At 46.3% G+C, this 70599-nt stretch overlaps 1 long non-coding RNA gene across 2 annotated transcripts; it reads left to right on the forward strand.

The window, feature by feature from the left end:
- Positions 1-30705: 30705 nt before the first annotated feature.
- On the forward strand, positions 30706-59536 carry LOC137521078 (uncharacterized). 2 transcript variants are annotated; one of them, XR_011022014.1, is made up of 5 exons: positions 30706-30888; positions 33584-33727; positions 37296-37380; positions 46400-46511; positions 59431-59536. It is a non-coding gene; the product is annotated as an uncharacterized lncRNA (long non-coding RNA). The 2 variants fall into 2 exon arrangements; XR_011022013.1 differs by lacking the exon at positions 33584-33727.
- The last annotated feature ends 11063 nt before the right edge of the window (positions 59537-70599 follow it).

Below are 70599 nucleotides of genomic sequence, written 5' to 3' on the forward strand. Positions count from 1 at the left end.
AAGGTGAATAGAGATGGGCCGAACGGTTCCAGGCGAACTTTGGGGGTTCGCGTTCGCCTGCATCAGGCGAACTTTTGCGGAAGTTCGATTCGCCCCATAATGCTGTATTGAGCAAAATTTTTAGCCTCCATTTCACTGTCAGCAGACATGTTATTGTCAAACACACTGCTTTCAGTGCTAGAGAACCCGCCCACCCTCCCTTCAAGCTAGGTCCTTTATACCTTATACCATTTGACTCAGTTGTCTGGCTACACTAATTAGTTATGGGACAGCTGCTACACACTCTGCTAGGGAGATTTTAATTGGCCTCCCTCCTACCGGAGGGAGGAGGGTCTCTTCTGCCAGGGAATTATACTATTTTAAAAACCAGTGTACATCATACCATAGTTGGGAATACATACATGAGTATACATCATACCATAGCTGGGGATACATACATGAGTATACATCATACCATAGCTGGGAATCGAACCCAGATCTCACTGTGTGGTGGGCATGTCACCCTAAGCACTGTACCACTACAGAAGTAAGTGAAGCTAGCCTAAAATTTAACATTTATGCTCAATGCAATAGAACCATTAGGTTGCTTAAAGGAGAACTGTAGTGAGAGGTATATGGAGGCTGCCATATTGATTTCCTTTTAAGCTATACCAGTTGCCTGGCAGCCCTGCTGATCTATTTGGCTGCAGTAATAATAATAATCCAAACATTTGTATAGTGCTTTTCTCCTGTCGGACTCAAAGCGCTCAAGAGCTGCAAGCCACAGGGACGCGCTCAAGAGGCCACCCTGCAGTGTTAGGGAGTCTTGCCTTGAACTCCTTACTGAATAGGTACTTGACCTAGCCAGGATTCAAACCCTGGTCTCCCATGTCAAAGGCAGAGCCCTTAACCAGTACACTTTCCAGCCACTTTAGTGTGAATCACACCAGAAACAAGCATGCAGCTAATCTTGTCAGATCTTACAAAAATGTCAAACACCAGATCTGCATGCAGTAAGCTTCACTTACTTCTGTAGTGGTACAGTGCTTAGGCTAGCTTCACTTACTTCTGTAGTGGTACAGTGCTTAGGGTGATGTTTCCACCACACAGTGAGATCTGGGTTTGATTCCCAGCTATGGTATGATCTGGTGTTTGACATTTTTGTAAGATCTGACAAGATTAGCTGCATGCTTGTTTCTGGGTCTAGGGCTAAAAGTATTGGAGGCAGAGGATCTGCAGGATAGCCAGGTAACTGGTATTGCTTAAAAGGAAATCAATATGGTAGCCTCCATATACCTTTCACTACAGTTCTCCTTTAAGCAACCTAATGGTTCTATTGCATTGAGCATAAATGTTACATTTTAGGCTAGCTTCACTTACTTCTGTAGTGGTACAGTGCTTAGGGTGACGTGCCCACCCCACAGTGAGATCTGGGTTCGATTCCCAGCTATGGTATGATCTGGTGTTTGACATTTTTGTAAGATCTGACAAGATTAGCTGCATGCTTGTTTCTGGTGTGATTCACACTACTGCAGCCAAATAGATCAGCAGGGCTGCCAGGCAACTGGTATAGCTTAAAAGGAAATGAATATGGCAGCCTCCATATACCTCTCACTACAGTTCTCCTTTAAGCAACCTAATGGTTCTATTGCATTGAGCATAAATGTTAAATTTTAGGCTAGCTTCACTTACTTCTGTAGTGGTACAGTGCTTAGGGTGACATGCCCACAACACAGTGAGATCTGGGTTCGATTCCCAGCTATGGTATGATGTATACTCATGTATGTATCCCCAGCTATGGTATGATGTATACTCAGGCCCGGCCCTAGACCATTTGCCGCCTGAGGCAAACTTTAAAGAAATCGCCGCTGCGCCCCCCCCCCCCCCGTGGGTGTGGGGGGGCCGCCCGAGCTGGAGGGGATAGCGGGCAGGAAGGGGGTATTGGGCCTAGCGGCGGGGAAGGGGGTCGGACCCCGTCCTCCGCTCCCCTCCAGCTTGTTATGCGCGCTGGCTGGCTGGCTGCAGCTGTAAGAGGCAACGGGCGGGGATCACTCACCTCTTCCTCGTTCAGCCTGCGCTCCACTGACGTCACTTCCTGCTACGCCGCAGGAAGTGACGTCAGTGGAGCGCACGTTGGAACGAGGAAGAGGTGAGTGATCCCCGCCCGTTGCCTCTTATAGCTGCAGCCAGCCAGCCAGCGCGCATAACAAGCTGGAGGGGAGCGGAGGACGGGGGACCCAGGCGAGGGAGGGGGGGGGTCCGACCCCCCTCCCCGCCACTAGGCCCAATACCCCCTTCCTGCCCGCTATTCCCTCCAGCTCGGGCGGCACTCCACACCCACGGACGGGCGGGTGCCGCCCCCTCAGAAGCGCCGCCTGAGGCAAACGTTTCACCCCGCCTCATGGGCGGGCCGGCCCTGTGTATACTCATGTATGTATTCCCAGCTATGGTATGATGTATACTGGTTTTTAAAATAGTATAATTCCCTGGCAGAATAGGTAGAAAGGTTGCAGGAAGGAGGGAGGAGGGTGGAGGGTGGAGGGAGGCCAATTAAAATCTCCCTAGCAGAGTGTGTAGCAGCTGTCCCATAACTAATTAGTGTAGGCAGGCAAATGGTATAAAGGACCTTGCTTGGAAGAGGGTGGGTGGGTCCACCAGCAGTGATGTGTATTTCACTCAATTAGGTGTGGCTCCAGGTATTAGAGCTTTTGAAACATGTTTTCTATCATTTTTCCAGTTGATAGAATTTTTTTTAACTTTCAAAGTTCGCCTCCCCATTGAAGTCTATTGCGGTTCGCGAACTTTTTCGCGAACCGAACCTTTCGCGGAAGTTCGCGAACAGGGTTCGCGAACCTAAAATCGGAGGTTCGGTCCAACTCTAAAGGTGAATCAGAGGGAGCAAAAAGAATACAATGCCGGTATTGAATATAACAAAGCCAGCAGAAAAATATGATACAAATAAATAGACTCCCGCTCCTATATGCAGTAACTTCAACATCCATACCTCTATAGCCCCATAGTGTAATTATATATTTATTAGCCTTATTATAAATAATACAATTTCATGCATATACAATCAATAACAATACACATATATATATACACAACAATTACAACGGCAAACAAATTGCATTGCATAGAAATAGCAGGCAAACCAGAGTTCCAAAAGGTGTATAAACAACACCATAGACCATCCATATTTTGATATAAAGTTATTTGAAGCAGTAATTGAATATCCAATCAATCTTAGTGGTATAAAAACACCACGTATCATCAAAACGATGAAAACTCCAAAGAGCGACGCAAGAATGATGATGGTCCATAATAAGAAATTCCCAGAGTCCTTGTAAAACGTCAATGGCTGGATGATGTAATGGTTAAGGGCTCTGCCTCTGACACAGGCAGCCTAGGTTTGAATCTCGGCTCTGCCTGTTCAGTAAGCCTGCACCTATGCAGTAGGAGACCTTGGGCAAGTCTCCTTAACACTGCTACTGCCTATAGAGCGCGTCCTAGTGGCTGCAGCTCTGGCGCTTAAAGAGACTCTGAGCAGTACCTATGGGTATGCCTTTAAGCATACCCACAACGAATTAATTACATCCTCACACCTACCAGCATGATGTTTGCAATTATATCCCCCTGGGTTCCTTATATTTCATTGCATTGTGCTGAATCGGCTGCCGACTTTGGAGAAAAGTCGTCCTGTGTAATACAATGTAACTATGGAAAGATGCATATCATTTTGAAGCTCTCTTTCTCCTCTTTCCAATGATAAACTGCCACCCTACGCCTTTTAGTTTTCGCTATTTTCGCGATCAAAGTTGCCATGGCCGCGATCACGAAAATAGCGAAAACTAAAAGGCATAGGGTGGCAGTTTATATATCATTGGAAAGAGGAGAAAGAGAGCTTTAAAATGATATGCATCTTTCCATAGTTGCTGCACTGCTCAGAGTCCCTTCAACCATTATACCATCCAGCCACCGCTGACAGGATGGCGAGGGCTGGTTTATGTGCTGATGGGGCCCCTTTGACTCTGAATGGGGCCCCAAGCGACCCTACACTTAGCCGTAGACCCTGAACAAGCATGCAGTAGATCAGGTGTTTCTGCCATTATTGTCAGATCTGACAAGATTAGCTGCATGCTTGTTTCTGATGCAGATTCAGACACTACTGCAGCCATATAGTTTAGCAGGACCGGAGCAGTGCTCTTCAGCGCTGCTAGATTTGGGCGCAGCCGGTGCCTCCATAGACTACAATAGGAATCATTCCTATTGCAGTGCTCAGTGAGTAACGTCGGCTCCGTCAGAAGACGGAGCCGAGGTTGCTTAAAAAACACAATAATTCGGCCTCCAGCAATCGCTGGAAGCCGTCTTATTTCATTCCCCCACTATCCATGGCGGCCTGGAGGGGGAATAGTAATTAAAACGGCCCGGACTTGTGCAGAAGCAGGATCAGCCATGTACCGGCTGTATCCTGCACCCAAGTCTACCGGCGCCGATTTCAAATGTACTCTAGCAGGACTGCCATGCAATGTGTATTGTTTAAAACGAAATAAATATGGCAGCATCCACTTACTTCTCACTACAGGTGTTCTTTAAAGGGATACTGTAGGGGGGTCAGGGGGAAATGAGCTGAACTTACCCGGGGCTTCTAACGGTCCCCCGGAGACATCCTGTGCCCGCACAGCCACTCACCGATGCTCCGGCCCCGCCTACAGTTCACTTCTGGAATTTCTGACTTTAAAGTCTGAAAACCACTGCGCCTGCGTTGCCGTGTCCTCGCTTCCCCTGATGTCACCAGGAGCACACGGTGCAGGCACAGACCATACTGGGCCTGCGCAGTACACTCCTGGTGCCATCAGCGGGATCGAGGACACGGCAACGCAGGCGCAGTGGTTTTCTGACTTTAAAGTCTGAAATTCCAGAAGTGAACCGGAGGCGGGGCCGGAGCATCGGTGAGTGGCTGCGCCAACACAGGATGTCTGCGGGGGACCATTAGAAGCCCCGGGTAAGTTCAACTCATTTTCCCCTGACCCCCCTACAGTATCCCTTCAAGTTACCTGGGGCTTGTACCAGTTTCCTGCAGGGGACAGACCGATGCTCTGGTCCCCCGCAGCACCCTCCTTTCGTTCGAATGCACTGCCCTGGTCTGCAGGCCTCCTAATCGTGCTCCCATGGACGAGAGCGCTCTGCACATGTGAAATATGAAAAACGAAGTATTGCACATGCAGAATGCTGTTGCCAATGTTTTGCGATCTTGTGAGTGATTTAGATTTTAACTCTTAACTGCACGTTCCTTTTTTTTTTTTACAGTGCTTTTCTTAGCGCTTTTGCAGAGCGATTTGTATTTTCACTTTCTGACTCAAGTCAGGAAATGAACTCTTTGATCCGTAAAATAATAAATGTAATGGGCTCTATTCACAAAGAGCCAAATTTTCCGCAAAATTTTACCGCTATATTCCCACCAGCAGTAAACTCCACATTTTTTCCACATTCAGTAATATTTTCCGCATGTTTTCCGCATGCGGGAAAAAAGAGGCGGAAACAGCCATTATTCATGCGGGAATCATGCGGTAAAAAGGTCGCATGAAAAAGTGTTTAAAAAAAAAAAAATTAAAGTCCACCAAGCACAGCCCTTAGCCTCCACACCTCATTAAAGTCAATGGGATGCGGAATATATCACCTACTATTTGTAGGTGATAAAAAAAATCGGTAAATAACGATGAAATGATGCGCCTGAACATTTTTAAGAATTGATTTTTTATTGTGGAAAATACCGACTTTTGCGGAAATTTTTCCGCATGAATCCCGCACTTTTACCGCACTTTTTCTGCATGCGGAAAAACATGCGGAACAACATGCGGAACATTTTGAGAATGTCAACTTGACGGTGTTTTGGTCGCAAACTTCCCGCATGTACTTTACCGCATGCGGGAAGTCTTTGAGAATAGAGCCCAATGTATTTATTCTTAAAAGCGCTCGGGAAATCACTATACGAAGCGTATTTTCAAGCGCTTTGCAATTTCCCTATACCTTCAATTGAGGCAAATCGCCCTAAAAATGGTACAGGCATCGCTTTGGTGAGCGGATTGGAATCAAACCGCTCATATGTGAACACTCTCATAGGGAATAATTGCACAAAAGCTTTTAGGGCGATTTTGAAAATCGTTGGCGCTTAAAAAAATACCAAAAGCGCGCTTAAAACATCCCAAAAGCGCCCAAGCTTTTAAAGTGAAACTTTTTTTTTCAGCTTTCAGTTCCGCTTTGAAGGGAACCTTATCTCAAAATAGTTTTATTTACCTGGGGCTTTTACCAGCATCCCGCAGTGGCCGTGTGCCCTCCTCAACATGCTGGAGCAATGCTACAGTCCCCCGCAGCAGCTAAGTTTCGTTTTTCGGTGACTGGCCAGTCGCCAAGCTACTGCACCTGCGCGGCCCTGCCTGCTCATCTGCGCTCTCGCTCACATTGCTGTCCTGCGCATGCGCAATAAGGGAAATCGGGGTTGGTGACGTGAGCGAGAATGCGTGTCTAGGGCCATGCAGGCGCAGTGGCTCTGCAATGAAACTTAGCCGCTGGGGGTGACTGGAGCATCGTTTTAGGATGTCAAAGGCACAGGTGACTGCAGTGTGTTGGTAAAAGTGCCAGGTTACTGAAAAGCCTTCTTCTTTTTGTTTTTTTTTTCTCCTTCATTTGAGTTAAAGGGCAACTAAAGCAAGAGGTAAATGGAGGCTGCCATATTTATTTCCTTTTAAATCATACCAGTTGCTTGGCAGCCCTGCTGATGTATTAGGATGCTGTAGTGTCTAAATAGCACCAGAAACAAGCATGGAGCTAATCTGTCAGATGTGACAATAATGTCACAAACACCTGATCTGCGGCATGCTTGTACAGGGGCTACGGCTGAAAGTATTAGAGGCAGAGGATCATAAATATGGCAGCCTCCATATCTCTCTTGCTTCAGTTGCCCTTTAATTCGCCAGGTTCGCAGCCTACTGCACATATGCAAAAGGCTGTGAAGGCGGAGCTTAAAACGGACGGGGACGGGGCTTATCGCGACCAAATGGGGGGCGGGAATGCTCTTCGATTTGGAGGAGGGGCTTTGCAGCGGCAGCAGGGGAACATTTTGGCCAATGGCTGCTCAGGACAAAGTCTGGCCCTGGAAATGACTGATCATGTATTATTGCTACCACAAGGAATGTACATCCGTTTTTTTTAAGTAATATCAGCCCAGGATGAGCGTCAAAACGCCAGAAACTGATTTCTGCTCTCAGAAATCTAATTCTATGGCATCTATATTTTACCTTCACAGTGTCATTTCTACGAGCGGCCGCTAGGGGGAGCTCCGGGATGTAGCCGTCTCTACTATCAGGACAGCCGGTCTCTATGACTGCTTGTTCCTGGAGCCGGTGTATGTCGGGGCTGACTGAGAGCTCCTAGCTGTCGGGGATACGGAAACAGGGTCGCACGTCTGTCTCCGCCGTTGCTGCTGCTCTGTCTGCGAGGAGGTCGGTCGCGTGCCAGGATGACGTCATAGCTGCTACTGTGACGCAGGTGGGCCTCACGTGTACCGCTGAGGATGGCACCTGCAGTGACACGTGACCACTGCTCCATCTGCTATTGCTGTGCCATGCTAGTGGATGGAGGGGAGGCATTATGTGCAACAGGGAAAGATGAGGGAGTGCGCCGTGCTGTATATACTGCTGCACGTGCATCATGCAGTTATGCATTCAGGCGTGCACATGCCTACCCACACTCCAATTTTGATTGGCCAATTTTACCACTGCCATGTGGTATGTGATTCTGAGCTTACTTGCATAATCTGTGTTTAGCATTCAAAGTCTGTTGGCCCTCATGTTACATGGAGGCGGTAAAAGTGGCTTGTGATTGGCAAATCAATTTTGGATGTGTATGCACCCTAAGGTGGCCACTAACTGTCCAATTTGTAGTGGAAAAATTGTTTAAGCGCTCAGACATTCTGATCGGATTGGCTGTAAATAATCTGTTGATGGGCACATTCGATTAGAAACAATTATAAAAAAAAATAAAAAAAATTAGTTGTCCGATTGGATGTTTGTCAAATCAAAATTTGGCTTTTCTTGTTGGTTGCGATAGGAAGCAAAGATTGGTCTGTTGATGGTGTAGTGAACAATTTTTTTTCCAATTAGAATTTATTGATCGCTTGAACGATTTTTCACTAGAATTTAGATTGTTAGTGGCCACCTTTTAGTTACTTTGCCCCTCCCTCTACTTTAATGTGATGTACACAGGGCCCAACTGTTTAGAGTACTCTGGCCTCGGAGCAGTGCTTTTTAGCGCTGCTAGATTTGGACGCAGCCGGCGCCTCCATAGTCTACAATAGGAATCACTCCTATTGCAGCGCTCAGTGAGTAACGTCGGCTCCGTCAGAAGACGGAGCCGGGGTTGCTTAAAAAATACAATAATTCGTCCTCCAGCAATCGGTGGAAGCCGAATTATTTCATTCCCCCACTATCCATGGCGGCCTGGAGGGGTAATAGAAATTAAAAACTTGTGCAGAAGCAGGATCAGCCATATACCGCTGTATCCTGCGCCCAAGTATACCGGCGCCGATTTAAAATGGTCTCCTCTGGCCTGCCCCTTAGAATGTGGCTGCTTCTCCCCTCCCTATTGTTGCCTAGTAGGAGGCTCCATCCCCATCTCTAGGCATTACTGCCTTCTTTCTGGCAGCATGATTATAATTCGAGCAAAGCTGCTGCAGCCATCATCTTGTTACCTAAAGCTAGGCATTGTAACACTGGTCTGCCCCTCAGTATGTCACTGCTGCTGCCCTCTTCAATGCTACTGGTGCTGTATGTATGTCCCTGTGTCTGCACACTGGCCCCAATGTTCAAGCCCTTTGCCCTTCAGCTTACCTCCTTGGTATGTCCTAGAAGATTGTAAGTGTATTGCGTCATCACGCTAGCAACATGTTAGTCATGTGCAATAGAACTTGCAGTGTCTGAAACAGCTGATTATCAGCTGGTTTTGGAGACATGCGCATTTGCCCTGTAATTTTGCACTGCCAGCAAGCCACATTGGAAGCTGCATAAAGGACTGTACCATTCCTTGTTTGGAGTGCAGCATTCTCCATACATAGTGCTCTATTGCTTGCTGTGGCACTGAAGTAAAGGTGCAGTCCGTACAGAGAATGGGGCAGCGCGTACGCAGAAAGGAGCAGTCCGTCTGCAGAATTCTGCAATCCATACAGAGAATGGTGCAGACCTTTAGACAGCTTAAGGTGTGGTTTCCAGGCAGGGCAGCACAAAATGTAGGGCAAATGCTCATGTCCCTGAAATCAGCTGATAATCGGCTATTTCAGAGACTGAAAGTTCTTTTGCGAATGTGCAGGAGTAACATGGAGCAAGCGTGATGTCACAATATGTTATCAAAAGAACAGGGCGACAGTGCCGATCCTTTGCTTTTGATTCCATTGATGATCCTGGGAGCTGCTGGATCGATCGAGGCACATGGCAACTGTAAGGTGGTTGAGCGCACCAGTTGTTCTACTCACTGTGACACAATATGGTTATGTTATGACATTTAGGAGAAGCCAACTATCTAGGGCGTACCGACACACCAGCAGTCTGAGTCGGAACATAGCTTCTGCAGCCCCCACCTCATCCACTGCAACTTAAGGTGCATACACACATGCTATTTTGATTGGCAGATCACTGTCCAATTTTACTACCTGCATGTAGTAGGAAGGTCAACAGATTGTGGATTGTATGCAGTGTTCTCCCCAGAAATTCTTTTCAGCTGGGTGGCATGACAAAGTAGCCGGGTGGGGAAGTAAGGTCCCTTTTACACTAGGAAATGCAATCGCGAAACCTACAATTTCCACTACCCGCGATTGCAACATATAGCTGCCGGGAACAGAGCACGATCGCCCACCAATTGCGATTCAGAAAAAAAACGACGAATGCTAGTGGGAAAGGAGCACGGCGATTAACATGTTATCATGGTGCTCATTGTGATCTGCAAAACTGCTGCGATGCGCTTTCTGAAGCAGATCGCAGCTAGTGGAAAAGGGCCCTAAGGTCAATATAGTGCATTGTAATATACTGGGGCACATTACTGAGCACAGAGCAGTGTAGTATACTGGGGAACAGTACTGAGCACAGAGCAGTGTAGTATATTGGGGTACTTTTAGAGAAGAGAGGAAAGAGCAGAGCAAGAGTAGAGGAAAGGGAGAGCAAGAATAGAGAGAAGGTGAAAGACAGCAAAAGTGAGAGTTTGACCCCATGGGATTGTGGTTGTGGTCAGTTTGGCTGGCTTGCAGCTGTTCGACATCATAGTAAGTAGGACCAGGGCGCTAGCGTGAGATGCAGGTGGAGCAGGGCCCAGCAGCCGAGGGGCTGGAAGGGCCCCAGAAAATTCAACAGTGAAGGGTCTAGCTTCAGCCATGGCACCTGTGCAGAGCTCAGTGCCCAGCAATGGATAGGTGTGCCAGTACATTATATATTATACATTTATATATGGGATGTGGATGTATATACTGATATAAATATACACCTGATGACAGATATACGTCCTGCTACATATGGACAGATGTTAACCTAATGATGCAGCATGCTCTCATATATGCCCCATCCATCATGCACATGATTTGTCATGCATGATGACACAGGAGGGTCTGCACAGCGACAGCTGCATGATGACACATGGGGGCTGCATGGTGTGACATGGGGGTTGCACGATGACACATGGAGGCTGCATGATAAGGGGTTGCATGTTGAGTCGGTGACACATGGATGATGTTGACACTGGGGGGCTGTATGATGAGCGACTGCATGGTGACCGTGACACATGGGGGTTGCATGATGATACACGGGGGCTGCAAGATGAGAGGCTGCAGGTGTCCCCTCCCCCTTAGAATAAGATGATTAAACCTTTTGGATGGTTTGCTGGGTGACCTCTCCCTTCCCCCTGGGTCTGGCTGAAGCAAAGGCCACAGACATGCTCCCCCTGGGCCCCGGCGCGCCTCTGATCCCAGCTGTCAGCACAATCAATTATTCTAGATATTCCTAATAACTGCACCTTATTACTAGTCAGAGGATTCTTCTTCTACGCAGCAGACAGGGGGAGCCGGTGCTAATGGTACGGTCCGTTCCCACTTTCACACGCTGAATGGCGTCAGGTGGGGTCTTGCATACCTGGAAACAGTAGCAATGGATTTCCGATGCGGAGGGCCGGGCACGTGGGTGGCCAGAGTGAGGCAGTGAGGTTCCCGGGCCCGCGGTCGCAACCACGTGTGTGGCGGCCACTCAGCTGCTGAGGCTCAGTGTTGTTTCCCAAGCGAGCCTCCGACTTCCCCAGCTTGCGTCCTGGCAGCCAAGTGGTGCGACTGCATGGTTGCAATGAGCGGTCTTCTGGCGTCTCGTGCTTGAAGCTGGGAGCCCGGTGCAGCTGGTGGTCGACTTCCCTTGCTGTCCTTGATGCTGAGGTGCTGCCGGGGGCTGTCTTCTGGTCCCTCCATGTGCCAGTAGCCATCCCAGGGCTCAGCTGATCCGGTACTGCAGCCGACTTCAAGTCTATGTGGGTAGCCGTCCCGTAGCCGGCTCCTGCAGCACAGATACACAGTGCGCCCTGGATGTCCAGTAATCCCTCCCCCACGCCTCCATCCCATGAAAAGGAGATAGTGCTGTGGGAAGGAAGGGGGATAGAAGGGCCAGAGTGCCTGTGTGTCACGCAGCCCTCTTACGGCGCCGGCTTGTATTAAAAAAAAAAAGTCCTGCCTGACTTTTGGAAGCTGGGCCGGGATTTAAAACACCCGGGCGACCCGCCCACCTAATTAGGCCTGGGGAGAACACTGTGTATGAACAGATTGTGCAGGTAAGCTCTTATACCACATGGAAGTAGTAAAATTGTCCAATCAAAATTGCATGTGTGTGTACCAGGCTTTAGCATGGACATTAACTGCTTTCTGAACTCACCACCTCTAATTTGCCCAGGTCTGGATGAAGAAAGAAGAGCCTGTGGTGACCAGTCCCAGCGCAGTGGTGGCCTTCGACAGCTTGACCATGACACCTGGTGAGGGATCGCTTGGTAAGTATGGTGCACTGCTTTTTGCCCACTGCCACTTCTCATTGGATGGATTTTTATTTATTTATTTTTTTGTTCAGTCACTGTGGGCCTGATTTGCAAAACTTGGCGAGCATTGATAAAGGATACCACAACCGAAGGGTTGTGGTAAAAATGATTGCAGCACTGTGTAGGTAGTAATCGGCACATACCTGCTCATCCTCCTGCCCCCCTCCATCTGCCGCCGTTCTCACTCTATACATGCCGGTGTGCGGCGACTTTTCTGAACTTTGCCCCGGACATACTGCGCACTGTGTGCGCAGTATGTCCTTCCCCCTTCACTTCTGGCCGGCGCACAGTGCGAGACTCAGAAGCACGCTGACCCCTCTGTGCTGCGTGTGCGCTCCATTACACCGAGCGTCACATGCTAATCATGCTGCAATCATTTTTACCACAACCCTTCGGTTGTGGTATTCTTTAATGGGGGAACAAATCCTTTGTACTAACTTTTATTCATATTGTAGATATTGCTGCAAATGCTCGGGCCTCCATCTTTGCCGCATTGATGGGATTGTGACCTAAAGCACAGATACTTACCTATAAAGATGGAAGTCTATGGATCCTGCAGAGTTTTCCCATGTCCTCCTCCAGACCTTCCCTGTTGCCCAGTACTCTCTTGAAGTCCAGGTCTGCGCTCCCCTCTGAGCAGTAGCACCTTGTTTAACCTCCTTGGCGGGGTAAGCCGCGCAGGAGGTTTTCTCCGGCCCTGCTGGGCCGATTTGTTTAATTTTATTTTTTTTGCTGGACGCGTCAGCACACAGATCGCCGCCGCCCCGCGCTCGATCGCCGGTATCCGTCGTGCCGCGCCCCCCGACTCCGTGCGCTGCCTGGCCAATCAGTACCAGGTAGCGCTGAGGGGTGGTTCGGGACTCCCAATGACGTCCCGACGTCGGTGACGTCATCCCGCCCCGTCGCCATGGCGACGGGGGAAGCCCTCCAGGAAATCCTGTTCTTTGAATGGGATTTCCTGATCGGAGATCGCCGAAGGCGATCGAAGCGGGCGGGGGGATGCCGCTGAGCAGCGGCTATCATGTAGCGAGCCCTGGGCTCGCTACATGATATAAGAAAAAAAAACTGCTGCGCTCCCTCCTGGCGGAATTTTTTATACCGCCAGGGGGGTTAAAGGTAACCTTAAGTCAAAAATAAAAAATGAGTTTTACTCACCTGGGGCTTCCCTCAGCCCTCTGCAGCTGATCGGTACCCACGTAGAGTCGCTCTGATGCTCCTGGACCTACTTCCGGTTTCGCCGTCACCAGCTACAATAGCACCCCCTATACTGCTATTGCGGCAAGGAAGGGTGCTATTGTAGCTTGGAACGCAAAGAATCACTCGCGTTCCCGGCCCGGAAGTAACCTCCGGGCGGTCCAGGAGCATCAGAGCGACTCTACGTGGGTACCGATCAGCTGCAGGGGGCTAAGGGAAGCCACAGGTGAGTAAAACTCATTTTTTATTTTTGACTTAAGGTTACCTTTAATGTGAACCTAAAGTCAAGTAAAATAATGAGGTTAACTCACCTGGGGCTTCCCTCAGCCCCCTGCAGCCGATCGGTGCCCTCGCAGCCCCGCGCCGATGGTCCGCAATAGCAGCATAGGGGGCGATATACAGGCTGGGAACGCGAAGAATCACTCGCGTTCCCATGCCTGTCGGCCGGTGACGGCCACACCGGAAGTGTTCACCGGCAGGTCCTGGACCATCGGAGCGGGGCTGCGAGGGCACCGATTGGCTGCAAGGGGCTGAGGGAAGCCCCAGGTGAGTTAACCACTTGCCGACCGCCCACAGCCGATGGGCGGCGGCAAAGTGGATCCCTAAAGGACCGCAATACGCCCAAGGGCGTTGCGTCCTTTTCGTATGCCGGGGGAGCGATCGCGTCATTGATGACGCGCGCTTCCCCCGGCAACTGGCTCCGCCCACCCGCCGCAACATCCCGCCGGCCATACGGAAGCGCTGGCGGGATGTTAACCTCGCAATCGCCGCTACAAAGTGTATAATACACTTTGTAATGTATACAAAGTATATTATACAAGCTGCCTCCTGCCCTGGTGGTCCCAGTGTCCGAGAGACCACCAGGGCAGGTTGCAGCCACCCTAGTCTGCACCCAAACACACTGATTGCCCCCCCCCGCCCCCTGATCGCCCACAGCACCCCTCAGACCCCCCCCTGCCCAGCCCCCAGACCATTGTTTGCACCCAATCACCCCCCTAATAACCCATCAATCACTCCCTGTCACTATCTGTCAACGCTATTTTTTTTTTATCCACCCAACACTCAGCCCCTAACCTGCCCCTTGCGGGCAATCTGATCACCCACCCACACCAATAGATAACCCGCAGATCTGACATCAGATCACCTCCCAAATCCATTGTTTACATCTATTCTCTCCTCTAAACACCCACTAATTACCCATCAATCACCCATCAATTACCCCCTATCACCACCTGTCACTTTTACCTATCAGATCAGACCCTAATCTGCCCCTTGCGGGCACCCAATCACCCGCCCACACGCTCAGATTGCCCTCTGACCCCCCCTTATCAATTCACCAGTGCATTAATTACATCTGTTATTCCCTGTAATAACCCACTGATCACCTGTCAATCACCTGCCAATCACCTATCACCCATCAATCACCCTCTGTCACTGCCACCCATCAATCACCCCCTGTCACTGCCACCCATCAATCAGTTCCTAACCTGCCCCTTGCGGGCAATCTGATCACCCACCCACACCATTAGATCGCCCACAAACCCGCCGTCAGATTACCTCCCAAATGTATTGTTTACATATGTTATCTTCTCTAAACACCCACTAATTACCCATCAATCACCCCCTATCACCACCTGTCACTGTTACCTATCAGATCAGACCCTAATCTGCCCCTTGCGGGCACCCAATCACTCGCCCACACGCTCAGATTGCCCTCAGACCCCCCCCCCACCTTATCAATTTGCCAGTGCATTAATTACATCTGTTCTTCCCTGTAATAACCCACTGATCACCTGTCAATCACCTGCCAATCACCTATCACCCATCAATCAGCCCCTGTCACTGCCACCCATCAATCACCCCCTATCACTGCCACCCATCAATCAGTCCCTAACCTGCCCCTTGCGGGCAATCTGATCACCCACCCACACCATCCGATCGCCTGCAGACCCGCAGTCAGATCACCTCCCAAGTGCATTGCATCTGTTCTCTCCTCTAAGCACCCACTAATTACCCATCAATCACCCCCTGTCACTGCTACCCATCAGATTAGACCCCTATCTGCCCCTAGGGCACCCAATCACCCGCCCACACCCTCAGACCCCAGCCCTGATCACCTCGCCAGTGCATTACTTGCATCTATTCCCCCCCACTAATCACACCTTGAGACACCCATCAATCACCTCCTGTCACCACCTGTCACCCCCTAGCACACCTACCCATCAGATCAGGCCGTAATTTGCCCTGTGTAGGCTCCTGATCACTCGGCCAAACCCTCAGATCCCCCTCAGACCCCCTTCCGATCACCTCCCCAGTGCATTGAGTGCATCTATTTTCCCCTCTAATCACCCCCTGAGACACCCATAAATCACCTCCTGTCACCCCCCTAGCACTCCTATCCATCAGATCAGGCCCAATACAACCTGTCATCTAAAAGGCCACCTTGCTTATGACCGGTTCCACAAAATTCGGCCCCTCATAGACCACCTGTCTTCAAAATTTGCAGATGCTTATACCCCTGAACAGTCATTTTGAGACATTTGGTTTCCAGACTACTCACGGTTTTGGGCCCGTAAAATGCCAGGGCGGTATAGGAACCCCACAAGTGACCCCATTTTAGAAAAAAGACACCCCAAGGTATTCTTTTAGGTGTATGACGAGTTCATAGAAGATTTTATTTTTTGTCAAGTTAGCGGAAATTGATTTTTATTGTTTTTTTTTCACAAAGTGTCATTTTGCACTAACTTGTGACAAAGAATAAAATCTTCTATGAACTCGCCATACACCTAACGGAATACCTTGGGGTGTCTTCTTTCTAAAATGGGGTCACTTGTGGGGTTCCTATACTGCCCTGGCATTTTAGGGGCCCTAAACCGTGAGGAGTAGTCTAGAAAACAAATGCCTCAAAATGACCTGTGACTTTTTTTTTTGTCACAAAGTGTCATTTCTCCCATCGTCCTCCAGGATGGCTGCTGCTGAGATATTGCTTGTCCCTCCCCAAACGGAAACACCTGTAAGAGTAATCAATTTAAAAGAACCCGCCCTTATATAAGGACTCCTCCTCCCTCACCAACTCAGTTTTTGTTTGTTTCCCATCACCTGAGGATACACCTGTAGACCTTTCTTGTTTTAAGGCATAGGTTGGCCTGGGGCGCCTATGTTGTCAGGCAGGGGTTTTTCCTGGATGGCGGTGGAAACTGTGAGTAGGATGCCCCAGTTTTAACCTGTGTGCGGTGGGGGCGGAATGTTACCTGGCTGCAGGTTGTCCAAAAGGATCGCCGCCATTACCGCCCTTCTTGCTGCGTCCATGTGTTACAGAGCAGCTAGAGATGTCAGAAGTTATGACATAGGATCTCCTGGTCCCGCAGGTGTCACTTCTGCTAGCCGCTGTTTGGCCAATGAGGACAGGAAGTGGGGCGGTGTCTTCAGAAGCCTAGAGAAGCGCGAATTCCGCGCTCTCTACACGTGGGACGCCAGCGACGCTGCCATGGAGCAGAAGCAGTCCTCCGCAACAGCAGCCTCTGATGCCCGACCGAGACTATCTCTCTCGGAGGAATTGGCACAGGTACATATATGAGAAAACGATTGCTATCTATAAATACCTCTAGCAAAATGTTTTTCTGAGCAGTGACTCTTCTTTCACGGTTTTGCAAAACTTGCACAGCAACAGCCTGAGAGATAGAGATGCCAAAAGTGTAACATTAGATTACATGATAAGAAATGGAACTGCTCCTCACGTTCTCCACTATGCTGGAAAGATGGGATCACAGACAATAGGCATCCCAGCCTGTTCCAGCAGCAAAGGTGAGTGCACTAATGGTGCATTTTTTTGCAGGAATATACACTCCTATGGTTGAGATTGCAGTGTGATTTCCCCTGTGTTTTACCTTTTCCCTTTCCCTCTATAACCTAGCAAGCTAAAAGTGCATGCAAAGCAGAGGGGGTATCGGATAAGGTTGGAGAAGCTAATATCTTAGAAATGTTGCTACTGCAACATTGGGCTTCCCCAGCAATATAACAAAGAATTGTCAAGCCTGCACGAAATCTGTGGTAACTAGTGGTTGACAATTTACATAAACAGCTAATGGAAACTTTCAGGGTAATAAGGAATCCCTGAGCAGTTTCAGGGAGTGATTGGTTTCCCATTTTTGATTGTTAGGTTTGCAGTAAACCTATACGAGCTGTAGAGACTGAGGATTGTTTGCAGGAATATGCACTTACATGATTGATTGTTAGTGTTTTTCCCTTGTATGGTTTATACTTTCCCTTATCCTCTGTGTCCATGCAATGTAACAGTGGGTGCAAAGCATGAGTGAAGGGGAATTGTTGCCATTGCGGCAGTATGTTTCCCCAGGGTTATAATAAGATTGGTCAAGCCTGAACTGGAGCGATGGTGATTGACAATCTATGTAAATGAGAAATAGAACTTTTCAGGAAGTGAAACTCTGGGTAGTTTCAAGGAGTTCGTTTTTTTTTTTTTTTTTTTTTTTTTTTTTTTTTCAGATCTGTTTTGCATTTGCATTGGTTCTGATCTGTTTTGCATTTGCATTGGTTCAGATCTGTTTTGCATTGGCATTGGTGTCAGATCTGTTTTGCATTGGCATTGGTGTCAGATCTGTTTTGCTTTTGCATTTGTGTCAGATCTGTTTTGCTTTTGCATTTGTGTCAGATCTGTTTTGCATTGCATTGGTGTCAGATCTGTTTTGCATTGGCATTGGTTCAGATCTGTTTTGCATTGGTTCAGAACTGTTTTGCTTTTGCATTTGTGTCAGATCTGTTTTGCTTTTGCATTTGTGTCAGATCTGTTTGCATTTCCATTGGTTCAGATCTGTTTTGCATAGGTGTCAGATCTGTTTGGCTTTTGCATTGGTGTCAGATCTGTTTGGCTTTTGCATTGGTGTCAGATCTGTTTGGCTTTTGCATTGGTGTCAGATCTGTTTGGCTTTTGCATTGGTGTCAGATCTGTTTGGCTTTTGCATTGGTGTCAGATCTGTTTGGCTTTTGCATTGGTGTCAGATCTGTTTGGCTTTTGCATTGGTGTCAGATCTGTTTGGCTTTTGCATTGGTGTCAGATCTGTTTGGCTTTTGCATTGGTGTCAGATCTGTCTTGCATTTGCATTGGTGTCAGATCTGTTTTGCATTGCATTGGTGTCAGATCTGTTTTGCATAGCATTGGTGTCAGATCTGTTTTGCATAGCATTGGTATCAGATCTGTTTTGCATTGCATTGGTGTCAGATCTGGTTTGCATTTACATTGGTGTCAGATCTGTTTTGCATTTGCATTGGTTCAGATCTGTTTTGCATTTGCATTGGTTCAGATCTCTGTTTTGCATTTGCATTGGTTCAGATCTGTTTTGCATTTGCATTGGTTCAGAACTGTTTTGCATTGGCATTGGTGTCAGATCTGTTTTGCATTGGTGTCAGATCTGTTTTGCATAGCATTGGTGTCAGATCTGTTTTGCATTGCATTGGTGTCAGATCTGGTTTGCATTGCATTGGTGTCAGATCTGGTTTGCATTTACATTGGTGTCAGATCTGTTTTGCATTTGCATTGGTTCAGATCTGTTTTGCATTTGCATTGGTTCAGATCTGTTTTGCATTTGCATTGGTTCAGATCTGTGTTGCATTTCATTGGTTCAGATCTGTGTTGCATTTCATTGGTTCAGATCTGTGTTGCATTTCATTGGTTCAGATCTGTGTTGCATTTCATTGGTTCAGATCTGTGTTGCAGTTCATTGGTTCAGATCTGTGTTGCATTTCATTGGTTCAGATCTGTGTTGCATTTCATTGGTTCAGATCTGTGTTGCATTTCATTGGTTCAGATCTGTGTTGCATTTCATTGGTTCAGATCTGTGTTGCATTTCATTGGTTCAGATCTGTGTTGCATTTCATTGGTTCAGATCTGTGTTGCATTTCATTGGTTCAGATCTGTGTTGCATTTCATTGGTTCAGATCTGTGTTGCATTTCATTGGTTCAGATCTGTGTTGCATTTCATTGGTTCAGATCTGTGTTGCATTTCATTGGTTCAGATCTGTGTTGCATTTCATTGGTTCAGATCTGTGTTGCATTTCATTGGTTCAGATCTGTGTTGCATTTCATTGGTTCAGATCTCTTTTGCTTTTGCATTGGTTCAGATCTCTTTTGCTTTTGCATTGGTTCAGATCTGTTTGCATTTCCATTGGTTCAGATCTGTGTTGCATTTCATTGGTTCAGATCTGTGTTGCATTTCATTGGTTCAGATCTCTTTTGCTTTTCCATTGGTTCAGATCTGTTTGCATTTCCATTGGTTCAGATCTGTTTGCATTTCCATTGGTTCAGATATGTTTGCATTGGTCAGATCTGTTTTGCATTGGTTTAGATCCGTTTTGCATTTGCATTGATTCAGATCTGTTTTGCATTTGCATTGGTTCAGATTGGGTTTGCATTGGTTCAGATTGGGTTTGCATTTGCATTGGTTCAGATCTGTTTTGCATTGGTGTCAGATCTGTTTGGCTTTTGCATTGGTGTCAGATCTGTTTGGCTTTTGCATTGGTGTCAGATCTGTCTTGCATTTGCATTGGTGTCAGATCTGTCTTGCATTTGCATTGGTGTCAGATCTGTCTTGCATTTGCATCGGTTCAGATCTGTTTAGCTTTGGATCTATTTTTCATTTGTTCTAGATCTGTTTTGCTTGGTTTTTGTTTTTGTTTTTTTTTTCAAATCTGTTTGCATTTGCTTTGGTTTTAGACCTGTTTAATTTAACATTTGTATTGGTCTCAGACCTGTTTTGCTTATGCATTGGTCTCAGATCTGTTGTGCTTATGCATTGGTCTCAGATCATCTGTTGTTGGCATTTGTTTCAGATCGGTTTTGCTTTGGCGTTTGGTTCAGATCTGTTTTGCATTTGCATTGGTTCAGATCTGTTTTACAGTTGCATTGGTTCAGATCGGTTTTGCATTGGGGTTCAGATCTGTTTTGCATTTGCATTGGTTGAAATATGTTTTGCTTTTGCATTGGTATCCGATCTGTGTTGCATTTGCATTGGTTCAGATCTGTTATGCATTGGTTCAGATCTGTTTTGCATTTGCATTAGTTCAGATCTGTTTTGCATTTGAATTGGTTCAGATCTGTTTTGCTTTTGCATTGGTGTCAGATCTGTTTAGCTTTGGATCTATTTTTTCATTTGTTCTAGATCTGGTTTGTTTTTGAATTTGTTTCAGATCTGTTTTGCATTTTGCTTTGGTTCTAGACCTGTTTAGCATCTGTATTGGTTTCAGATCTGTTTTGCTTATGCGTTGGTCTCAGATCTGTTTCGCTTATGCGTTGGTCTCAGATCTGTTTCGCTTATGCGTTGGTCTCATCTGTTTCGCTTATGCGTGGGTCTCAGATCTGTTTCGCTTATGCGTGGGTTTCAGATCTGTTTCGCTTATGCGTGGGTCTCAGATCTGTTTCGCTTATGCGTGGGTCTCAGATCTGTTTCGCTTATGCGTGGGTCTCAGATCTGTTTCGCTTATGCGTGGGTCTCAGATCTGTTTCGCTTATGCGTGGGTCTCAGATCTGTTTCGCTTATGCGTGGGTCTCAGATCTGTTTCGCTTATGCGTGGGTCTCAGATCTGTTTCGCTTATGCGTGGGTCTCAGATCTGTTTCGCTTATGCGTTGGACTCAGATCTGTTTTGCATTTTTTCAGATCTGTTTTGCTTTGGCGTTTGTCTGATATGTTTTTCATGTGTTGCAGATCTGCAACAATTTGCGTTGGGTTCAGATCTGTTTACCTTTTGATATGAAGGTGGAAGATTTCTGCTCTCTCCACCCATCGGTGTCAGGGAACAGATTGGATGAGTTATTAGTGGACTGGCTGAGCGGTCTCCTCTACACATTTCCACCATTCAACTTCACTCCCAAGGTGCTGAGAAAGATGGAGGTTGAAGGGCAACAGTGATATTCATAGGTCCCTGGTGGCTGAGAAGGGCATGGTTCCCTGATCTGTTGTCTCTAGTCCTGAAAGGCCCATGGCATCTGGGAAAGACAAGACCTGTTAGTTCAGGAGTCAAATTTTCATCCTAATCTCCAGATGTAAAAGTTGATAGCCTGGGTATTGAGGAAAGAATCCTGGTAAGACTGGTTTTCTAAAGAGGTGGCATCTACTTTAGTTAACTGCAGAAAGATTTCCACAACGAGGAAATATGCAAAAATTTGGAACGCATATTCTTCCTGAAAGGAAAGGAATAATATACAGACGGATGACCTTAAGATTATTTTGGGAATTTTTACAGAGTGGAATTGATATGGGGCTGAAGGTAAGCGCCCTAAGAGTCCACGTATCGGCCTTATTGGGTTTTCTTCATACACAATTGTCTAAGAAGATTTTTTGTTAAGTCTTAATTTCATTAGGGACATTCCAACCAATGCCAGAAAAATTAGTTCCCCCTTGGGATTTATCTTTAGTTCTAAATTTCTTGACTTGTGATAAATTTGAACCTATTGCTCAGACCCCTTTAAAGAATCTAACATTAAAGGTAGCAATAACGTCAGCTAGAAGAATTGGGGATATTCAGGCATTATCCGTTAAGGACCTTTTTATATGGTTATTCATTCAGAATTGTGTTCAGACCTGACCTAGCCCATCTTCCAAAGATATCTTCAGCTTTTCATCGTTCACAGGAGATTGTTTTACCGTCTTCTTCTCCCAAGCCGCAGGATGTTAGAGGAGCAGTGAAACAGATTAATGTGAGAAGAGCTATCATAGTTTATTTAGAAAGGACAGCTCAGTGGAGAAGATCTAGCCATTTATTTGTATCATATATGGGAGCCTCAAAGTGATTGCAGGCATAAAAAAAAAAAAAAAAAAAAAAAAAGAAAAAGAAAAAAAAAAAAAGAGCTAGATGGGTTAAGGAGCTAATAGGTTGGGCTTACAGGGAATCGCAGGAAGTATTCCATACTAGAATTACGACACATTCTACTCTATCCTTGGCAGCCTCTTGGGCAGAGAGGTTGTGAGCAAGCCTGGAACAGATCTGTAAAGCAGCTACATGGTCGTCACACACAACTTTTGTGAAACACTACAGAGTTGAACTACTGTTAAGCCAGGATCAGAGTTTTTTGGAAAAAAGTATTACAAGCCATCATCCCTCCCTAAGGAAAAATTTCTCGCTGGTCTCAGCAGCAGCCATCCTGGAGGACGATGGGAGAAAGTCCCAGCTGCTTACCGGTAGCCGTGTTTCGGCGAGTCCTCCAGGATGGCTACCGAGTTCCCATCCCTATTGTAATATAGTTGCTAAGTTTGATTTATGTTAAAGGTGATGTACTCTTAATAACTGAGTTGGTGAGGGAGGAGGAGTCCTTATATAAGGGCGGGTTCTTTTAAATTGATTACTCTTACAGGTGTTTCCGTTTGGGGAGGGACAAGCAATATCTCAGCAGCAGCCATCCTGGAGGACTCGCCGAAACACGGCTACCGGTAAGCAGCTGGGACTTTTCCGCTAACTTGTGACAAAAAATAAAATCTTCTATGGACTCACCATGCCTCTCAGTGAATACTTTGGGATGTCTTCTTTCCAAAATGGGGTCATTTGGGGGGTATTTATACTATCCTGGAATTTTAGCCCCTTATGAAACATGACAGGTGGGCAGAAAAGTCAGAGATGCTTGAAAATGGGAAAATTCACTTTTGGCACCATAGTTTGTAAACGCTATAACTTTTACCCAATCCAATAAATATACACTGAATGTTTTTTTTTTTTTTTTATCAAAGACATGTAGCAAAATAACTTTCGCGCTCAAATGTATAGGAAATTTTACTTTATTTGAAAAATGTCAGCACAGAAAGTTAAAAAAAGTCATTTTTTTGACAAAATTCATGTGTTTTTTGATGAATATAATAAAACTTGCAGCAGCAATCAAATAGCACCAAAAGAAAGCTGTGTTAGTGAGAAGAAAAGGAGGCAAAATTCATTTAGGTGGTAGGGTGTATGACCGAGCAATAAACCGTGAAAGCTGCAGTGGATTGAATGGAGAAAAGGCTCTGGTCCTTAAGGGGTAGAAAGACTGTGGTCCTCAGGTGGTTAATCTCTCTTTTTTTTTTTTTTTTTTTAACTTGACTTTAGGTTCACTTTAAGGGACCCAGCAGAAAACCTCATAGGGAAATTCTGCTTGATTGGGTGGACGGCACCCTCTTGAACCAGGGCTGTGGAGTCAGTACAAAAATCTTCCAACTCCGACTCCTCAGTTTCTGAAACCACGACTCCGGGTACCCAAAATTGCACAGACTCCGACTCCTCGACTCCGACTCCTTAGTCTAATACTTAACAGGGCTGTGGATTTTGTACAAAAATCATGCGACTCCGACTCCTGACTCCTCAGTTTCTGAAACCACGACTCAGACTCCAACTCTGACTCCACAGCCCTGTCTTGAACTGCTAGGTTTCAGATGTAGTAAACTACCCCCCTTCTGTAATTTGAAACCACTATAATATAGTAACTGAATCAGGAGGCTCTACATGTGCTTATCAAATAAATGCAATACAAAACCGCTTGATATCCCCTATTAAAACTCCAATTAAAACCATAAAGACAGGAGGGGAGCACTCCATCACACTTTTCCACTTATCACCATCAGGTCATGCTCAATAGTGGTCACTCAGCCTATGCAACCACATTGGCCACCGATATGGTTGATAATACGTGGACCCACCACCTCACTTGGTTAAAGACGATCAATTGGGATTTATTTAGTATTTAAAAGTGTACAGAAAAAGGGTAGTCGTAGGTAAGCCAGACATCAAAGTTTATTTTTCGTCCAACCCTCCAGGACAGTGACATTGAGATTTGGGCTCCGCCCCCCAGAAACAGGAAACACCCAGCGTGAGCTCTATAAATCTGTTCCCAGGTATCCACACCTCAGTTGTGTGTTTCCTTCCCTGGGAACATGAGCTCTGTAAAGGGAGCTAGCTGGTCAGCAGCCTGGGAGTGCTGAGGCTGGTAATAGTTCCCTGAGGGAGCCTGCTTCACTACCCTGGAGGGTTGGAATATTGTTGCAGCAGAAAGCTCCTTACCTGCTTAAACAGGTTTTTCCCCTCTAGCAGCCACCTGAGCGGCTGTGCGTGCTAGAGGGAGGACAACGCGGAGCAGCCCTGACGGAGGTCCTGGACGCAGCGGTGGGGGAATATCGGCTCTGCACGGAGGAAGGATGGCTTTGCCCCCAGTCTAGCGGTACTTCCGCCGACGAGTGACTTCACTTCCGCATTTTGCGCGGCTGCAAAACAGCGTTGTGTGCGTTCCTTGTGGCACTTAGCGTTTGGCCTTTGCCGAGGATGGACGCACGAAAACTTCAGGATCAGGTAAGCCGGCGGAGATCTTGTGGGGAGCCGCGTTTGATCACGGTCTGACTGGTCGCCGCACTGGTCTGAGGTTTGATTATGCTGCTCAGATGTATTTAGTCAGCATATGAATGACAGTGGCTAGATCAAGGATATTTGCTGTCTTTTTGTGGTGGCACATTGTTGTTTAAAACCAGTTAAACATGGATAACTGCACTGATCTTAAGTTTAATTAATAGATCAGAAAAAGCATGTTAGACTACTTGGTGATTTGATTACTTAAATGGAGCAAGATGTTTGTTACCAGTTTAAGTATTGTAAAAGTCCTGATAGTTCAGAAAAGCATTTGTTCACATGTGACTGATTGGTTTTTGTGCAGCTCAATGTGTTTTGCATAAGTAATTGTTGCATAGCTACCTGAATGAATGTTAACTACATGGTGCATTCATTGTGGGGAGTGAGCTGTTACTGGGTCAGCTGCATATAATGTTGGATGTTTTCCTTCTAAGTTTGCAGGAGGGATTTATTGGTGCAGTATCACCAAATATATTAAGTTTAAAAAAAAAAAAAAAAAAAAAAAAAAAAAAAAATTTTTTTTTTTTTTCCTCTCTCTCTCCTGCAATACATTTTAGCAGCTGTATGCATCTACATTCTGTCTAGATAGCTACACTTGAATTGATATGCATCCTAAATTATCTGTCGGATTGCTGTACTTAAGCTTATTTTACAGATAATGATATTCATTTTTTTGGTAAACAGCTCACTATATACACAGAGTATATATGAATAAACATCACATCTGTTCAGGAGAGGATTTATGTGATTAATTACAGGCTTTAATGAATTATAGTAATTAATCTCATGGTATTATTCTCTTCATATGTTTTTCAGGAGACTTCGGACTTATCCGATAGCTCTAACAGGTCCAGGAGTTGCCTTGTCTGTAAGGTTGTTTTGCCAACTAGCTGGACAAAAGCATCTTGCCAAGGATGTATTACAAAGTTAATTAATGAAGAGAATACTGCCTCCTGCAAAGAGTTTATGACTACCATGAGGCATGAAATGGTAGAAACATTTAGAGCATTCAGGGAAAATCTGCCTACAGGGTCAGCTCCTGTGGTACCTCCTGTGGCAGTTATTCCCAAGGAGAATCCTAAGCCAAGAAAAGCCCTTGTAAAAACTACAAGACGTTTAATTTCTTCAGATGAAGAAGAAGAAGAGGAAATACAGGATGTTCTTCCTGGAGGACAGGTTAACAGGGATTTATCACAGGATGATATGTCAGATCAAAGTGATACGGATGAGAAACTTATGTTTTCAAGATTCAGATTTCCGGTGGAAGAGACTGATGAATTAGTGCGGGCTATTCACACTACCTTGAATATTAATCAGACCACTCCCGCTCCTGTGTCCATACATGATAAATTATATTCTGGTATGGATCCCACACCACATTTAAATTTTCCTGTACATCCCTCAACAAAAAACCTAATTAATACGCAATGGAAATACCCAGAGAAAAAACTTTTTATTTCCAGAGGGTTTAGAAAGCGATTCCCCTTTTCAGAAGAAGATGCAAAACTATGGGAAGGTTGTCCCAAGTTAGACGCAGCGTTCAGTCTAATGAATAGGGAGAATGAACTTGCTTTTGAGGATTTGGGTTTCCTTAAAGACCCAGCAGACAAGAAAATTGATTTGTCACTTAAAAAAGCTTATACAGCAGCAGTAACTAACTTTAAGCCTGCTGCAGCCACCACCTGTGTCTCTAGGACCACTTTATTATGGATAGAGAGGGTGGAAGAATTAGTTAAAACTGATGCTCCTAAAAAGGACATTTTAGAAGCTCTGAGTGTTGTTAAGAAATCTAATAATTATGTTACTGATGCTTCAACAGAGTCACTAAGAGTTACAGCAAAGACAACAGCACTAGTTAATAATGCCCGCAGAAATCTGTGGCTCAAGACATGGGACGGTAGCCAATCGTCCAAGTCTAAGGCATGTAATCTACCCTTTACGGGGGATCTGTTATTTGGCCCTCAGCTCCAAGAAGTCTTGGAGAAGACGGCAAGCAGGAAATTATCATTTCCGAAGAAAAAGAAATTCAAGCCGAATAGGCCCTTTTTTCGCCGCAATAACCAGGCGAGAGATAAAGGGGTCCAAAAAAGAAGGACTTGGCCAATTAATAAGGAAGGGCCTAGGAGGACTCCGCTGCATAAGCCAGCAGAGCCCCAAAGCAAGCACCAGTGACGCCAGGCTGAAAGTAGGGGGCAGGTTATCTCGCTTTTATCCAGAGTGGAGAAAGATAACCTCGAATCAATTCATTTTAGACCTAATAAAAGACGGGTACAAGATAAGATTCATAAAAAAGCCCCCGGTGAGATTTGTAAAGACTTTAATGCCGAAAGACAGAGAAGCCAGGATGGCATTACAGGAATTACTAAGAGACATGATGGACAGAAATGTCATAAAAGAGGTACCACCTCAGGAAAGAAACCGAGGGTTCTATTCTCGAATTTTTCTGATCAAAAAGCCAACCGGAAAATTCAGAATGATTCTGAACTTAAAACCACTAAACCCCTTTATTGTATACGAAAAGTTCAGAATGGAAACTGTGTATACGATGAGGAACTTACTGAATGCAGACGTGTTTATGGTGAACATAGATCTGACAGACGCTTATTGGCACATCCCAATCAGAAGGGAGTCTCAAAAGTACCTAAGATTCAGTGTACAAGGAGACGGTGGAGTGCTGCATTATCAATTCTCGTGCCTTCCTTTCGGAATATCTTCAGCACCAAGAGTGTTTACGAAAGTAATGGCAGAGGTGGTAGGAAATCTTCATCTCCAGAACATTATAATAATCCCTTATCTGGACGACCTATTAGTTCTAGCAGACAATGCGGTACTGCTTCAAAGAGATCTGAAGAGGGTGTTAGGTCAGTTAGAAACCCTGGGTTGGTTAGTAAATTACCAAAAGTCACATCTGGATCCATCCCAGGTGATCAAATTTTTGGGGTTCATAATAAATTCACCCCTTCAAAGACTGTTCTTGCCAGAGGACAAGGTGACAAAAGTGCAGTCGACAATAGTCAGCCTTCTAGAGGCAGACACCATCTCAGTACGGCAGTGCATGAGTATAGTGGGTCTTCTAACCTCAACAGCACCAGCAGTAGATTGGGCAATGGCTCACGTAAGAGTTCTCCAGAACTGGCTACTGGAAAACTGGAACAGAAATCAGGGCGATTTAGAAAGCGTGTTATCAATACCAACCTGGGTAAAGGAATCACTGCCTTGGTGGATGGATATAAAAAATCTTCAGTTAGGAAGACTATGGCGGTCTCCTCCAACAAAGATTATAACAACAGACGCAAGTTTGATGGGTTGGGGAGCCCATGTGGACGGACTATACCTGCAAGGGTCATGGACAGACCCAGTAAGGGGAGAGTCATCCAACTTCAGAGAAATGAAGGCAGTTCATATGGCCCTATTACAAGCATCAGAGTGTCTAAAGGGGCATCATCTTCAGGTTCGTTCAGACAACATAACAGTAGTAGCCTATCTGAACAAACAAGGAGGGACAAGGTCCAGAAAACTCCTAGAAGTGTCACTGAAGATCTTAGATTGGGCAGAGCTGAATCTGCTATCATTAACAGCAGTCCATCTGAAAGGGACATTAAATCGAATGGCCGACCTTCTAAGCAGACAAAGACTGTCAAATTCCGAGCTGAGGCTCAACCCGGAAGTATTCAGAATGATAACGGCCAGATGGGGGTGGCCCGAAATAGACCTTTTTGCCAATCAGACGAACTCTCAGTGCAGAAGGTTTTTCTCTCTAGATCCGAAGGGAGCATGTGCAATAGATGCGTTGGCCCAAGATTGGATCTTCAGCAAAGCATATGCCTTTCCACCAATCCCCTTGATTCCTCTTGTATTACAGAAGTTGAAACTGTCCAGAATGACTCTGATATTAATAGCACCAGATTGGCCAAAACGATCATGGTACCCGTTGTTACTAAAAATGCTGAAAAAAGATCCTTTACTCCTCCCTCAGGAGGAATTACTTTTAGATCAAGAGGAACACAGATGGGTACATGTTCCAAATCTGCATCTAAAAGCGTGGTTTCTGAAAGGGATGTTCTGAAGTCCAAGGGCCTGTCAGACAGAGTGATCAAGACGGTTCTGAATAGCAGAAAGAAAGTAACCAGATCGATCTATTCTAAGTATTGGAAGACTTTTTTAGACTGGAAAAAGAGAAATAAAGTTAAAGACAATAAATTACCGACAATTCTTGAGTTCCTGCAAGATGGAATTGAGAGGGGTTTGGCCTTAAGTACAATTAAGGTACAAGTAGCAGCAATTTCTGTTTTCGTTGATAAGAAATTAGCCTTAGATCCCCTGGTGATCAGATTTATGAAATCGGTAGAAAGATCAAGGCCAATAGTTAAGAAATCATGTCCTAGGTGGGACCTATCTTTAGTTCTCAATGTACTTATGGAAGAGCCATTCGAACCTCTAGAAGAAATTTCGTTAAGGAATCTTACAATTAAAACCATATTCTTAGTAGCGATTACCTCTGCAAAAAGAGTAAGCGAATTAGAGGCACTAAGCAGTGATGAACAATTCTGTTCTATATTTGAAGACCGAGTGATATTGAAGACGGTAACTGATTTTTTACCAAAAGTATCATCAGTGTCTAATAGGGGGCAAGAGATATTGCCTACCTTCTGCAATAAAGCAGTTCATCCAAAAGAGAAGCAGTGGCACAAGCTGGATGTAAGGAGGTGCTTACTAATATACTTAAAAAGAGTGAAGCAACTCAGGAAAACAGACAGGTTATTTGTTAATTTCACTGGAAATAAAGTGGGAGAAAAAATGACCAAAGCTTCGATAGCAAGATGGCTCAAGGTTTGTATTGAGGAAGCTTACAAATTGAGGCAGTTGGAGTCACCTAAAGAGATCACAGCACACTCTACTAGAGCTATGGCAACCTCCTGGGCCTATAGAGCTGGGGCATCGGCATCAGAGATCTGCCGGGCAGCAACATGGAGGAGTGTCAACACGTTCGTCAGACATTACCGTCTAGATCTGATGACAGCAGGAGAACAGTCCTTCGGGAGGAAAGTTCTACAGGCTGTGGTCCCGCCCTAAGGTGGGTGATTCCTTGTTTATCATCTCAATGTCACTGTCCTGGAGGGTTGGACGAAAAAACCAGGATTACGACCTGGTAATTCTATTTTTGACAACCCTCCAGGACAGTCCTTAGTTCCCACCCGTTAAGCATCATGTATTTTGATGTGGGTAAGAAGTATTAGGGTATCCAGTATGACTAGGTTCAGGTCTTGTGCACAACTGAGGTGTGGATACCTGGGAACAGATTTATAGAGCTCACGCTGGGTGTTTCCTGTTTCTGGGGGGCGGAGCCCAAATCTCAATGTCACTGTCCTGGAGGGTTGTCAAAAATAGAATTACCAGGTCGTAATCCTGGTTATCACACAGAGTTCAGGCCGAGATTTACCTCACAGGAGTTGCAGCGAGGGACATGCTGGGAGCTTGGGGCTGGACAAAGCCTCCGGTAAGTAGCACTTATTTTGCTTTATAATTGCCTGATAACTCCTTTAAAGCATATAGTATACGGCCTTAGGCCCCAGATTCAGCCAGGCCTCTTAAAGAGACACTGAAGCGGAAAAAATTGTAATATAATGAATTGGTTGTGTAGTATGGATAATTACTAGAACATTGGAAGCAAAGAAAATATTCTCATATTTTTATTTTCAGTTTTATAGTGTTTTTATAACATTGTATCATTCTCAGTTTATTGTATCATTTGCAGTGTATACACTACTCAGCATTCTAAATGCTTTTACAGAGCAGCCCAGCAAACTTTTGACCTGGCTTCTGGCAGAGAAAAAGAAAATAGTGACTGACACTTGAGATAACAACTTCAGAAGAGGAGCTCTCTGCGACTTTGAAAGTCTTGGAGCTCAGTGGCTTTTTTGCATAGATAACAGGAGTTTCTTAACTCTTCCTGTATTAGAAACAATATTAGACACATATCTCTGCTCCTAATGTTTTATTTCTTAGCTGTACTACACATACAAATAATTTTTTTTTCCGCTTCAGTGTTTCTTTAAGTATATAGCTATACAGTTATGTCAGAGAAACTGAGAAACTGATTGAAAGTCCTTTACATAGTGCACTTACCTGGTTTTGTTGTCCACAAGGGATATTGCGGCCCGAAACTGCCTTCTGACTCACACCAGCAGTGGACGTGTGGCCAAACTAGTTGACTTTGGAATGGCATGTGACATTTACAGGTAAGAATCTAAAGTCTGAGTATTACGCTGTGGTACCATGCTGATTTATAACTATTACCACTAGGGCTTGCAAACACAAGTATGAAACAGGTGCATACTCGTACATGGAGGGAAGTGTGGGCCTAAAGAGGACCCTGGTCAGCGGTGGGGTTGAGGATGACATGGGAAGCCTCTGGGGCAATTTCTAGTTGCTAAAAAGGTAATCTGTAGATAAGATAAAAATATATCTCTTTTGCAAAAAGATATGGAGGCTGCCATTGCTATTTATTTCCTTTTAAAACAAAACCAGTAGCCTGGCAGTCTTCCTGGTCCCGTGTCTTTAATATTTTAGCCATAGACGCTGAACAAACATGCAGCAGATCAGGTACTCTGACTCAGGTTTTGCTGGATTAGCCATATGCTTGTTTCAGAGTTTTGACTCGATACTACGTATGCCAGAAGAGCAACAGGACTGCCAGGCAAGTGGCATTGTTTACAGAGAAATACATTTGGCAGCCCCCATATCACTCTCACCTCGGTTTCCCTTTAAGAGAAAAGCTAATTAAATAACTGCCTGTCTTTTTGTATTGTACCATGTAACCTTTTATAATGCTCTGTCTGGAGTATTTTTTCCATCTCGCTGTCCCTCTCAGAAAATGCGTAAGACTCCTTCAAACCTATGAGCATTTCAGTGCATGCTTTTCACCCTTCTCTTTTCAACTAGGATTATACTGGGGGCAGCCCTTAGCAATTCCTCCATTGCCGGACACCACCTACTCGCCGTTTTTTTTCCTAGCAATTTGGAAGGAAGGGAGGGGTTCCTCCAATAAATGTAAAATATTTTAGATTTGTCATCATGCAGCTGAAAAAAGGCTGTTATTTATTATTATTATTATTATTATTATTATTTAGAAAATAGATTTTATTTCTGAAATCTTATATTTTTAATTTGGGTCCACTTTAAGTGGATGCCACCTGAAGCCTTTGTAGAAGGAATATTTACCTCCAAGACCGACTCCTGGTAACCAATACACTGATGTCATCTATTCACTACCCATAGGGCCGGTTCTAGCTCCAATGGGGCCCCGGGGCAAAAGTAACTGGGGGGGGGGGGGGGGCCTTGACCCCTCCTCCTTCCCCAACCACTGATGGACCCCCCTTCCCCCCCCCCCCCCCAAAGTCTCCATCAGACTGGCCAGCTGTGCTCCCCAGTGTTAGGTAGTCCCCCCATCCCCCAGTATAGATGGCCAGTAGTTTTCCCCAGGATTAGGTAGCCCAGAATAGATAGCTAGATGTGCCCCCATGATTGGGTAGCCCTCCAGTATAGATAAATGTGCCCCATAAATAAGCAGCCTCCCCCCTCCAGTAGAGTTAGCCAGATGTGTCCCCATCCACACATGATTAGGTAGCCCCCCTTCCCCCAATATGGATGTATGTGCCCCCCAGGATTAGGCAGCCCCCCTCCCGGAATAGATAGCTAGATGTGCCCTCATGATTAGGTAGTCCCCCCCCCCCCCCCCCCAGTGTAGATAAGTAGATGTGCCCCCATAAATAGGTAGCCCCGCTTCAATAGAGGCATCCAGATGTGCCCCCCACATGATTAGTTAGCCCCCCATCAAGATAGCTAGAGGTGTCCCCTGGATTGAGTTGCCGCTTCCTCATATGCAGTGTGGTGGGCATCGCAACAAAAGGACCAGGATACTACTCATCTATCAGCGTCGTCGGGAAGTCTAGAAAGGTTTCTCCACTTCACACAGTCACGGCGTCTCTTCTCTGAATCCTCCAGTGGTGCAGTACTGAGGCACCACTAGATGGTAGCAGAGAGGAGACGCTGTGACTGAAAGAAGTGGAGAAGACTTTCTGGACTTCCCAACGATGCTGACAGGTGTGTAGTACCCTCAGGGACCCGCACAGCACATTGGGGGGAGAGCACTCGGGGAGCTCCTGCCTGCTGCTGGCTACCCTCCTGTACCCACACAACTTATGCCGCATATCTGCGGCTGACCAAGATCCACTTGCTTGGGGGGCCATTATAGACTCTGGGGCCTGGGGGCAATTGCCCCTCTTACCTGTATTGTAGCGCTGGCCCTGACTACTAACGCTTCTTTTTCTAAACACAGCTATAACTAGGACTTTGACTGTCTGCCATTAAGTGGTTAGGATTTTCTGCCATCACCTGTGACATATCAGATCATAGTGAAAGCTGCTAAGGTGTGTGTGTGTGTGTGTGTGTGTGTGTGTGTGTAATGAAGCTGCATTCAGCATCCTCACTAGAAGGGATTTTTTTTTTTTCCTTAACTCCAGGATAACCCAGGTTTATTCAAAAGGAAAATGTGACCGCAGTCCCACAACCTTTGGATTTTTTAAAGACAGTCTTTAAAAAATCCAGTCCACATTAACGGTTTCGCTTAAGCTATTCCCTGTGGATTCTCAAAGATCACTGGAGATGCCCAATACTGGAGATACTTACCTAAGAAGAGGTGAGCCTCTGGATTCTCCAGAAACTTCCCTCATTTTCTTTGAGACCACCACAGTTGCAGGGACCCTCTGAAAGTTTTTGGCTGCACTCATCTTTGTGTACGAGCACAGCTGTCCTGCTCATACATGGTGGGGAGCGGGCTCCACTTTAAGCAAGGAAAAAATAGGTCAAGTTTGCTTTACATAATATTAGTCTTTAGGCCATAAAAGTATAGTTAAGACTTCCAATCTGTTACAGGTTCTTTGGAGTGCTGCTGTGGGAGTTCTTCTCATTAGGATATATGCCGTACCCATGCAAAATCAACCAAGAGGTGCTGGAATTTGTAACGAGTAGTGGACTTATGAATCCCCCTCCCCCCTTAAAAGATTCCCCAGGACTAGTGTAAGTGTTTCTGCAAGTTGAGGGCCTGTAAGAGCCTCTCTGACTGATGTGATTATAAATAGTGTAACACAGTGCTCCTCCTTTCATTGATTTGTTACTGACCTGAATGGAACCCAACAATACCAAAACTGTCTGGAAGGGGTTCAGTGCTTCATTGCTATCAGCAAACCAGCACGAGGCAATGGACTGTAAAAGGGGCAATAGCTGTTTCTAAAGTGTCCTGAACTCTGGATGACTTTTTTTTTTTTTCTTTTTTTTTCTTTTTTTAATAAACCTGAAGTCACATAAAAAACGCAAGTTCAATACTTACCTCAGTAGGGGGAAAGCTCTAGATCATGGGTGCCCACACTTTTTCGGCTTGCGAGCTACTTTAAAATTTGCCGAGTCCAGGAGATCTACCAACATTTAGGTAGCTAGGTATAGGTGCTTTCAGTATAGATAGCTAGGTATAGTGTAGTTAGGTGCCTTCATTATATATAGCTAGGTGTAGGGGCCTTCTGTATAGGTAGTCAGGTACAGCATGGTAAGGTGTAGGTGCCTTCAGTGTATATATAGCTAGGTGTAGGGGCCTTCTGTATAGGTATCCAGGTTACAGTATGGTTGGGTGTCGGTGCCTTCAGTATATATACCGTATTTTTCGCCGTATAAGACGCACTTTTTCTCCCCAAAAAATGGGGAGAAAAAGTCCCTGCGTCTTATATGGCAAAGGCAGGGAATCCCCGACTTCCATGCTCCCGCCGATACGACCCGCCGCCATCGGGATTCCCTGCCTGTGTCCCCCAGCATCCTCATGTGTCCCCGCTGGCCTGGCCTGCCCCTCGCCTGTCTCCGGTCCACCGCTTATGTCTCCGGGTCCCTGCAGTCAGCGGCAGCAGCTTACCTCCTCCATCTTGCCCGCGGCGATTGAAGACATGCGGCTTCCTCTAGTGCTGGCTTCTAATGACGCGTCATCAATGACGCGTCATTAGTAGCCGGCACTAGAGGAAGCCGCACGGGGAAGCCGGATGTGTTCAATCGCCGCGGGCAAGATGGAGGAGGTAAGCTGCTGCCGCTGACTGCAGGGGACCCGGAGACATAAGCGGGGGACCGGAGACACAAGCGAGGGGCAGGCCAGGCCAGCGGGGACACATGGAGGAGGTAAGCTCAGCTTCTACCGCTGACTGCAGGGGACCTGGAGACCTAAGCGGGGGACCGGAGACACAAGCGAGGGGCAGGCCAGGCCAGCGGGGACACATGAGGACGCTGGGGGGGGGCAAGAGGACACAGCAGGGGCGACCACAGGGGGGACCACAGGGGACAGGAGGACACAGGAGGTGGACCACAGGGGGGACCACAGGGTACAGAGGTGACAAGAGGACACAGGGGGGCGACCACAGGGGGGACCAGAGGACACAGGGGGGTGACCCCAGGGTACAGGGAGGGACAAGAGTACACAGCAGGGGGACCAGAGGACACAGGGGGGACCACAGAGGGAAACAAGAGGAGACGGGGCGATCACAGGGGGGACCAGAGGACACGGGGGGTGACCACAGGGCACAGGGGGGCAGAGGACACGGGGGGGCAACCGCAGGGGACAGGAGGGGACCAGAGGACACGGGGGAGGGCACAGGGGGGACTAGAGGACACAGGAGGGCAACCACAGGGTACAAGGGAGACCACGCGGTAACTACACGGGGGGGACCAGAGGGCACAGGGGGGAGACCAGAGGACACAGGGAGATCAGAGGACACAGGGGAGACCACAGGACAACTTGGGTAGACAGGGTGAGATAAGAGGGCACATGAGGTACACAGGAGGACACCATTTGGGGGAGGTCATGTATAAGACACTCCTGAAATATGGATGCACCAGGTTTAGTTTATATATTTTTTTTCCCTGTTTTTTGCCCTCTAAACCTGGGTGCGTCTTATATTCCGGAGCGTCTTATACGGCGCGAAATACGGGTAGTGGCCTTCTGTATAGGTAGCCAGGTACAGCATGGTTGGGTGTAGGTGCCTTCAGTATATATAGCTAGGTGTAGTGGCCTTCTGTATAGGTAGTCAGGTACAGCATGGTAAGGTGTAGGTGCCTTCAGTGTATATATAGCTAGGTGTAGGGGCCTTCTGTATAGGTATCCAGGTACAGTATGGTTGGGTGTCGGTCCCTTCAGTATATATAGCTAGGTGTAGTGGCCTTCTGTATAGGTAGCCAGGTACAGCATGGTTGGGTGTAGGTGCCTTCAGTATGTATAGCTAGGTGTAGTGGCCTTCTGTATAGGTTGCCAGGTACAGCATGGTTAGGTGTAAGTGCCTTCAGTGTATATATAGCTAGGTGCAGGGGTCTGGGCCACTTACCTCCCTCCAGTTCCAGCAGGGTGTCTGGGGCTTGTCCTGGTCTCCCCTCCTTCAGCCGCGGTTGGAGTGCAAATGGGCGGCTAAAGGAACACTTGGGTAAAGGGGGCGGCAGGCAACGTGCGTGGATGCAGTGTGCCCAGCGCCGCCCCAGCTATGATGTTGCGGCTTCCTCCACCGCCTTTCTCCTATTGGCTACCTCTCCTCTCTGCCTCTTCCGATTGACCGGCAGCAGAATCTGACAGCTGCCGACCTCAAAATTTAATGTGACGCGGGCAAATGGCCACGATCTACCAAATGGGCAGTAGCGATCTACCGGTAGTTTGCGATCCACCTATTGGGCACCCCTGCTCTAGATGGTTCTGAGGCTTTTCTGATCTTCCAGAGGCCCTCTCCTACAGCCTTTCGGCTGTGCTCCCCTCCATGTACGCAGGTGCCTGTAGGTGTGTACGTAGGTGCAGGCTCACAGTACTTCCGGCGCCTATGCAGTATCACGGAGCCACTTATGCACAGCTTTTATCTTCGTGCATGCACAGCTTTGTGCTACTGCACAGGCATGGCCGTCCATGTGCCCCTGCTCGTACACTGAGGGGAGCGTGGCCATGCAGAGGAAGAGGGACACAGCTGGCAGCTAAGGTGTCATAAACATCAGGATCCAGAGGCTTCGCCCCTACTGAGGTAAGTATGAGGGTTTTTTTTTTTTTTTTTTAAGCTTTAGGTTTACTTTAAATAAAAATTGTTTGTATGTTCTCCTCTGTAGCATGATTAGCTACTTACCTTTACTTTGTCTCTGTCAGATCCCATTCCTCAGATATTGCCACTTCCTGTTTGTGTCCTCTAAAGGTGCCCATTAACGGTACAATATTTTACTTAGATGTGATCCCAGCAAATCTAATGATCACAAGTAATTGGTGGGTAATTATTGATTGTTCCCATAAACTGATTTATTAGTGTGCTTTCTCTCTTCAGTTTCGATTGTAAAATCAAACATTCATATAGACAAAATTCTGTATACCAATTAATCATAGAATTGTCTTATGTTGATTTTCGCCACATACTGGGTGGTTTTCTGTACAATTTGATCTTTAAAAAAATCTGATCGCATGATCACATCCGAGAAAAAGTATTGTTCGGTTAATGGGCACCTTTTAGGTAGGAAGTTGGAATATCTCAGGAATCTAAGAGCAAGTAGTGGTGGCTAACTGACCTGCTTTCTGCACTCTGTGTTTTACATATAGAATAATGACGCAGTGTTGGCAGCACACACCTGATTACTGACTAAACTTCTCTACCATACTGGAGCGGATCATCTACTGCACACAGGTAGGATCTGTGACATTATTTGCTTAATCAGTGAAACAGTGCAAAGAGCAAATGTAAAGGACAGGTACCCAAGAAACTTTACCTTCCCCTGTGAATGTAAGATTTAAAGTATACCTGAGCCGAAACTTGGGTACACTTTCATTCCAGAGCAGGAGACTTGGGCGCAGCAGTGAGTAACTTCAGCGCCGTCAGAAGACGGAGCTGAAGTTACTTATAAAACACTATAATTCGGGCCTCCAGCAACTGCTGGAAGCTGAATTATTTCATTCCCCGCCACCCATGGTGGCCTGGAGGGGGAATAGTATTTAACATCGATGAGAATTTTGCAGGAGCAGGAAAAGCCATACAGGCTGTATCCAGCTCCCAAGTCTCCTGCGCCAATTCCTCTCGTACGCTCGGGTACAAAATTGCATACTTAAGAAGAGGGAAGCCTCTGGATCCTAATCCTTCCCTCTGGGGGCCGAGCACAGACCCTCCTAAGTTCTCTGACGAGGGCTTGTCAGTAATTTGACCAGGGCTGCGCTCTTCTTGAGGCAAAAGAGTGGCCACGCCTGTCTAAGCCGAACCCGCTCATGCACAAGCCGCTCCATGCTACTGTGCAGGTGTGGCCTTGCTTATGCCAGAAGCGTGCAGGCCCCGATCAGCTGGCGGATCAAAGGACAGCAAGGAAGCCTCATTAGGATGCAGTGGATACCCTCTCCTTAGGCATATATATATATATATATATATTATTTTCTTTTTTGGCAGAGTGGCTTCAAGCGGGAGTGGTAAGCAGGACAATGCAGGCAGCTGAGACAATCTGGCACTATAGATCTCTCAGGGATGCATTGGGGCCACCAGACATACCCTAGATTCTCAGCAGAGGCAACTATGACCAACCACCTCAGCTGAGAACTACGCTGAAATTTAAGAGCCTGCATATATATGTATAGTGAAAACTTGAATTCTCTCATTTAACGTATTGTGCTCTCTGCCCGCTTCTGTCCCCACCTCCGTGAGCTTCCTCCAATCGGAAGCTAAGCCGCAACCTGCGAGGTACTTCCTGGGCCCGAAACTAGTATTGCACGGAAGTGTATTGAAAAAATATGCTTCCACGCATGCGCGTCTCAGCACAAACGCAGAAAATGTAAAAAAAAAAAAAAAAAAAAAAAAAAAAAGCTACATCACCATAGGCTTACATGACTAACGGTCACCGTGCTTGCCAACCCCAACTCGCTGTTGTCCGCGCATCACATTGATGATGAAATGAAATCAAAATTTCTTTCCAACGTCCCTCAGGATGGCCTCAAAATGAGAGATTCCGTGCCCATCCCCCTAAGGAAACACAAGCCAATTAAAAAATGACAATAAATAGCTCCACCTCTTCCCCCTATCTTCAGTTTTTTGATTTTCCCGGTCCACCCGGGAGCATAAGCCAATGTCTGCGACAAATTTTTTTATTTTTTAGCATGGCCTGGTGGTTCTGGTGGGAGCCAGGTCCCCCTGTAATTCCCCCTGTGTGGTCTCTTACCGGGTTGCGGGGCTCGGAAGGAGGCTTATATGGCGGCTGGTGCGCGGTTGAAGCGGCGTCTGAGGCGGCGGTTAGTGCGGAGACTGATGCGGCAGCCATGACGGCGAGATGGTGTCCGGCAAGGTTGGATCTCGCGCGGAGTCAGGCGTGCTTACGTATGCGGAGGCACATACGTCACGCGTACATGCGTCTAGGGAGACGCATGAGTCATGCGCACTTTCGTCTAGGATGACGCATTTCCGGCGGAGGTACTACGGCTTCTGTGTTTTCTTCCGCCTCGTGGACTCGGCGTCCGGATGTGACGGAGGCAGAGGACAGCTGCAGGTAATTTAACTTTAGTTCATTGCCTGGCAGGGGGCGGAGGAAGTTTTATTTAACAGACTCAGGGTCTGTATTCGTCCTGACACTCTGTTTGTGCGGAATCTGGGAGATGGAGCAGCCCTGTTCTCCTGCAGATTCGATATTACCTGCTACAGTGCAAAGCGCCCAGAGCAATGCTCTTGCCTCAGGACAGGTATTATATGGTTGTTTTGAGGGTATGTGTGATTTTTGCAGAGCAGGATTCAACTAAAACTCTTTTTTTCTCTGGTATTTTTTCAGAATAAAAATACAGAGAAAGGAAACAGCTCATCCAGATCCAGACCTAAGGGGGAGGTGACGGAGGAGCAAGATGGGACCAGTGTGGATACAAAAAAGCGGGATAAGAGATCGGATAGTAGTTCTGCTAGATCTGGTCGTCCTGCTAAGTGTTTAGAAAAATCCAGAAGATGTGATGTATGTGATGTAAAGTTATCCACTACTTGGAAAAAAGCAATTTGTCAAAAATGTGAAACCCCTGTAAAATCTAATACTAATGTGGTTCAAGATCTGGTCTCTATGATTAGAGAAGAATTATGTACTACTTTCAAGGCTTTTCGTACGGCAATGGTTGATCCGGTGCAAAAGAGCCAGGTTGTGAGTAGTCAAGTTTCCCAGCCTGAGGTTGCTTTGGAGGAAGGGGAAGCCTCAGAGCAGGATTCAATGGAGGAAGGAGAGCAAAGAGATAATCCTTTACTGGAGGAAGAAGCCTCTACTTCTAGGGGGTCAAAATATCTTTTTTCTGCAGAAGATACTCCTGAGTTGTTAAGGGCTATATATGAAAATGAGGGAATCCAGGTGTCGGAACCTGTATTGTCTACTCAGGATAAAATTTATAAAGGGTTAAAGGGTCAGCCTAGCAGATCCTTTCCAGTACATTCCTCCCTGAAAGAAATTATTTCGGACCAGTGGAAGGAACCAGAACGTAGAGCCTTTATACCAAGTTCTTTTAAGCGACGATTTCCTTTTTCCGAATCCGATGAAGCAGTTTGGGTCAAATGTCCCAAGATAGATGCGGCGATCTCTCAGTATTCAAAAGATTCTGACTTATCTTTTGAGGATTCTGGGTTACTGAAAGACCCGATGGACAAAAAATCGGACGTACTTAGTAAAAGAACTTGGGAGGCAGCTACGTTCTGTTTCAAGCCAGAAGTCTCTTCTGTTTGCGTGGCACGTAATTTATTATCTTGGGTAGAAGCTGTTGAGGAGGATCTCATTAAAGGAGTTCCGCATGAGCATATTTTACTGTCTATCCCCTTGATTATGAAAGCAGTAGCTTTCTTGGCAGATGCGGCTGCAGAAGCTTTGAGGTATTCGGCCAGGGCAGCTGCTTTGGCTAATGCTACCAGGCGATCGATTTGGCTGAAAACCTGGGAAGGGGACATCACTTCAAAGCAGAGACTTTGTGCGATGCCCTTTGAAGGTGATTTGCTTTTTGGTAAAGATTTAGAAACTGTGTTAACTAGATCAGCAGAAAAAGGTAGAAGACTTCCTGACAAAAAGAAGAAAGTGGTTAAAAAGAAATTTTTTCGTGCAAAAACAGGTTACTTCGCCAGAGGAAGAGGTAGAGGGGCTCAGTCTGGAGTTCGAGGCAGATGGGCTTTTTCCAGAGGAAGAGGTAGGGGTTCATCTGCATTCAATAAGCCAGGGAACCCCAAGACTTCCGAAGATAAATGACTATCAGATACAGGTAGGGGGCAGACTGCAGTATTTTTTTCAGAGCTGGTGTCTGATCACCGGCAACCGTTTCATTTTGAAAATCATAGAAGAGGGTTATCGTCTGGAGTTTCAAAGTTTGCCCCCAGTCAGAAAATGTATTACAAATCTTCCAAAGGTTCGCAGCAAAGCAGATTTTTTTGTGGAGGGCTGTTGCAAAACTAGTTTCTCAGAAGGTAGTTTGCAGGGTTCCTCTAGAACAGATGAACGGGGGTTTTTATTCCCATGTGTTTCTAGTTCAGAAGCCATCAGGGGATCAGAGATTAATTCTGAATCTCAAAGAGTTAAACCCGTTTATAAAGGAAAAGAAATTTCGTATGGAAAATATTTATTCAGTGAGGAATGTGCTGATGAAGGGTATGTTTTTGGCATCGATAGATCTCAAGGATGCTTACCTGCACTTGCCAATAAATCCGGTGCATCAAAAGTTTTTGAGGTTTGCCATTCAGAAGGGAAGTGTGGTTGCCCATTACCAGTTCAGGGCTCTTCCCTTTGGTCTGACATCAGCCCCAAGAATTTTCACGAAGGTAATTGCGGAAATGATCCAATTTCTGCACTTACAGAACGTAAATGTGATACCTTATCTGGACGACTTCCTGATCCTCAACTTAAACAGAGATCAGTTGAAAATGGACTGTTTACTATGTCTACAGACTATGCAATCTCTAGGCTGGCTAATAAACACAGAAAAATCGAATCTGACCCCATCAAGAAGTATGAAGTTTCTAGGCTTCATGATAGACACGGACCGAGAAATTATTTCTCTAACTCAAGAGAAGAGCTCAAAGTTAATAATGTCGGTAGAAAGGGTCCAGGGGTCAGAAACTCTAACGATAAGGGAATTGATGTCGGTGCTGGGATTAATGACATCGGCAATACCAGCAGTAGAGTGGGCCCAGTCGCATTCAAGAATCTTACAGAGGAGCATTTTGAGGAACTGGGACAAGACACAGGATTCACTGGATCACAGGATATTGATAAGCAGAGAGGTGAAGATTTCACTAGATTGGTGGAGGAGTTCAGAGATTCTTTCCAAAGGAAGGAAATGGAGACAAAACGACCCAGTAAGGGTTACAACAGATGCCAGTGCCTGGGGTTGGGGTGCTCATTGTGCTCAACTACAGGCCCAGGGAAAATGGTCCACAGAGATCTCGAGGAGATCGTCAAATTTCAGAGAACTATTAGCAGTAAAGAATGCCTTGCTAAGTTTCCAGGACAGGATTTGTCAAAAAGAGGTGGTCATTTTTTCAGACAATATGGTGGTTATATCGTACCTCAACAAGCAGGGAGGAACGAGGTCGGAAAGTTTGTTAAACCTGTCACTGGAGATCATGGAATGGTCAGAGAAGTATATAATTTCATTAACAGCAGTTCACATCAAAGGAGAATTGAATGTGTGGGCAGATACTCTGAGTCGTCAGTTAATACTGGAGAGCGAGTGGGAGTTAAATCCACGTATTTTCAATATGCTGGTAAAGAAATGGGGTCAGCCAATCTTAGACCTATTTGCTACAGCTCAGAATGCAAAGACCAGAGACTTTTGCTCTATACAGACAGGAACCCAGTCGAACCGAATGGATGCCTTCTCAGTCCACTGGGGGGAGGGACTGATGTATGCGTTTCCTCCTTTCAGATTAATCCAGAGAGTTCTTTGCAAAGTGGTAAAGGACAAAGCCCAGATGATATTAGTGGTACCTTTTTGGCCAAAAAGATGTTGGTTCCCACAGTTAGTGAACTTGGCTATGGAAGACCCATTCAAGATACCAGTGTCTCGGGACATTGTGATACAGGGGAAAGCTGTTCATCCAGATCCTCACTGGCTTCAACTTTCAGCCTGGATCCTGAAAGGGTCCTGTTAAGAGAGAAAGGGTGTTCAGAAAAGGTGATTGACACTCTTTTGAAAAGTAGAAAGCCTATCACCAGGAGAATATACTTTCGTGTTTGGAAGACTTTTTTAGCATGGAGAAAGGCTACACGTAAAGGAGTTGGTGTACCTGATGTGTTGGATTTTTTACAAAGAGGCGTGGATCTTAAGTTGGTTCCAGGTACATTAAAGGTTCAGGTGGCGGCTTTATCAGTTTTCCTTGACAAGCAGCTTGCTAGGGATCCTCTTATCATGAGATTTTTGAGAGTAATCAAAATGGGAAGATGGGTGCCAGAGAAGATTATGCCGGCTTGGGATCTACCATTAGTTCTACAGGCATTAATTAAGGATCCTTTTGAGCCGTTGGAAAGAATATCAATACATTTATTAACTTTAAAGGTGGTTTTTCTGGTGGCAATTACATCTGCAAGGAGAGTTGGAGATCTTCAGGCACTATCAGTGAAGGATCCATTAATGACTATTTTAGATGATAGGATAATTCTTAGACCAGATCCAGCATATCTTCCTAAAGTGAATTCATCTTATCATCGTTCCCAGGAAATTGTCCTACCTTCATTTTGTGATAATCCAAAAAATTCAAAGGAAAAGGAATTACACTGTCTTGATGTAAGAAGAGCGATTCTTAAGTACCTGACTACGGTGAAACAATTCAGAAGATCGAGTCATTTGTTTGTTTTATTTGCAGGTCCAAATAAAGGGTTACAGGCTTCAAAATCAACTATTTCACGTTGGATTAGAGAAGCAATTGCTATGGCATATAAAAACAATGGCAAAGCACTACCTGAAAGATTGACGGCTCATTCCACAAGATCATTATCTACGTCCTGGGCTGAAAGAGCAGGCGCATCCTTGGAACAAATCTGTAGAGCAGCAACTTGGGTGTCTCCAAATACCTTCATTAAGCACTACAGAGTGAACGTTTTATCAAATCAGGATCAAACGTTCGGTAGGAAAGTGCTGCAGGCAGTGGTCCCACCCTAGAGGTAAGCAGTTTCTCGCTTGTCTCTCATTTTGAGGCCATCCTGAGGGACGTTGGAAAGAAAAACCTTGTTACTCTTACCGTTAACGGTATTTCTTCCAGTCCCTCAGGATGGCCTGGGTTTCCCGCCCTATAGGGAAAGCGTAAGTATGAAAGTGTACGTTACTAGTAGGCTTTATATGAATATGCATATTTTGGGCTTTAGTAAAATTTTTAGAATTGGTTATTTAGAGGGTGTTTCTCTATACATTAAACTGAAGATAGGGGGAAGAGGTGGAGCTATTTATTGTCATTTTTTAATTGGCTTGTGTTTCCTTAGGGGGAGGGGCACGGAATCTCTCATTTTGAGGCCATCCTGAGGGACTGGAAGAAATACCGTTAACGGTAAGAGTAACAAGGTTTTTCCAACCTGCCTGCCAATTTTTTTTTTAATTTAACTTGAAAAAAAGTTAGAAAACTGATCTTCAGTGCAGTAGCAGGATTGCAGTAAGGCCGGCTTCAGACTGTATACAGGGGCTGCACCACAGAGTGTGGTAATCCTCTTCTGGCCGAGATCCAAACAGGAAGTGACTCTTGTTGTGGTCACTTCCTGTTTTAGAGCCGCAGCATCATAATGCAAACATTGTATCAAACCCTGTTTTGCCATAGACTTACATGACTTCCAGTCCGCCGCTGAGGTTGCGTGGTAACGTTTGTTTGTCCATGTGGTAGATTGGCTACTTCTGGCACACCGCATACTGTATGAAATCACCCACAGGCTTTCATTAGCATAGCGGTGAGATGTGGTAAAATGACCCATTGCACCGCACCAGTCTGAAAGGAACCTAAGGTTTTGGTCAAAACAATCATGTCTTTTGAAAACGGATCATTTCTATTGAACTGTATGCAGTCAGCTTCACTTTACTGGACACCACTATAATAACCATTACCTTGGCTTAGAGCAGGGATGTCAGACTTCAGTCCTCAATAGCTGAAGTCCTCACTCATTTTTGGCACAGCTCAAATTGATGGGACTGAGGGCTTGTTCACACTGAGTGTTAGCCAAATTTTTTTTTTTTTCAGCCATGGCGATTTAGCAAATTGCCCTAAAAGTGCTTGTGCAATGATTTCCTATGACAGTGTTCACATTTTAGCGTTTCAGTTTCCTTGCAAACGCTCTACATGTACCATTTTCTGAGCACTTTGGCTCAATGGAAGGTACAGGGAAAAAGCAAAATGCTTGAAAAAGTGCTTTTATTAATAAATACATTGTATTTATTTCCGGCTACAAGAGTTCCTTTCCTGACTAACGTCAGGAAGTGAAAATCTTAACCGCTTAGCAAAAGCGCTTAGAAAAGAGCTCACAAGTGTTTTTCTAAGCGCAGGGAAAAACTCAAATACAGCATTGCTAAGAGAAAAAGAGATTTCCGGGAGCAGCTGCTCGTAACAGTAAAACTCAACTTTTAATAGACTTCCTTAAAAAGTACTTCCATGCAGCAATAAAATTGTAGATACAGAGAGATACTTATCAAGCACATGCAGTCATAGCGGTGCGGAGGATTGACTCATCCTCCGCACCTTTATCTGACTGCATGTGCTTGATAAGTATCTCTCTGTATCTACAATTTTATTGCTGCATGGAAGTACTTTTTAAAGTAAACGGGAACCGCATTTAAAAAAACAAAAAATGAAGCAAATACTTGAGAGGGAAGGCTCTGGGTTGTATAGAGCCTTCCGTCTCCTCTCTCGGGGCTCTCTATCCTGTGCTGGCTCCCCCTGTTTCAATCCCCCACCGAAAGGATATTTGGAAGTCTTCGGGAGCCGTGTCCTCCCAAAGACGTGCGGCTCCATACTGCACAGGTGTGAGCGTGCAAGAGAGTGTGCTTGCGCAGGCGCAATACAGGGCCGCCCTTCTTCAGGAGCACTCGGGCTCCCTGAAGACTTCTGGAGTCTCCTTTGGCCAGGCAAAGCAGTATTTGACTAATTTAATCAAATACTGCTACCTGGCGAGCCAACACCGGAACGACGGGACCAGGAGAGGAGCCGGAAAGCTCTATAGGACCCAGAGCCTTCCCTCTCCTTGGGTAAGTATCTATCTCATTTTTGTTTTTTGTTTTTTAAAGCGGTTCCCATTCATTTTAAGGAAGTCTATTAAAAGTTGAGTTTTACTGTTATGATGAGCTGCTCCCGGAAATCTATTTTTCTCTTAGCAATGTTGGATAAACTATACATTATTCTGGATGTTGCACCATCATTCTAAATGTTTTTGCAGCTGATATATATAGTGTGCACTCGCTACACCCAACTCCTCTGCTATATTGAAAACTCAATAAATAGCCCAGCGCTTGCGATTGCACTGGCGATTTTATAATGTGAACAAAGCCTAAATCAGAAAAGGTGGTGTTCATCAACTAGAACTCATTTCTCAGTCTATCCTAAACATTGGCATGGATATGGCCGTCGAGGACTGGAGTTTAACACCTATGTTTTACAGCATGGGCATACTGTTGGATTGCCGAGCAGTTTTGTGTATTAGTATTGATGCTGCTGTATACATCTATAACAAATCCTCACCAGCTATTATATCTTTCAGGATCCTGATGTCATCAGCAGTGAACTTCCTGTAGAAAGTGGCCCAGCTCCAGAAGACAAAGGTAGTACGCTAATGCGCCCAACCAGTTGCAACAGCATGACTCCTCTGATTGGTAAGCCTTTTCTCCCGGCTATGCTGGACATGCAAACCATGGAACATAAGATAGCAGATATTCCTGAGGATTTACCGGTGGAAAACCTGGTTGGGCTGGAGCCTCAGAGCACCCATTTTGCAATGTACTGGTGAAACTCCAGAGGTTTCATGGGCTCCATCAAACGCAATCTCCAGCACAGAGATAAAACCCCAAATGTCCCTCAAACAATACCTCTGGAACCCAACGTCCGGGTCTTGGGTTATGAAGAGCACCTCCTGACGTCCTTAACCATCCTAGTATTCAGCTAGGAGAAGACTCAGGTTCAAACCTTGGGACTGTGGGAGCTTTATCCACCTCAAGCCAGATATTTCAGCATTTCCAAAAACAAGCACCCCCTGGCCACTTTCACTTGTCTCAAGTTAGACTGCAGGCAAAAAAAAAAAAAAAAAACTTTGTCCCCAGTAAACACTGAACTTTCTAAGAAGTACTGACAAGATAAAGCTGAAGCCAAGAGACCAACATCAACCGCTAATGTTACATATTTCTCAGTTTAACTAGGAACCTCACTGCAACTATCCATCTAGTAAGGCCCAATTCACATTGGCGTTTTGAGCCAAAAGGATCCAGTAAGCGGATCCGGTCTCCGCTTCACCGGATCCGGATGGCTCAGTCGTGGCCTGGTTCACATAGTGAAAACTGATCTGATCAATGATTGATCAGATCCGTTTTCATTCAGAAAATATATACCTTATTTTCAGCAGTAGCCGGCGGTAGAGGCTCCCTCTTCTTCTGCTGTGACTACACAGTCACATGACGCGGAAGACGACGGAAGCCTTTACCGCCGGCTACTACTGCAAATAAGGTATGAATAAACCCTCAAACACCCGGCACGTCGGCACATGCCCCCATCCCCTGTGGAACAGTCTGTTTATTCACTAGTTAGAAAAAACGTTCCGTTTCTCATTGCCCCAATGCTGCAGTATTTTGTGTCCGGATCCATTCCGCTGGGCAGAACGGTCCGGAAAATTAGGGCCTGCAGCATTTTTTAGATCTGTGGACCGGAACGTATCCGTACCAACGGACGCATGTGAATGGATCCAATCTGTTAACATTGGATCCATTCACATCAGTTCCGTTTGTACAGTATACGGAACGATCCGGAAAAAACCGCTAATGTGAACCGCGCCTAAGCCATAGAACTCTATACAAAGAACAGCTTGTCCTGCTGAAACGTCTGAGTAACACTGATGATGAGATGCACCTAGGTTTAGAGGACATAAAACAGGGAAAAAATATACTAAACCTGGTGCGTCCATGGTGCAGTGTCATCTTATGGACCTTTTTGCCCCCATTTATTCTGTCCCCCTTGTGCCTTCCTTGTACCTCTTGTGTCGCTTTGTCTCCTTATTTGTCCTCGTCTCCTCATTTATCCCCATGTCCTCCTTCATCTCCATGTCCTCCAGTGTAACTTGTCCTTCTGTGTCATCTCTCTCCCATGCAGCCAGTGCGGTGTGCGCCGCTTCGGTCCGCACAAAGCCTTCGACAAACCTTGAAAAGCTATATACCAATCAGGCAGGGGTGCTGCCCCAGACCCACCAATCACAGCTGCACACTGCTCCCTTTCTTAACTGGAACCGATGATTTTTGTGGGCGAGACCACGGCTCCATCATTGGTGCACTCCCTCAGCAGCAGTAACCAGATGCCAGGGTACTTCCTGCTGATTGGAGAGGCATGCACCTATCACGCCATACCTATGATGCCTAAGGGCACCCCTGGCACAGTGTCTGGGACTGGTGGCAGCAGACGCTGCAATATGAAGGAATTTGTGGGGGACACCTGGCGCCAATCCGTATGTGTTATTATTCGGACTATAAGATACAGACACACTTTAGGGGGAGAAAAGGTGCATCTTATAGTCCGAAAAAATATGGTGCTTTTCATTACATTTGAAAGTGTATTTCAACATTGTAAGCACGTTCTCTGGCCAGTTGATGAGCTAACTCTGTTTATATGAGTCTCTAAAGACAACTAGAGAACTACCGTATTTTCCGGACTATAAGACGCACTTTTTCTCCCCCAAACATAGGGAGAAAAAGTTCCTGCGTCTTATAGTCCAAAGGCAGGGAGCCCCCGACTTGCCAATATTAACCGCTGACCTGCCACGATGTCGGAGACTCCCTGCACTCACCGGTGTCCTAAACTTTCCCTGCATGAATGCAATTAGTGGCAGCCGCTGTCACTCGCCTCATTGCTGGAGCCTGCGGTGATGAGCTGCTGCCGGCCCCCTCCTGTCCTCGGTGTTGTCCTCGGTGTGTCCGGCGTCTGGATCGATTTCCCCCTCTGTTAATATAACAAGCAGCGGCAGCCGCGGGCATCACATACCTCATCCTTGGAACCCGCATGGTCAGGCGCTTCCCTCTCACATGCCTTCACTCTAGTGCCGGTCGCGTCTGGATGATGATGATGCCCGCGGCTGCCGCTGCTTGTTATATTAACAGAGGGGGAAATCGATCCAGACGCCGGACACACCGAGGACAACACCGAGGACAGGAGGGGGCCGGCAGTGGCTCATCACCGCGGGCTCCAGTGATGAGGTGAGTGATAGCGGCTGCCACTGCCGCTAATTGCATTCATGCAGTAGGACATAGAGGTGGACATCAGGAAGACAGGAGGCAGCCAGAAGCTCATCACTGCGGGCTCCAGCAATGAAGCGAGTGATGGAGGGGGACATCAGAAGGACACAAAGTGATACATATTAAGGACTTGAAGGGGGGCAAATGGAGGACTTAAAGAGGGATATTTAGAGGACACTCTGGGGAAAATCTGGACACAAAGTGGGACATTTGGAGGACACGAAGGGGAAAATCTGGAGGACACAAAGGGGGATATGATATTGATACAAAGAGGGACATAAATGGGGCATTAGGAGGAAACCAAGGGGACAGGAGGAGGACACCAAAGGGAAAGAACATCTACAAGATGCCCCTGGACCGTAGATGCACCAGGTTTAGTTTTTTTCGCCCCCCCCCCCCCCAATGTTTGCACTCAAAACCTAGGTGCGTCTTATAGTCTGACAAATACGTACCGGTAAGTTCTTTGATTAAAATGTACCTGAGGCAAAATGTGACATGAGATAAACGGGTATGTGCAGTACAAAATGCTAATAACCAGGCTGTTTTACCTGCTTTATTTTGCTGCCTGAAAAAGTTAATTTCTAGGCATGTAAGTGATAGATTTTGTCTTGCCAGTAGATTGTTGGGTATATAGTAAGCATCAACGATAAGCAAATTACAGACATAAGTTTCCTGGGAGAATACAACTTCTGAGGGCAGGGATAAATAAAATACATGAACTATTGATCTTTTTCTAACTTTGTGACACTTAATAGGCTGACACTGATTAGAGACTGTGAGGGCGCGATTCCACTAGACGCGAACTGGCTCTGCGGGGAAAGCACACGAATCCCATCAGCCGTGCCATGCACGGCTATGGGATCCGCAGCCTCCCGCGCCGATTCGGATGGAAAAGCCGGCCGTAGCGATTTGGCCGGCGTTACCATTGCACCCTGTGGCAGAGTTTCCCCGCACTATTCGCCTGCGGGGAAACTCTGCGGATTCGCGGCGGTTTCCGCTCAAGTGGAAACGCGCCCTAAAACATTCAACCTACTTTGTAGATGTTAAACCTGCTCCCGACCACCTAACGCCGATTGGCAGTAGCAGTGTAGCTCTCTGGGGACCACCAAAAGGAGTCATCTCGCTTCTTGCGAGATTAGCAGGGAACAAGCACCCGCATGAGCCTGTGTTCCCTGCACTACGCAGAGGGGGTCGCCGCAATCAGCCTGCCAGCTCAGATTTAAAAAAAAAAAAAAAAAAAAAGGTAAAACGTACAGTGCTTTGGTCTAGATAACAATCTAATCCTTATCGTAGGCATACTGTATGCCTATGTATGCATCATGTAATGTGTGAATGGTAGTGTAGGGCCAAATTAGGAGGTATATAAAAAAAAAATAAACATTTTGCTCTTTAACCGTTATGTTTACTACTCCTAAAAATGACTTTATTTCATTTTTACCTCAGGTTCACTTTATAAGCTTCAAAGATAAAACAGTTAGGATGTGTCAGTATTTTTTGTCAGAGTAATTAAAAAAACAAAAACAAAAAAAAGTCAGATTCTGATACCTTAAATTCACTCCATAATCCACAGTGATTTCTATATCAACCTTGTTGTCTGTACAGTTTTCTAAAACATGTGGGCTAATTCTATTAACACCTTGTGGGGTATTTCTTTAACCATGCTGTGCTAATAGACAAGCAGCTTTGGTGATAATCACTAAAGCACATGAAGGCCTCGATTCACTAACCGGCACTAAGCCGGTTAGGTGGCCTTAGCAGTTAGTGGGTGCAAACCACAGTGTTAGGTAGTTTGCCCACAGTACCACCCACATCGCGCGCAGTAATAGTGCACGGTGCAACGATAATGTCGCACACGCTGCCTTGTCAGTGCATCCGTTTTCGACACACTGGGTGCGAAGTTTACAAGGTAGCGGGTGCGACATTATCGTCGCACTGCGCACTATTACTGTCCCGCCGCACGCGATGTGGGTGGTCTTGTGCGCTATGTAGCTTTGAGGGACTATTAGTGCCCGGAAAGCTACTTATGGGGCACGAAATGGCTGTTCACTCCGGCGCTATCACTTAGCGCCGGTTAGTGAATTAAGCCCTAAGTGTCCAAATCACCAGAAATGCTCCCTTCATTTCAGGTACATTAGAAGACATAACATGAATGGTTTATGTGCAAATGACATGAATTGATGTAACCCCAGTAAGATTAACCATCAGCATAAAATGGATGTTACACAAATACATAACTAGCGGGCACGTCTTGCAGGGAACCTTAACATAGGGATATGGAAGTTTCCTTTTAAACAGTACCAGTTGTTTGTCAGTTCTGCTGATCTCTTTGGCTAGAGTAGTGGCTGAATTACACACCTGAAACAAGCATGCAGTTAATCCAGTCTGACTTCAGTCAGAGCACCTGATCTGCATGTTTGTTGAGGGGCTGTGACTAACTGTATTAGAGACACAGGATCAGCGGGAGAGTCAGGCAACTGGTATTATTTTAAAAGGAAAAATCCATATCCTTCTCAGTTTAGGTTCCCTTTAAGTCCGGATACAAAATGGCTACTACTGCTGTGAGTAGACAGCGGGTCCTTTTAAAATTACATTGCAATGAAATGAATTATGCTTGGTTAAAGGACTTACGAGCCCAAAACAGGAAAAAAATGTCTTTACCTGTATGAATTTGTAACGCACGGAGGACGCCATCCGCGCCCTCCGTGCAGCTCCGCCGGGTCCCCGCTGCTTTTGCTCCCCCCAGCCGGACCCCGACCCCACAGCCCGGGTCGGTCGCTCCTTCCTCCTCAAATATGGCCGCCGGAGGAGGCCGCGGCTGCGCAGTCCGCACCGATGCGAGTGCGGCTGCGCAGCTCTAGGGCCTCCCTCCCCGATCCACACGCGTGCGGATGGCGTCCTCCGTGCGTTACAAAGTCATACAGGTAAAGACATTTTTTTCCTGTTTTGGGCTCGTAAGTCCTTTAACCACTTCCCGACCGCCTAACGCACAGAGGCGGCCCGGGAAGTGAAGCCCTGAAGGACCGGCTCACCCACAGAGGCGGCGGTCCTTCTAAGGGCATGGGCGGAGCGATCGCGTCATCCGTGACGCGATCCTCCGCACGGGATCGTTACTCGGGCATTTTGTCTCCGCTCGCCGGCCACTTAGCAGAGCCGGCGAGCGGAGGAATCCGCATAATTGCCCAATCAGGGAGTATAAGGCACTTTGTTAGGTAAACAAAGTGCCTTATACGTGCTTCCTCCTCGCCTCGTGGTCTCATTGTTGCAGAGACCACTAGCGAGGAGGAAGCACATTGTAAGTAGCCAGCACACGTGTTTTTTTTTGCCCACAGAGTCCCTGATCTACCACCCCAGGCCTCATACCCCCCCTGATCACCCCAGCAGACCCCTGCCCAGCACCCTTGCACCCCTGCAAAACCCCCACCCCCCCACCTGCCACTAACTAGCGACGCTGCCCTTTAGTTTAGGTCCCTAACTGCCACCTAATCACCCCTGATCCCCCCCCCCCCTACCTTTAGATCACCCCCAGACCCCATCCCAGACTACCCCCCTGTATACTGTATACATCTGTATACAGCTACCTTATCCCCTGATCCCCCTCTGATCCCCCTCTGATCACCTGTCTATCACCTGTCCATCACCCCTTAGCACCCCCACCCATCAGAGCAGACCCTAACTGCCCCGCGGGGGTAACCGATCACCTGCCCAGGCCCTCGATTGCCCTCATACCCCCCTTCTGATTACATCCCCTGCTACATCTGTCCTCCCCAGCGATCACTAACTGATCTGCGATCAGTAACCCCCTGTGTCTGCCTCTCATCAGATCAGGACTCAGTCTGCCCCGTGCAGGCTCCTGATCAACCCCCCACCCCCTCAAATCGCCCTCAGACCCCCCCCCCCAATCACCGTCCAAGTGCATTGTATTTGACTGTGCTGCGCTTGTATTCGATTGTGCTGCGCTTGTATTCGATTGTGCTGTAATTGTATTTGATTGTCCCGTGATCGGCTTCGATTGCCCCGTGATTGTTTGATTGCCTGAGACCCCACCCTCCCCCCCACCACACCCAACCCCACCCTCCCCCCCCACCACCTTCCGAGTGCATCAGATTTGCTTGTGCTGTGATTGGAGTCGATTGTGCTGTAATTGTATTTGATTGTCCCGTGATCGGCTTCAATTGCCCCGTGATTGTTTGATTGCCTGAGACCCCACTTCCCACCACACCCAACCCCACCCTCCCCCCCACCACACCCAACCCCACCCTCCCCCCCCCCCCCCCACCACCACCTTCCGAGTGCATCAGATTTGCTTGTGCTGTGATTGGAGTCGATTGTGCTGTAATTGTATTTGATTGTCCCATGATCGACTTCGATTGCCCCGTGATTGTTTGATTGCCTGAGACCCCACTTCTCGCCACACCCAATCCCACCCTCCCCCCATCACCTTCCGAGTGCATCAGATTTGCTTGTGCTGCGCTTGTATTCGATTGTGCTGTAATTGTATTTGATTGTCCCGTGATCGGCTTCGATTGCCCCGTGATTGTTTGATTGCCTGAGACCCCACTTCCCACCACACCCAACCCCCCCCCCCCACCACCTTCCGAGTGCATCAGATTTGCTTGTGCTGTGATTGGAGTCGATTGTGCTGTAATTGTATTTGATTGTCCCGTGATCGACTTCGATTGCCCCGTGATTGTTTGATTGCCTGAGACCCCACTTCCCGCCACACCCAATCCCACCCTCCCCCCATCACCTTCCGAGTGCATCAGATTTGATTGTGCTGTGATTGGATTCGATTGTGCTGTAATTGTATTTGATTGTCCCGTGATTGTTTGATTGCCTCTGAGACCCCACTTCCCACCAACCCCAATACCTCTCAAATACTCCCTTTTTGCTAGGTAGGTGCTCTTTTTTTTCTGGGTAGTCTCGGAGGAAACCCCCATAAATTTAGTAATCCACAATGGCAAGAAGGGGGCTTTCCGATGACGAGGTATACAGGTACATGGACCAGTCGGATGAGTTCTTTTGGGAAGAATCATCCGTCGAATCTTCCGGGTCCGAATTTGAACCTGTAGAAAGCAGTGGTTCCTTGACCGAAAGTGATGACGAGGCTATGGTCCCGGCTAGAGCCAGGCGTACCAGACCCCAAGTCGTTAGACCGCAGGTGTCGCAGGATCCGCCTCAAGGGCAGCGGGGTGGTGCTAGCGCTGATGATAGTTTTCTTGGTGAGGCAGGCACCAGCAGCGCAGCATCTCCTGGACTTAGTGCCAGTGCTTCCGTAGACCCTGGCGAAGTGGTGAGCGTCAGCATGGAAGTTGAAACTGGTACGGTGGCAAGTGCAGTAGTACCCCCATCGCAGCCACCAATAAGAAGACGGGCCCGTAGTACCCATAGACTCCCAGAGGTGCTGGCACAACCAGATTGGCAATCCCCTGATTCCGCCGCACCCGTAGTGCCCCCTTTCACCGCCCAGTCTGGAGTCCAGGTGGCGACAGCTCATCTAGGAACGGCCCTAGACTTTTTGCAGCTGTTCATCACCCAGGTTCTCCTGGACTTAATTGTGGTTGAGACCAACCGTAAAGCCACACAATTCATCACCGAGCACCCGGAGAGCATGTATGCCCAGCCTTTCGGGTGGAAACCAGTCCAAGTTTCCGACATTAAAATCTTTTTGGCCCTTATCCTTCACTTGGGACTAATGAAACAGAATGTACTGCGGTCGTATTGGTCTACGAACCCAGTAAATCATGTTCCCTTGTACCCTGCTGCCATGTCCAGGACACGATTTGAGTCCATCCTGCGCTTCCTGCACTTCAACGACGACAAAACCTGTCATGAAAAGGGCCACCCTGCTTATGACCGGCTCCACAAAATTCGGCCCCTCATAGACCACCTGTCATCAACATTTGCAGATGCTTATATCCCTGAACAGAACATCTGCGTAGACGAGTCCCTCTTACGCTTTACCGGGCGCCTTGGCATCAAACAGTACATCCCAAGCAAGCGCGCCCGGTATGGGGTGAAACTGTATAAGCTCTGTGAAAGGGCCACAGGCTATACATGTCGTTTTAGGGTCTATGAGGGAAAAGACTCAAAATTGGAGCCGGTCGGATGCCCTGACTACCTGGGGAGCAGTGAAAAGGTTGTGTGGGACTTGGTGTCACCCTTGTTCCAGAAGGGGTACCATCTTTTTGTGGACAATTATTACACAAGTGTGGCCCTCTTTCAGCACTTAAAGTTAGAAGGAATCCGATGCTGTGGCACTGCGCGGCCTAGTCGCCAGGGCTTCCCCCAACGGCTCGTTACCACCAGACTTCAACGGGGGCAGAGGGCCGCCTTGCGTACTGAAGACCTGCTCGCGGTGAAATGGAGGGACAAGAGGGACGTTTACTTTCTGTCCACCATTCACACAGACCCGACAGTCCAAATTCAACGGGCAACTAAGGTCATTGAAAAGCCCCTTGTCGTCCACGAATATAATGTCAACATGGGAGGGGTGGACTTCAATGACCAGAGGTTAGCGCCCTATTTAATTTCCCGGAAAACAAGACGCTGGTATAAGAAAGTGTCTTTTTATCTGATTCAATTGGCAGTTTACAACAGCTTTGTTCTCTACAGTAAGGCTGGGAGAACTGGATCTTTCCTTCAATTTCAGGAACAGATCGTTCTGGACATCCTGTATCCAGGAGGTGCCAGGCCCCCCCCCCCAGATGCAACTAGCCGACTGCATGGAAGGCATTACGCCTATCAGCTTCCGTGTGCCCCAGGTCAACGCCACCGAAGAAAACGTTGCCGTGTCTGCAGCAGGGCTGGAACAAGGACTGACACCGTTTATTATTGTCCCCGCTGTCCTGACCAGCCTGGCCTATGTGTAGGGCCGTGTTTTGAGAGGTACCACGAGCAGGTACACTATTAGAACCTAGGGAACTCCAGACACAGGAGTAGGCACACACTCAGTGGTCTTTCGCACATTGTCGCAGGGAGAGGAGAGATAAGCTTGAAAACCAAACGGGTAAGCATAAAAGTGGCAAGAAGGATCGGTTTCCATGCTTGATATTGCTGATCTGTCCTGGGTTGGCGATATAAGACGGCATGTTTGAATTTCCCTTGAGTGTGGACACCCCCGGTTTATATGTGATTTGGGCCTATGATGATGCTTTAATGCCACACAGAGTCCTCTCTATTGGCAGGCATATTGCTGTATCCTACAGGCATAATGCTGTATACTAAAGTTCTGAGGCCCAGTCACATAAGTTGGTGGCTCACCCTGAGTGAAGGGTGGCACGGGGTGTCTCTCTCCTGAGGTTATCACTGCCATTGATGTGAAGGAAGATCTGCCATTGATGTGGAGCAAGGTATGTTTGCCGTTCATTTTTCCTTTCAGCCCAGAGTGCATTACCCGTATACCCAATATAAGGAGTATAGCAGAAACTCCTAATACTGGCCATACATGTAATGATTGCAGAGACCCTAAAATGCCAGGACAGACTTCACAAATGACCCCATTTTGGAAAGAGGACACCCTAAAGTATTATGTGAGGTGCACGGTGAGTTCATAAAAGATTTTAGTTTTTGTCACAAGTTAGCAGAATTTTTTTTTATTTTTTTTTCTAACAGTGTCATATTCCGTTTACTTGTGACAAAAAATAAGATTTTCAATGACCTCACCATTACCCTCATGGAATACCTTGTTGTGTATTCTTTCCAAAATGGGGTCATTTGTGGGGTTTGTTAACTGTCCTGGCAAGTGGGCGGGGTGCTAAATTGTGAGCACCCCTGTAAAGCCTAAAGGTACTCATTGGACTCTGGGCCCCTTAGCGCAGTTAGGGTGCAAAAAAGTGCCACACATGTGGTATCGCCGTACTCGGGAGAAGTAGTACAATGTGTTTTGGGGTGTATTTTTACACATACCCATGCTGGGTGGGAGAAATACCTCTGTAAATGACAATCTTTTGATTTTTTTACACACAATTGTCCATTTACAGAGGTATTTCTCCCACCCAGCATGGGTATGTGTAAAAATACACCCCAAAACACATTGTACTACTTCTCCCGAGTACGGCAATAGCACATGTGTGGCACTTTTTTGCACCCTAACTGCGCTAAAGGGCCCAATGAGTACCTTTAGGATTTCACAGGTCATTTTGCGGAATTTGATTTCCCGACTTTTACTCACGGTTTAGGGCCCCTAAAATGCCAGGGCAGTATAGGAACCCCACAAATGACCCCATTTTAGAAAGAAGACACCCCAAGGTATTCCGTTAGGAGTATGGTGAGTTCATAGAAGATTTTATTTTTTGTCACAAGTTAGTGGAAAATGACACTTTGTGAAAAAAACAATAAAAATCAATTTTCCGCTAACTTTTGACAAAAAAAAAAATCTTCTATGAACTCACCATACTCCTAACGGAATACCTTGGGGTGTCTTCTTTCTAAAATGGGGTCATTTGTGGGGTTCCTATACTGCCCTGGCATTTTAGGGGCCCTAAACCGTGAGGAGTAGTCTTGAAACGAAATTTCTCAAAATGACCTGTGAAATCCTAAAGGTACTCATTGGACTTTGGGCCCTTTAGCGCAGTTAGGGTGCAAAAAAGTGCCACACATGTGGTATCGCCGTACTCAGGAGAAGTAGTATAATGTGTTTTGTGGTGTATTTTTACACATACCCATGCTGAGTGGGAGAAATATCTCTGTAAATGGACAATTGTGTGTAAAAAAAATTAACAAATTGTCATTTACAGAGATATTTCTCCCACCCAGCATGGGTATGTGTAAAAATACACCCCAAAACACATTATACTACTTCTCCTGAGTACGGCAATACCACATGTGTGGCACTTTTTTTGCAGCCTAACTGCGCTAAGGGGTCCAAAGTCCAATGAGCACCTTTAGGCTTTACAGGGGTGCTTACAATTTAGCACCCCCCAAAATGTCAGGACAGTAAACACACCCCACAAATGACCCCATTTTGGAAAGTAGACCCTTCAAGATATTCAGAGAGGGGTATGGTGAGTCTGTGGCAGATTTCATTTTTTTTTTGGGTGCAAGTTAGAAGAAATGGAAACTTTTTTTTTTTTTTTCTCACAAAGTGTCATTTTCCGCTTACTTGTGACAAAAAATATCTTCTATGAACTCACTATGCCTCTCAGTGAATACTTTGGGATGTCTTCTTTCCAAAATGGGGTCATTTGGGGGGTATTTATACTATCCTGGAATTCTAGCCCCTCATGAAACATGACAGGGGGTCAGAAAAGTCATAGATGCTTGAAAATGGGAAAATTCACTTTTTGCACCATAGTTTGTAAACGCCATAACTTTTACCCAAACCAATAAATATACGCTGAATGGGTTTTTTTTATCAAAAACATGTTTGTCCACATTTTTCGCGCTGCATGTATACAGAAATTTTACTTTATTTGAAAACTGTCAGCACAGAAAGTTAAAAAAATCATTTTTTGCCAAAATTCATGTCTTTTTTGCTGAATATAATAAAAAGTAAAAATCGCAGGAACAATTAAATAGCACCAAAAGAAAGCTTTATTAGTGACAAGAAAAGGAGCCAAAATTCATTTAGGTGGTAGGTTGTATGAGCGAACAATAAACCGTGAAAGCTGCAGTGGTCTGAATGGAAAAAAAGTGGCCGGTCCTTAAGGGGTAGAAAGCCCTAGGTCCTCAAGTGGTTAAGGTGGTTGTTAATAGATGGAACTTTTGTAATAATATAAATAAATGTTCCTCTATGCACTAAATATCTTCTTTATTTTAATTTTATTTTGGTAAACCCAATCATATTTTTCCATTTTGATAGTTATTGTAAACGTAACAGTGTGCTGATGGCATGCAGTATTTAAGACTTCCCGCAAACTTGTAGTGAAAATGGCACAATAAATACAATTCCTCATTTTTTATAATATTCATTTAGACCGTGTTTGCCCACTTAGAATGTAAATCGGGGTGAGGAAAGATTTTATGACATTTATCAAAGGGGGCTACTGTTTAGGGCTGAAACCCACTAGCAGCCTTTTCTAAGTGCTAGTGGTTTAAAAACCTCTTAGCTAATACAATGCTATGGGGGATTTAAAAAAAAAATCATATTGCTCAAGTGGGATCACACCCATAGCATTACATTAGCGTGAGCTTTTCAAATCATAAGCTCTTAGAAATTGCTTAGTAACGTACTGCTAGTAGGTTCCAGGCCTTAGTCCTGCCAGCTGATCTCTGCAGAATGTTTGTTTACTGAGAGGTCTATGCACAGAGGGAGATACTGCTTGCCTTACAGTTGAAAAAAAATATGTTCTTTCTCTTAACGCAGCGAGGATCACAGACAGCAAATTATCAGGACCATGGTCATGACATCACATTGTGGGAGTGGTTTCACTGCAATATCAGTCATACAGACCCCCTTGGTGATCTATTTGAAAAAGGTAAAGATTTCTCATGATAAATGGGTTATTGCCTACTGATTGGGATGAAGTTCAATCCTTGGTTAAAGTTCCTCTTTAAAAAAAACTGTAATGACATACCATGGGTAGGGAACCTATGGCTCGGGAGCCAGATGTGGCTCTTTTCAGGGCTACATCTGGCTCACAGTTAGGGGTTGATTTACTAAGCTACACTGCTCAAGCAGCGGTTTGCTATTCCCAATGTGACTCTGGCCTAAACGATCTTTTGAAGAAAAAATAAAATAGTACAGTTTAAGACCCTGCCTTATTTTCAAGGAACACGTGTCAGAAGCATTTCTGATGTGGAAACCAGGATAAATAATGGTTATACTGCATAATTTATTACATTCTGCTACTGTATATGTCAGGGGTCAGGAACTTTTTTTGTCTGAGAGCCATAAACGCCACATTTTAAAATGTAATTCTGTGAGAGCCATACAATAGATTTCAAACTGGGATAGTGTGCATGCGCAGCAGAGAGCTCATGTCCATGGGTATGTGTACACAGTTGATCCTCCGGGTAGGGGAAGTGTGGCCATGGGTATGTGTACACAGTTGATCATCCGGGAAGTGTCAGACATGTCTTCAGCTTATCTTGGGTTTCAGCAACATCAGCAATTTCCCTGAGAGCCAGACAGGAGAAATACCCACTAACAAGCTGTTACAATTAGCTAGCTGACGTGGGGTTTGGTTCACTTTGTTGGATGAGATCCTTACACTTTGATTGGCCCAACAGGCTGTCACTTTACAGGCAGCCTATTGGTCCAAAGTCAAGTGACAGACAGCCTATTGGGCCAATCACAGTGCGGGGATCTCGTCGGGGTCAGCCATACAACCCTGATATTACAATTAAGGGGGTTCTGGGGGGGGGGGGTTTAAAACAAAAACTGACACTTACCTGGGGCTTCTACTAGCCCCCTGCAGCTGTCATGTGTCCACACCGTCCTCTAAGATCCTCCGTTCCCCGCCGCCATCATCGTTCAATTATTTGTCGCTAGCGCTTTCAAAAGCGCTAACATAATATATGGCAGTGGTCTCACAGCGGGGATCGCTGGCGATTTGCATTTTGCAGAAAACTAAAAATGTTTTTAGAGTGATCACGGTTCTAATGTTTAAACATTGTGAATCTCGATTGCTCAAAAATCACAAAAATGTCCAGTGAGAAATTGGGAAAAACCCCTCTGCAAAACACAATCTCTCACTGGACATTTTTGTAATTTTTTTTTTTTTTTGAGCAATCGAGATTCACAATGTTTAAACATTAGAACCGTGATCACTCTAAAAACATTTTTCGTTTTCCGCAAAATGCGAATCGCCGGCGATCACACACACACACACACACACACACACACACACACACACACACACACACACACACACACACACACACACACACACACACACACACACACACACACACACACACACACACACACACACACACACACACACACACACACACACACACACACACACACACACACACACACACACACACACACACACACACACACACACACACACACACACACACACACACTCTCACACACACACACTCTGCAATATCAGGATTGCATAGATTGTGAATGAGGAAAAATAATACTTTTCTATCATTCTCTCAGTACAAGACTGTTTCTGTGATTCCTTGATGATTTTTAATTTACTATTAATACTTGTTCAGATGTATTTGTATATTATCATTATTAAAGAGACCCTGTACTGAAAAAGTGCCCCGGGGGGTACTTACCTTGGGACGGGAAAGCCTCTGGACTCTCTCGGGGGCGCTGTAGAGGCTCTTGGCTTGGAAATAGCCAATCCCAGTCAGGTCCACTCTACTGTGCAGACTCAGACTTGCACCTGCGCAGTAGAGCGGACCTGACTGGGATCAGCTATTCCCAAGCCACTACTGCACCTGTGCTGGACCCGGGAATGTAAATATTTACATGCCCGCCGTTCAGAGTGGCATAGCAAGACCACGGTGGGACGGAGGAGGACAGGGGAAGCCTCGATAGGTTCCAGAGGCTTCCCCCTCCCGAGGTGAGTACCCCCTAGGGGCATTTTTTTTTCATACAGATACTCTTTAAGCCTCAGAAATTCTTAAAACATATACTGTACTCCCTGAGGCCTATTAAAGTACACCCGGGGGTACACGTATGCCATGTTGAGAACCTAACAGCTATTGGGTACTCTAAAGTACTGCAACATTTATCTGGGACCCATCAGATCACAGTAAGTATTGCTAAAGGATGAATGAAATGGCGTGTGTGAAGTTGCTGTAGCATACTGTACATTTAATGGCAACAATGACACTTTGTAAAAATGTACTGCAGATACTGTATATGGCTACAATTACAAGACTGCTATATGACAAAAGGCGATAAATAAAATCAGCGTCAGGAATTGCGGTGGTTCGTGATTGGTTGTTTACCCAGTAATGGAGGGGTTAGGGTAAGATGTACTGCCCCTTTAACACGTGTGCTCTGGGTACAGAAAAAGAGTCCTATGTAAATCTTCATTAGTAGATGAATTCCCCCGGAACTACTTAAACATAGGATAAAAAAAATAAGTACTTTTCCGTTAGCCGGGCATAAGTGTAATAGGGCAAAGTAACATGTTCTGTGAGGCCGTTAGCCGCCCGCAACTTGCGCCCGGCTAATGGAAAAGTACCAAAAATTCTTTATTGTCGGCTTTAGGGTTGCTGCAGTATGACCGTATACCTCAGTTTGATTGGGCATGGTAATCGTACTATGCACAATCCTGGTTTACCGGTTTTAGGGGGTGGGGCATCGGCGGTGAAGAGAACGGCCGCATCGGCGGGGAGAGCGGGCAGAAACTCACCTTTGTTTGGCCACATGCGGCTACAATCTACTTCCTCCCAGGCGTAGTCGCTTTGGTAACAGACCTTAGTTTTTGAATTAAACGATTTTAAAGTTTCATAGGAAAAATGGTTTTTAAACTGTAAAATGACACTGCTGCAGTACAGGTTACTGCATTCCGAGTTCTACATACAAATTGTATATATTTCATGAAAACAGACAGCGTGGGGTCCCCCCTCCCAAGCCTCCTTAACCCCTTGTCCCCCATGCAGGCTGGAATAGCCAGAATGCGGAGTCCCGGCCACGTGGGGCTTCGCACCCAGAGCTATACCAGCCCGCATGGTCCATGGTATGGGGGGGCTCTGGAGGAGAGGGGCGGCCAACCTCCCCCAGAGCCCTTGTCCAATCTATGGATAAGGGGCTCTTCCCCACCTCTGGTGCCCGAGGAGGAGGTGGGGGCCGCCGACGTCCTGGGGGGTTTATGGTGCCATCCGGGGGTCCCCTTTAACAAGCAGACTCCGGAAGCTGCCCCCTCCCCAGGAGAAATGAGTATAGGGGTACACGAAACCCCCTTACCCATTTCAGCAGAGAGTTAAAAAAAAAAGAAATAAAAACACGACAACGGAAAAAGTCCTTTATTGCTCTGGATTAACCAGGGATACTTACCTTGCAATAATCCCACGCCAGTATCCTCAGGAGTGGTCCCACGCCAGTATCCTCAGGAGTGGTCCCACGCACCCGCCCAACTCCCGGGGCTGAATGGCTATAGACAGCCTCTGCAATCTGTATTGCATAAGCTAGAAACATGAAAATTGTTTGCTAAAACAAGAATTTTCAGCAAACCGTGCCATAAACAAAATGGCTGCTGGGGAATTCCCGTTCCCCGGAGGCCACATCAGAGTGTCAGACTGAGCGTTATTTCACATAACTAGGTGGGTCCAGGGGACCAGGGCGCCTCCTGCTCTGGTCACCTGGATCCACCATCTATGTGAAAAATGGCTGGTTACGCCACTTTAGTGTGGCCTCCAGCGTTCCAGGATTTCCCAGTGGCCATTTTGATCGCATCACTGTTTGCCGAAATTTCTTGTTTCAAAGGCAACATTTACATGTTCATAGCCTCTGCTATACAGATGCAGAGGCTGACTGTGACCATTCAGTGGCGGGAATTCGTCGGTGTGGGAGGGTGGTAAGATGTCCTAAGAGGATACTGGCGTGGGACCACTTCTAAGGATACTGGCGTGGAATTTTCGCAAGGTAAGTATCCCTGGTTAATTTAGAACAATAAAGGACTTTTTTCGTTGTAGTGTTTTTTTTTTTTTGTTTTTTTTTTAACTCTGCTGAAATGGGTAAGGGGAACCGTGTACCCCTATACTCATTTCTCCTGGGGTGGGGGCGGCTTCTGGGGTCCGCTTGTTAAAGAGGAACCCCGGATGGCACCATGAAACCCCCAGGACGTCGGTGGCCCCCACCTCCTCCTGGGGCACCGGAGGTGGGGAAGAGCCCCTTGTCCATGGATTGGACAGGGGCTCTGGGGGAGAGGGGGAGGTTGACCGCCCCTCTCCTCCAGAGCCCCCCCCCCCCCCCCCATACCATGGACCATGCGGGCTGGTATAGCTCAGGGTGCGAGGCCCCACGTGGCCGGGACTCCGCCTTCTGGCTATCCCAGCCTGCATGGGAGACAAGGAGTTGAGGCTTGGAAGGGGGGACCCCACGCTGTCTATTTTCATGAAATGTATACAATATGTATACAGAACTCGGAATGCAGTAACCTGTACTGTAGCAGTATCATTTTACACAGTTTAAAAACCATTTTTCCTATGAAAATTTGAAATCTACTTGCTCAAAAACTATAAGGTCTTTTCACAATTTTTTTTTTACCATGTTCCTATTCATCTGCTTATTATACATGCCAAATTTGGTGATGATAGCATGTACAGAGGCTTTACAATTAACCGCATAAGTTGGCACTATTGACTTCAATAGAAATGCACTCGGAACACAAATACGGTTTTCGCAAGCGGTACACGAAATATCGACGAAATCGGAATTCAGAGGTTCCGATCAGCCCTAGCAACTATACTAGCTATCTATACTGGGAGGCACCTATACTGAGGGCAACTATAATAGCTATCTATACTGGGAGGCATCTATACCTATACTGGGGGCAAGTATACTGTCTACATATATGGGAGGCACCTATACTGGCTACATATGCTAGAGGCACCTACCTGGCTAGTCCACACTGGGCACAACTATACTGGCTACCAATGCTGAAGGCACCTACCTGGCTAACCTATCCGGGGGCAACTATACTGGCTACCAGTACTGGAGGCAGCTACCTGACTAACCTATACTGTGGGCACCAATAGCTGGCCAGTTTTGGGTATTGGCTGGCCAGACCCCAAATTTTTCGGGTTCTGGCCGTATCATACTTTAACTTCAAAGTGTACCAGAGCCAAAGCTTGAGTACAAAATGAGATACTTATCTTGAGAGGGAAGCCTCAGGATCCTATTGAGGCTTCCCTCGCTACTCCGTTGTCCCCCGTTGCTGAGCGCGCCCCCCGAAAGATTAGCGACAAGGAAATAATTTTGTAATTCTGTCATACGGTGGTTTTTGTAGACAGTTCTCATACCGTCATATTTCATACCGTTGGAACCCTAGTTGGCTTACATCCGTATAAAAAACAGTATGCTGCCAGCATGACACGTATCGCATGTACAAACATACATCCGTTCCTAAATGATGGAATGGCTGTGGGGCACGACACATGTAAGCCAACACAATAAAGCTTTTTGTATCCCAAGTTTACGCAGTGCCGGGGAATTCATCTACTATTGAAGATTTATATGACAAAACATCACTGCAACCTCAAATATCATTTCTGATCATCTTCCATCCTTTTTTTTGCTAAAATTGGAAAAAGAAATGCATAGCAGTAGCACTACTAAAGATGGTAAGTAGAGCCCTGACCAGCTATGATGGCTAGAGGCCCACAGGAATAGGGACCTATGAGGCATTTCCCTCCTAACCTCCTCGCTAGCCCATCCACATGGTAATGATTCTAGGAATGATGAGGTACTTTGCAAACAAACAACAACAAACAAACACAGAACATTTATATTGCGCTTTTCTCCTGGCAGACTCAAAGCGCCAGAGCTGCAGCCACTAGGGCGCGCTCTATAGGCAGTAGCAGTGTTAGGGAGTCTTGCCCAAGGTCTCCTACTAAATAGGTGCTGGCTTACTGAACAGACAGAGCCGAGATTCGAACCCAGGTCCCCTATGTCAGAGGCAGAGCCCTTAACCATTACACTATCCAGCCACCGCTTTGCAAGAGACACTAGCAAAACTTACCCCTTCCTTGAGCGTGACATAAGGACAAGAAGATCCTAAAAAGTACCTCACCACTCACAAATAACCAATTAGAATATGAATCAGTCTTTATTAATACAAATATTGCACATAAAAACACTTAAAATCCAGATGCATGAGATGTAGCGCTCAAAATGAGTATCAACAAATAATGATAATATTGATCATCCCAATAAATACAGATAAATGATATGGACCTATGACTCCAAGGTAGCCAACATATGGTTCAAACACTATTAAAAGTGCAATGCAATATATGCATAAATTATGCCAGCAACTTCCACTATAAAGTGCAATGTGCTAAGAAAATATATATTATTACACAATACACCGCGCTAGTATACTCAATGATATACTGAATGTGCACAATACAAAGTCAGGTGGTGCGCGTTCAATAATCAATTTGGCAAACTATATTAGCTAGAATCGCGCTACACTTATGATTACAGTCCTACAGTGATAGGCAACCCTTAGAGTCCATACAAAATAATCAGCACAGTCCCTGGTTGTTCACAAGCTTCACAGTTTCAACAGGTGCTTTAACGATCCTACACCTTCACCACACCCTGCAGAGTGGGCACTCACCCTTAGTAAATGACCCTCAATCAAGTGGGTCACACAGCGCCTGCGGGATACTCTAAGGCGATCCCCAGCCTTTAACGATCCTCTGCTCGCTGTCACTGTATACTCCTCACAAGAATTGCACCTCAAAGTAAAAGCACAAGGCTCCCATAGCGTAAAACCATACGGAAAATTTATTAAAAAGTTAAAAATGCACACTCACATGTTCCACAGCATATAAACAGCATAGAGTTTTATTGGTCTCTCCCATGCGGTGGCCATCCGGGCTGGCTTTTGCCTCTGCTGGTACTTGCTTCCCACGTCTCAGCACGCCGCGGCCTCCACGCTGTGTACTACTTCCTCATTGGTGTCCCCGCCCGACTAGTTTCGTCTTGTCGACTCATCAGGGGCTGCACCAATGAGGATAGAAGCTGCAGTTAAATAGACGCTATGCGTCATATAGTGTACGCCCACACCCGTCCTCCATCCAATCAGCCACCTTGTGACTCACCGGACTCAGACCAATGCGGAAGAAAACACGCATCGTCAGTAAAAGACGCCTGCGTCATGCCGTCAGCACCACCGCCGCTATGCCTCCATACAGCCGCGCTTTAACCGCCGGACGCGGAACGCTGCAGATGGTGCTACGCGTAGACGCTTTAGATTGAGCAACTCGGGATGTCGCCGCAAATAACCCCACCCCCCACCCACTGAGAGATCGCTGTAGCGCCGCTATCTGATTACTCCCAAGCCGGCCTGGATAGCATCGCCGCCTCTGACAACTGCAAAAATCGCCATTTCCCAGCTACCTCAGATGGGTTATACCCCCCCCCCCCCCCCCCCCGATTCATAACATACATAAGAATTAACCCATGGCAACCTGCCTCCGCTCTCGGCAAAGTGCCCATAACATGTGACAATAATACCTATCTGTATAGTGGTTCAAGCTCATAACATAAGTGCCAAGTGTAAATTCAAAAATTGTAAGAAAGAAACATATATATATTCCCTTAGTGACCTGCATAACCCCTTCCCTCATAATATGCCTTAGAGCTGGCTGGCTGCCAATGGGTCTTACACATTTCCCCCAGCAAACAAATCCCTACTTTTTATTAATAATCTGAAGCATTGTACAAAGGCCAGTCTTATACAAATTTGATATACCTTTTAGACACTGGGGTCTATACAGAGAGAATATTTCACCACTGTTATCATTACCACACGAGGAATATTGTTATTATTACAGTGTATAAATACAGGGTTTTTCCCTCTTTACTGTGGGGCCTTCGTGCCCCCTTAAATATACCTTTCCTCAATCATTACTCAGAAAACATACCAGATCAATATCTGCATTTAATCCACCCGGTCTGAGTGACCCCATGTGGTGGATCCACCATGTTTCCCTTTTGGATACCTCTCTCACTATGTTACCACCCCGCCAGTGTTTTTTAACCTTTTCTAACCCACAATAAGATAGCAATGATGGATCTGATTGGTGAAAATCCCTAAAATGTGCCGATACTGTATGACCCACCAATCCTTTGGCTACATTCCTCAGGTGTTCCGAAATGCGCTCCTTAAGAGGCCTTGTGGTGCGCCCCACATATTGGTACCCACATGGGCACCATATGAGGTACACCACATTCCTCTCATTGCACGAAATGAATTGCCTGATCTTTGTGGTTTTGCCATTTGCATGGCTAACCACTTCAGTTATCCTGGAGGTTTTGGCTTCCCGACATCCCTTGCACTTTCTGCAAGGGAAAAACCCTGGTTGTTGCCACCCTTGGAGCGCTGGCCCCCGTCCCCCCATGTCAACACAACTTGGGGCCAGGTAGTGTCTCAGGTTGGGGCTTTTCCTATATATAAATCTAGGCCTAGAGAGGCCTAGATTTATATATAGGAAAAGCCCCAACCTGAGACACTACCTGGCCCCAAGTTGTGTTGACATGGGGGGACGGGGGCCAGCGCTCCAAGGGTGGCAACAACCAGGGTTTTTCCCTTGCAGAAAGTGCAAGGGATGTCGGGAAGCCAAAACCTCCAGGATAACTGAAGTGGTTAGCCATGCAAATGGCAAAACCACAAAGATCAGGCAATTCATTTCGTGCAATGAGAGGAATGTGGTGTACCTCATATGGTGCCCATGTGGGTACCAATATGTGGGGCGCACCACAAGGCCTCTTAAGGAGCGCATTGGGGAACACCTGAGGAATGTAGCCAAAGGATTGGTGGGTCATACAGTATCGGCACATTTTAGGGATTTTCACCAATCAGATCCATCATTGCTATCTTATTGTGGGTTAGAAAAGGTTAAAAAACACTGGCGGGGTGGTAACATAGTGAGAGAGGTATCCAAAAGGGAAACATGGTGGATCCACCACATGGGGTCACTCAGACCGGGTGGATTAAATGCAGATATTGATCTGGTATGTTTTCTGAGTAATGATTGAGGAAAGGTATATTTAAGGGGGCACGAAGGCCCCACAGTAAAGAGGGAAAAACCCTGTATTTATACACTGTAATAATAACAATATTCCTCGTGTGGTAATGATAACAGTGGTGAAATATTCTCTCTGTATAGACCCCAGTGTCTAAAAGGTATATCAAATTTGTATAAGACTGGCCTTTGTACAATGCTTCAGATTATTAATAAAAAGTAGGGATTTGTTTGCTGGGGGAAATGTGTAAGACCCATTGGCAGCCAGCCAGCTCTAAGGCATATTATGAGGGAAGGGGTTATGCAGGTCACTAAGGGAATATATATATGTTTCTTTCTTACAATTTTTGAATTTACACTTGGCACTTATGTTATGAGCTTGAACCACTATACAGATAGGTATTATTGTCACATGTTATGGGCACTTTGCCGAGAGCGGAGGCAGGTTGCCATGGGTTAATTCTTATGTATGTTATGAATCGGGGGGGGGGGGTATAACCCATCTGAGGTAGCTGGGAAATGGCGATTTTTGCAGTTGTCAGAGGCGGCGATGCTATCCAGGCCGGCTTGGGAGTAATCAGATAGCGGCGCTACAGCGATCTCTCAGTGGGTGGGGGGTGGGGTTATTTGCGGCGACATCCCGAGTTGCTCAATCTAAAGCGTCTACGCGTAGCACCATCTGCAGCGTTCCGCGTCCGGCGGTTAAAGCGCGGCTGTATGGAGGCATAGCGGCGGTGGTGCTGACGGCATGACGCAGGCGTCTTTTACTGACGATGCGTGTTTTCTTCCGCATTGGTCTGAGTCCGGTGAGTCACAAGGTGGCTGATTGGATGGAGGACGGGTGTGGGCGTACACTATATGACGCATAGCGTCTATTTAACTGCAGCTTCTATCCTCATTGGTGCAGCCCCTGATGAGTCGACAAGACGAAACTAGTCGGGCGGGGACACCAATGAGGAAGTAGTACACAGCGTGGAGGCCGCGGCGTGCTGAGACGTGGGAAGCAAGTACCAGCAGAGGCAAAAGCCAGCCCGGATGGCCACCGCATGGGGGAGAGCCCAATAAAACTCTATGCTGTTTATATGCTGTGGAACATGTGAGTGTGCATTTTTAACTTTTTAATAAATTTTCCGTATGGTTTTACGCTATGGGAGCCTTGTGCTTTTACTTTGAGGTGCAATTCTTGTGAGGAGTATACAGTGACAGCGAGCAGAGGATCGTTAAAGGCTGGGGATCGCCTTAGAGTATCCCGCAGGCGCTGTGTGACCCACTTGATTGAGGGTCATTTACTAAGGGTGAGTGCCCACTCTGCAGGGTGTGGTGAAGGTGTAGGATCGTTAAAGCACCTGTTGAAACTGTGAAGCTTGTGAACAACCAGGGACTGTGCTGATTATTTTGTATGGACTCTAAGGGTTGCCTATCACTGTAGGACTGTAATCATAAGTGTAGCGCGATTCTAGCTAATATAGTTTAAGAAAATATATATACAGTATCATGGATAATGTGCAATAGGATGAGAATGAATCCCAAAAGTATAAGTGAAATATAAATGGTGAGAAAACAAACCAAGAATCCAAAAGGGACATGAAGAGTGTGGGCAACGGTGAGGGAAGTGAAGGAAATGACGCTCAGAAGCACTGTGAGAGCAGCGTGCAGGCACCACAACCAGATGAAAATAGGAAAGATAGTGAAGACAAGGGAAGGTAGTAGCTGGACAGAGGTGTGAGGGAGCTTACTGAGGAGAGCTGGGCACGACTTCTGACCACCACGCAAGGGCAATGTAAGTCAATGGGGACTCACAATAGACACAAGGCTGCCCCAAACTGCAGTGCATTGCCGCATGATCTGTACCTAC

The sequence above is a fragment of the Hyperolius riggenbachi genome, chromosome 6 (genome assembly GCF_040937935.1).
Source record: "Hyperolius riggenbachi isolate aHypRig1 chromosome 6, aHypRig1.pri, whole genome shotgun sequence".
NCBI lineage: Eukaryota > Metazoa > Chordata > Amphibia > Anura > Hyperoliidae > Hyperolius > Hyperolius riggenbachi.